The sequence below is a fragment of the Triturus cristatus genome, chromosome 1_2, assembly GCF_964204655.1.
Source record: "Triturus cristatus chromosome 1_2, aTriCri1.1, whole genome shotgun sequence".
Classification (NCBI taxonomy): Eukaryota; Metazoa; Chordata; class Amphibia; order Caudata; family Salamandridae; genus Triturus; species Triturus cristatus.
In genome coordinates, this window is record NC_140580.1 from 463,809,390 (window position 1) to 463,881,478 (window position 72,089).

A 72,089-nucleotide genomic window follows, 5' to 3' on the forward strand; every position below is an offset into this window, starting at 1 on the left:
GGTCGAACGTGAACATTATATCGTTCAGAGTCACCTTATGTTGTGTGCGGAAAATGAATGAAACTGTCCCCGTTTTCATACTTTAAGCCACAGACATCTTTATCAATATGTTTACAAATGGGGTATTGAAATCCCCACCCCATATCACAAATACCTCCTTATTTAAGCATGTATATAAGGTATGTAAATAACGGATCAGGGAATTCAGTGTTTCTTTAATCAAAGCAGGTGTCACATTATTGTAGAAGTTCAGTACTGCCAAACAAAAAGTGCTTTCCACATTTAAAATAACTATATGATAGTAGGGTTCAATGGCAGTAAATTTGACTTTCCCTACAATTAGGTCATTTTAGACATACGTGCACAGCCCCCCTTGAGCTCTGCCAGATGTTGTTGCAATAGCTGGAATGTTTTGTAGACACTTATATGTATAGGGTCTATCGTCCAGGTTTCTTGTACATTAACAATGTTGAAGTTGTTAACAAACTCAATCCATAAAGTATTACACTCCTTAGATTTTAAACTGACAACATCCCAGAACAGAAGTTGACACTTATCCTCCAGTTCTTTACCATTTTCATTAACCCCACGTTACCAACATGAGATTGAATGGAGCTGGTTTGTTGAGGTGGAGGTGAAATTAATACTGACGTATTAATGCCCAGCATGTCATGCTCTAACCCCATGCTTTCCTTCTCATTGAGGACAAGCTCAACAGTTGTTATGTTAGTAGATGGTGATACTAGATGTCCCGAGCTGAGCAGGGTGCCCGTGATGCTGGGTGTAGCTATATACTGATGTTCCCACGTTTGTAGTCAGTCAACTAAATCGAGGTTAGAGAATGTCTCAAACCGATTATGGACATGCACGTTGAACTGGCTCATAAAGCCCGAAATGAGTGGTTCCCTCAAGTTAGTAAAATTGTTATTACTCTTTGGGTGATAAAAATAACCTAGTGGTACTAAATTGACACCCTGGGTAGTGATTGTATGGGACCCGGCTCTATTCAAAATTAGTTGCACTAATTGTGGAGATTTGAATGTCAGTACCACGCAGTCCCCACTCAAGTACTTCCGTCCTTTACCAACCCACGATACTCTTCTAGCCATCTTAAATTCTTCATATAGTCTCTCTGTCAGTCCTATCCTAGTACCTAACCAGTGTAGCGATCTATTTCTTAGAGTCTCCCATGATTCCATACTCCCCATCTGTACTCTCGGGAAATTAGCTAACACCACTACATAAGGGGTGGCTGCAGGCAGTAAATCCAGACAGCTATTATGCTGATCACCTTCATTCCCATTCAGGGTGCTAGTGGTGTTAGAATTGGGATTTGGGGGATTAGTAAATATAAACGGGACTGAGGAGGGAGTGTTGGAGTGAGCCTCGTGATTAAGAATAGGAAATTTCTCAGCTCTTCGGTATAGTTCACTGCTCTGTTCTTTATTACTAATAGGTGCAGGGTCGGTGGTTTGACAGCTCTCGCTGTTAACAAGTTGGACTTGGTTACTCCTGTGCACATCTAATAACTCCTGTATTGGTTTCTGTACTTTGCACAAACAATTAAATAATGCATCATTCAGTTTTCCAATTCTACCTGATAAGTTATCTAGTGTTGCTCTGATATAAGTGTCCAAGGAGTCCAATTTAACTTTTATCTTAATCACCTCATTATGGGTACGTATGTTGGAGGTACCTGTAAGTTTTTCCCTGCCCTCTGATTTTTGTGACACTAGCGGCATGCCCTTATTAGAGGCCTTTTTTTGTGTTTTTAAAAGGGATATCACCGATGGTGAGCCTATGTTCCCCATTATTTTAGGAAGCGGAACAGGATTTCTTACTCGCTTAGGGTGTGGTTGGCACTCCTGATCTTGGTCACTTCCTGATATATGTCCAGATGTACCTACAATGCAACCATTACTGCTTGACTGGGGTCTTTCAGTAGATAGATCGGGACACCCCTGTGGGGTGTTGTCCCCTGCCATGTTTGCACCAAGGTCTGAGTGGCCCGAGCTCAGCGACTCCTCTACGGACAGAATCTGTTGTTCAATGGCTCCCACAGCCCCCGTTAAATAATTAAGTAGTAAGTGACGCGAACGCGTCTATGCATTGGGCTGCTTATTGTTCTTATGAGTAACAGTTGGTGGCTTTCTTTTCCCCATTTCAGATTAGAAATTATATAAAAACCAAGCACAGTTAACCCCAGTTGACACAAAACAACCTTCGTCAACGCTGAAAATGCTGCTGCCCTATCAATACGTAAAAGTGACGGGGATAATAAGTCTCAGTGTCAATAAACAATAAAGTTTTTACCCTCTACCACAGTACCTTTAAATGTCAAAAGCCGTGGCCCAGTGCAGTCTATTCCGGGCTATGACTGGCTAAAACGGGCCCGTCTTGGCCCGGTCTGAGCCCGGGCACACCCCACGTGCCCCGCGCTGCGTGACTGCCGCACTGGTTTTAAAGTCCCTCCAGGGACTAGCGGCACAGTGCGAGTGCAAGGCTGGGCCAGTGGACGGGTAGAACGGATGCAGGCATCTGTTTGTGGTCTCCCGCCCTACGTGACGCCCGTGCAGGTTTTAAAGTCCCTCCAGGGACTAGCGGCAAAGTGCGAGTGCAAGGCTGGGCAAGGGGCCGGGTAGAAAGGATGCAGGCGTCTGTTTGCGGTCATTTATGTTAAACTACTTCCCGTTTGTGTTTGTTTTTTTTAGTAGGATGCCTCGGGAGAGTAGGGATGAATGCCCAAGTGCAGCTTCCTGCTCCCATGATGTCCAACTCATAATATGCGCCTTTTTAGTGTCATTGCAATCCATGTTGCCTTAAGTAACCACCTATGTTATTTGATTGTAAAAGCGAAATGAAGGAGATAGCTCTGCCGTCCATTGGAGGCGCTATCCATCCATTGGCCACGCTGTGCAGTAAAGCAAACACCTGAAATCCGTCCTTTTTGCAACAGAACCGTCCAGCATGTTTTGCTATGAGAAGAAAGATATAGCTCACTCTATGCCATTTACTGCATGTGGCACGATGCTGTGGCTTTTAAAGCTCCCTTAGATATCTAGAAACTAATGGAGAGCTCTGGTCGAGATTATGTCCTAAGAAAAATCCATCGTACAGCCTTTTTCCTGGCTACCTGGTAGGTTCCTATTAATATTATAATGTGGTTAAGGTGGGCTGCTGCCGCTTAATCTCCATAAGGCGAAATACATTCATTTTGCTGGTGCATCTCTTCATTATGAATGTTGTACCTTAGAAACTTTCTACCTCCCTGTCTTTCTACTTCTGACTGGAACATAATTAACTGAGGTTCCAAGGGTGCCACATATTCTTGTACTTTCCTACGTTTTACCTTTTCAGCTTTTTAGTTGAACAATTGATATCTCATAATATTTCCTGGAACATGGACCTGTATGTCCTTCCACCTTAACAGTCAAAGATATCCATACTTTGAAAACATTATTTCTGTGCACTATTTTACGTTATTCATTTTTGTAGGGCAAACAAATTCAGTGCTAATCACTTCTTGGCACTGAGGGCTGTGTGACTGAGTCACTAGGTTGCTGGGATGGTATGGAATGTCATGGATGTCATAGGTTGCAGTTTTCCGTCAATAGTGTTCTGCCAAGGTTGCATACCCATGACAAGTTGAACAGTGGGTGTTAAACGTATGACACAGAAGATGCAGGAGCAGCTGAATGAGGCTGGACTTGGTGGTGTGGTAGAGATTTCTTTAAACTCATTATTTTGGCAAAATAAGAGTGGCAGTGGCTATATCACCATTGAGTACCATTGAGTTGGGCAACAATAAACATCTGTTATTCTGCCCCAAGATACCGTTGGTTGAATGTATGCTTTATGAATACATGTTATGTTATCACAAATTAGAGATGATCCAACATTGAAATGGAGTAGGAGCTTGATTGATATTGTATCTGGAACAGAAGTTATGTCAATAGGATTCCGTGTATTCATGAATCATGTGCTAAATGAAAAGAGCAAATAGGGGAATTTAAGCTGGAGGAAGGCACTGTAGGCACCTACAAATAGAAGAATCACAATTGTGCCAAATAATTTATTGTGGATAACTGGGTGATGCTGTCAGCTTTGTGTTTTACATTCACAGTGGCATGGGGGTTGGGCAGAGGGAAAGAGAGATTTACCGTGGCAGTTGAGAACTGTAGAGAGATCTGATAAGATCATGATTTGAGTCTTTTCCATGAGGAGCTTTAATTGTTATACATTATAAAGTACTACGTTGACGGCAGATAGCTAGTGAGTAAGAAGAATCTGTCACCAGATTTCCTCGTCATGAATATCACTTGCTGCAGAAAGGAGCCCAGACAATGGAGCTGGAGTGACACAGGCAGCAGGATAAAAAAAGGTGCATGAATGTTGTGTGTGCCTTAAGGCAAAAAGATGTTTTTATTGAAGTTGGATCCCTGCATACCCTGGAGCCAGAACACATGCAGCAAAATGTCAGGTTTGAATATCTCAAAGGCTACAATGGGGATGATCAGGACAATAAAACATACTTTTTTGTATGTATTTGTTGTGAGTTAATCCTATTTGGAAATAAGTATTTTGTTAGTCATTCTGCCTGGCCTAACATACATAGGTGCCGATTTCGATCCGGGTCAGAAAGCACTCCGACCGAGCCGGATCCAGAGAATTTGCTGACCGAGCTGGAGTCCTGCAGTCCGACTGAGCGAGTACGATGTGGCCGTATGCTGCCAGACTCGGTTCGGTCAGACTCCCATAGAAGCCAATGGTAGCCGGTCATACGACGGGTACATGGGCTCCCATTGACTGAATGGGTACGTCTCGCGCAAGGGCGCCCCCTACAGTGGGTACGCGTCGGTGCCATCCGCACTGTACATGCCTGTGTTGAGGGACCCTTGGGTCTCCCCCTGTGTCCGAGTCATAGGGCTGCGAGTGACAGGGGGTCCGATGCGGATCCCCGTAGGCAACCACCCGGACATTTTGCGAGGCGGACACTCTGGCTCGTACAGGCTGTCCGACGCGTGCATCATACTGGCTCGGTTGTAAATTGCATACATTGCATGCCACGGTTAGCTTCCGACCGAGAAGTACGGAGCGGTTCGTACCCGGGAACGACTCGGTCAGTGAATTTCACGTAGCTCGCATCGTACTTGCTCGCTCGTACAGCTGTACGAGTCGGGCGGAAAACACGCATACGGCTCGTAGTTTTTCCGGCCGGATCGCGTTCGGTGCCCTTCGGACCCGGATCAGAATCGGCCCCTAAGTATACATTTTAGCAGCATCACTTGCACCTGATCACTGTCACCAATTGGCACTTCGCTACATTCATCTTTGAAAGAGGTGGGGTGGAGGCTAAAATGGCAAAATAGAAAGTTTTGAAAAATGTTTCACACAACAGGCAAAGTTGTTTGTGGGCATCTCCATAAGTATAATTAAAAACACATTTACAAGGAAAAAAAACTCTTTATGGACAAGGAAAGATATGGATTTGCTAAAAACAAAATAGAGTTTTGTAATTGCACACAGGATTCTGGGCTAGCAGTCTGTTTCCCTGATCCTCCTTGGTCCATCTTATTTGTATCAGCATGTTGAATGCTTGCAGTATTTGGTGTCCCACTTTATTTGCCTTGGCCGAGGGAAGAGGGGCTTTGTTTGCTGTGCCTTGTCTAGGGGTGAGTATTTGTTACCTAACACCTTCCCCATAGATAGGGGAGTTAGTAACTCCTTACCTTGCTAAATAGTGCTTGACATTTATTTCCCCACTCCCCATCTTGCCAAATTGTGGCATATTTAGTAGACCCTGCAGATTTGTCCAAGGGTGGAAGACAAATGTCATCCACTCCCTGGGAAAATAAAATGGAAGTTCCTTCATGAATGTCCTTGCAAGCTGAAGGGGTTTGTAAAGCCACTTCCTTTATAGTGATTTTTTTAGATTTAAGTTATTGTCGCAAATTAATATATTTTTCAATTTCTACAGCTAATAAAAATGGAACATTTTCAAACGAGAGGCTTTGAGAGAGATATTATCAATGTCACACAGATAAAAGCAAAATCTAGGACTATTTTGAAATTATTAGCGAAGAAAACTCAACAAGAGTCGGATTAATGGATACCGTTTAAATCAACATATTGAACAGTGTTAAGACAAAGTAAAATAATAGTTAGAAGAACAAATAAAGTTTGACAGACCTATTTCCCGAATACCCTTTATCTCTATAAATAATGGGTGGAGATTTAAGAGATCAACTCATTAGCACAACTACCACCTACTTATAAACAGATAGGACATTTTATTGTTTTAATTGTGGAAATCGTCCCCATTTCATGAATGTTACTAACATATGTTCCTTGTGCACAAGGAAAACTGTTCCATTCAAGTGATACTTTGGATGCAGTATCAATCAAGGTAGAAGTTAAATAAGGTACCCGGATGGAAAGGGTTGTGCAGGACAAACAACAAGATATCAAGGAAAGTTAAACATTGGTGGAAATCAAGTCCGATGATAAAATTAGGAATAAACTAAGAACTTCCAGCGCGAACAATTTAGCAGAAAATAATCACTCATTAATACCAATGAGGCTTTAGATAGTGGACAGAGTATCGAAGCAACTGAACGGGGTATATGGAACTACAGGTGAATGGACTAAACTAAACTAAACATATTTCATATTTAATTGAGTTGAAAGCTTTTACTAAGAGGTTTCAGTGAAATGATAGATCCTTGAAAAGTACATGTAACAAAGAGTGATACATTTTATAAGAATATTTAATGGTGCGTTATTGAACTAAAAAAATTACAATAACATGTATTGCCAGAACTTTCATTAAACGAGACACTGGTTCAAAATCAAGGAGTGAAAGTGTGTTGATATTTTTATTGTGCTAACTAATTTGATAGTTTTCAGATACTGTCTTTATGTTAACAATGCATGTGGAATCTCAGTTGGAATTAAAGCCTTACATGATTAAACTAATAATTTTCGAGTGAAAAAATTGAGTGATAAATATTGCACTACATTAAAGGACATACACATTAGACTGTTGATGTTCAATTTTAGAGGAATGCACAGAGCAGGACATGAAAGAAGAAGGAAACATCTGGGTTACCAAACAAAAGACCATATTCTCAAGGACTCAATGCAGATTTAACCAGCCGTGGTCGGTAGTAGGAGTAACTGCAGGGCGGTGACGTGGTGAGGGGGAGGGGCAGGGTGGAGGGTAGTAAACTATGGATTATGGAGGTTTACAGGTAAGTTAGCATATAAATTAATAAAATGAATTTCGTTGCGTGCACTGCATCCCCAAATGCGATGCAGTGCACGCAACGAAATTTGTTTTATTAATTTATATGTTAACTTACCTGTAAACCTCCGTAATCCATAGTTTACTACCCCCCACCCTGCCCCTCCCCCTGCCCACGTCACCAGATGCCATGGAGCTACTAATCATGCAGCCTGGAGACCCAAGAGGGCCACAACACCCACCGCCACCACACCTAGGACCACCCCCAACCCCAGGACCACCCCCCCCGGACAACCACCGAGTTCACCAAGACAGTGAACCTGCGAAAACGCACCAGCCTCAGAGACTTAACGCCAGAGGATGTCATTGCCCACTACAGGCTCAAAAGAACAACCATCCTCCGCATCCTGACCCACATTGCCCACAGGTTGACGGTACCAACACAGCAGACAACTAACATCCCTTCGCAGACAAAGCTGCTGGCTGTGCTGCACTTGTTGGCCTCTGGTACCTTTCAACCAACATCTGCCAGAGTTGGAGGAGTCTCACAGCCAGCCCTATCAAAGTTCCTCACACCTGTCTTGGATGCCATCATTAGCTTGATACCTCACTTCCCCCACACTCTGCAGGAACAGCTGGAGACCAAGCAAGGCTTCTAAGCCATAGCTGGCTTCCCGCACATGTGTGGGACTATTGACTGCACACATGTCCTACTTGTGCCCCCTGCTGACACTGCACACAATTACAGCAACAGAAAGCACACACATTCCATCAATGTGCAGGCAATAGTGGACCACCGGGGACTGTTCACCAATGTCGTCGCCAACTTCCCAGGCATTGTGCATGATTCCTACATCTTACGACAGGCCATCATCAACCTGCGCTTTCAGGATGGCACCTATGGAAATGGACTGCTCGTTGGTAAGTACCAATGGAACACACCACACACCTCAACTCCACAATCATACAACTCACAATTGTGGGAATGCACACGTAACAAAATCACACACAACATGCCAAACAACATGCCCACCTACCAGACATGACAACACAAGTAACTGTGGTAACAGGGACCAGACATGTAGACAAACCATCCGCAAAGGCATAGCCCCTCTGCCACACAATTGCAGAATGTGGGGAGAGGTGGGAACCAAGAATGTGCGAAGGAGGCAAGTGACCCATGTATAAGAATGTACACTATGCCAAGTGTGGCGGTGATATGCTGGACAGTCTTGAGTATGCAGAGCACAGACATGTCCATGTGGACATATACTGCTGGTGTTTGCAGTGTTGTGGACAGTGGACACAACCATGTTACCTCAGGCAGTGGGGAAGACCTTGGACATGTAGCTATGTGCCCCCCCCCTGTAAGCGTAAGCATAGTGGGCTGGGCCGGCGTACGCCAGTCCAGCGTAGGAGTGTGAATAAATAGCCCGGGGCTCTGTGTGTGGTTGACTTATGGGATGGCCGCCAAAGTAACTGCTGCGTGTGTCTCTGTGTCCACCATATCCTGACCATAGGCCTACACACACATGACTGACCACCTTCAATGGACAAATCTACACCAGAAAAGAGGTGGCTATGTCACACGCCATCCGGCGCACATCTCATCATCGCCTGCAGGGGCGTGTCTGCCAGGGCGGCACCCCTCAATCTACCAAAATGCCGCCGCCATGACCGGTGGTGCCTGCGCGATCCTGTGCACCTGCTGCACCCCATCCCGCTGGGTCTCACACAATTCAAACCAGTCTGGACCTCCAGGCCTACTGCATCATCGCAGGCTGCACACCTGCTCAGCTCTTCAGGTGGGCCTACCTCAGTGCACCGCAAATCATTGCCACGTGGGGGTAGGCCTGTGCCGGACGCAGTGCCTCAGGTGCCACTACCTCTGTGCACCACAAGTAAAAGTCCAGCCTCCAGGCCTACTGCATCATCGCAGGCTGCACACCTGCTCAGCTCTTCAGGTGGGCCTACCTCAGTGCACCACAAGTCATCGTCCCGTGGGGCTACCCCACAAGTCTAACTCCAACAGGCAACAGCATGTCCTCGGTAACACCACTGGAGCCCTTCACAGTCATGGGACCACCCCCGTCCCAGGCAGGCCGATGGAACGTCTGTAGATGTACTCCGAAGCGCACGACATCCCAGTGCCATGGCGACGCGTGTGAGGAGTGTGAAGAAATGGCCCGGGGCTTTGGGCGTGGTTCAGTTCTGGGCTCAGGGCAGGGTTCAGTTCCAGCCTGGCCACAAAAGTAACTATGGCGTGTGTCTCTGTTGTATTGTCGGCGCCACCTGGCCCTTAATTGACAATGTTGCAATGTTGCAATGTAGCATGCACCCGGAGGGCGGGTTTGCCTGAATGGATAAATAAAGGAGCGCAAAACCGTTCGGGGTCTTGCCACATACATGCCAACTGTTGTGTGTGTATCTTCATTGCTGCAGCATAAGCCAAAGGCCTAGCCTCAATCGCAGCGCGAGTTCAGCCAGGTCTGAACTCTACACCTGCGTCTGCCCTATCCTTACCATAGGCCTACACACACGTAGCCGCCCACCTTCAACAGCCAACATTACAGTGTTGTTGTCAGGCTTGCGGACATGCACAGACAGGCATGACAATAGTGTGCCATAGGAGTGCAAGTGATGCAACTGCCAGCGCACACAAGTAAATAGGCTCGGGGGAGGGAGGAACAGCTGTGAGGCTACGTAATACACATTGATCCCACACAGTTGCCGGAAGCAATACATGGCAAACATGAATCCCATAAGTCGCACAAATCATACGCCACCAAAACTTGTAAGTCTGTCAACACAGCATTCAGAACCACCAATTTACACTAATATCACTTACCTCACACAGGTGATCAAGGATATGCACTCTGCCCGTGGATGATGACACCCCTCCGAGCCCCGAACACCCCGGCCCAGAGGCAGTACAATGTGGTCCAAAAACACACCAGGGGCATTGTTGAGTGCACATTTGGCGTGTTAAAGTCATGTTTCAGGTGACTGGACATCACAGGTGGAAGACTCCTGTACAGCCCAGAAATAGTGTGCAAGATGATCATTGCATGTTGTGTATTGCACAACATATGTGTACGCACCAGTGCCCCATGGGCCCAAGTGCCAGATGCACCGGACGATGACGAGGAAGAGGAGGCAGGTGGACCACACCCCACTGCAGCTGCAGCAGGAATAGCACGAAGGAACACAATCATTTACAATTTCTTTGCATGAGGACGTCACATTGTGACTGTCCTTAGCAACCATGCAACAGTACAAAATGACCACATGAATAGCATGTACAAATAAATCCATTGCAACACACTTTCCCTGTGTGCATGTCAGTCCTCTGCATTAATACATCACTCTGACAAGTGTAAATGCAACATTAAGTCCTAACAATCTCACCAATAGCAAAACAGATGGTGGGTATATCACCTCTGTACAGAGAGGCTGTTTAGGGTGTCACGTATTCGAGATGCCATTTCAGGGTGTCTTCTCCTTTCCCTTCTCCTTCCCAGAGGTCCCTGGTTGGTCCTCCGGGGGGGTTGTGGGGTTCTAGTTGGCCTCTGTAGTTGCTCCAGCTTCCTCCATAGTGCTTCTCAGTTGTTTGGTTTTTTTTCTTTCTTCTTTGCAGTTTTTAGGGTGATTTTTCCCGCCTGACGTGAGAATAGCAAGCCTGGCGCTGCTTATCGCTGATACTTTTATCGCTGTTGGGCCCATCACCACCTTTTTCACGTTCGGGTTTAACGCAGACATTTGACGCGTTATCCGGAAACTATCGCCTGTTGCCGGCGTGTTGAGGTTACGCCGTTAACACAGCGTTAGTTTCCCGTGATAGACGGCGTTATGTAAAATTGCGTTAACCCGGCTTGGCGATAATTTTCGCCCTTTCTTGAGAATATCCCCCTAAGAGTAGCAAGCGCATGATAGAAACAAATGTCACATTGTGTGCTGTCATGTAGGAATAGTGGAAGACATCTTCAGCTAGAGCAGAGAACAAGCATTTTGAATTGCTGTTGGTTGAAAATTGAATCATTCACACTTGCATTATAGATAGAACTGAATGGTTTGGCTTATTAAAAGCGCTGTCTTATTGTTATTCATTGGGATAACTATATTGGACTTTTGAGCTTAGAATTTATTGCCAATGTGGAAAGAAGGTATGTTATTGAATTTGCCTAGATATTAATTGTGATACGTGTTTGGTCATACAATTACTACTATTAATTTATCCATTTTTATTTTCCTGTAAAGGCATGACCCAGTTCAATATTTATGTAGTGACATTTCTGACAAAGAAGATTAATTCTGAAATGTACAGGAAACATTTTATGCCTTTCATGGTATAAGCTAGCACACAAGTCAGTGTTGGAATCATTTTGGTTTAATATTAAAACATATACACAAGAATAAATTCCAAATGGTTTCATTCGTTTGCATGGGTTATTGAAATGTATTATGACCTCCAGGGGGGGTGAACACAATAACTTTGGTGGGAAAAAAGGATATTGTTTTTCCCAAACGAGGAAAGGGAAATAAACCTCCTACCTTTTGAGTAGTATGTTGTCAAAATGGGCATGACCAAGAAAAGCCATTCTGGCATCAGAGCAACGCTGCACAAATTATTTTTGACACCACAGCCAGGAAGTGCTGGGATGTATTTGTTGCCTACCCTTTTAGCAGCCATGCCAGGGGTAGTGTGAGTGAAGGTCCTTTTCATTTTGAGATCTCTACATGACATCATTCCCACAGGGGATACAATGGTATTGGCTGAAATCCAATTTGAACTTTTTCAGAAGTATTCCATCCAGTCAAATTAGCAAATGATCACTGACAAAGAAAAAATTCAGCCTATACAAGTGCTTCCTTTTGTTTGATTCCGCTAAGTCTGAATTCTGAAAAGTTATTTTCCAAATTGCGGGCAAATTGGTGCAGGTGTCACAGTTTTCTTAGTTCAAAGTAGGCTATTGGATAGGGCGTTAAACCTGCTTTAACTATCAAGAGATTTATGCTGTCTATTGATTGTTTTTATAGGCTAATTTTTTTTTTTTACTGAAAAAACAAAGTTTAAAGTAATGTTATAGTTAGGTGAGAATTTCTTTCAGTGATAATGTAACATTTAAACAAAAAAATCTCCAATTCACTGGTTATGGTTATCTAAAGTAACTACAACTTATGCCCTAAGGTAACTATAGCTCAACCTCCCACAATGCTCATCAATAATTGCAGGTTAAATGTTGCAGATATATTATCAATGATGTCATAGAAGATGGCATGTATGATGTAATATGTAGAGTAATTCACACATCTCTATCTTCCAGAGCTATGGCATATGATTACACTTGTACTCCTACATCACAGATTACTTACAGATACCCTCTAAAGTTCGATACCCTTCATGTGAGGGTTAGGATGGGTTGTGTAAGTGGAGTTGAAGACCATATATTTTATCTTCTGTATATTGATCTCCAGCCCCCTGTTTCTAAAAAACTCGCCGAAACCATCAAGGTTTCTCTGAATGCCCATCTGTGACTTGGAGAGCAGGAGGGTGTCATCTGAAAATGTCATTGCCGGGATTAACTTGTGCTCTAGTTTAGGAGCATCTATATCCTTCAGTCTGCTCAGTGCACCAACCAGTCCATTGAATTAGATACAAAACAGGGTGGGGGCAGGCACGCAACCCTGTCCATCTCCACTTTTAATTGGAATGGGTGGAGTGAGTTCCCAGTACTTCCTGTGCCTAATTTGGGCATAATTACCTTCATGCAGTCTTCTTAGCATGTTCAGGAGATAATGGGGGATTGCAAGGTCACTAAATACCACCCAGGGGACATCTCTTGGCACCAGGTCAAAAGCACTTTTGAGATCCACAAAGTCCAAATATAGGATACCAGCTTCCAAATGCACTGTTTTCCAGTAGACGAGTTGGAGCCTAAATATTTGGTCGATGGAGGATGATTTTTCCCTGAAGCCAGCTTGGAGTGGACTCATAGCTTTATGTTCCTCTACCCAGGTCTGTAGTCAATCTAATAGGGTCCTACCAAAGATGTTTTTGTGTTACAGTGATTAGACTGATTGGTGTGTAGTTGATGGGCAGTAGTGGGGACCCTTTTTTATATACTGGAAGAATCTCTGCACCAGCCCAGGTTGAGGGAAATGCCATCCCTTGTAAAATAGCATTAAAAAACACCCACAGGTATGGCCCCCAGATATTAGGTTCGGCACGGAAAAGGTCCCCAGGTAGATTTGAGTTCTAAGATGGACCCAACATCATGCAAAATGGAAGAGAACGGGGTTCAGTAGGGTAGAAGATTTTATGATCAAAGAAAGGCATGAGATTATGTCAGACATCCAAGAATTTGTAGATAGCAATATTTGCTCTTGGATTCCTACAGAATTGTGGCCAGTATATTTAGTAATCTGGAGAGCGGATAGATTTATGGTAGCCCAAAAATTGTAAGGAAGTTAGTTGAAGTTCCTGATTTTAAACGGCCAGGAGAATGGAAAAGACTTTCTGCATCCAGGCAGGATGCTGATCTCTGTGAAAAGGCAATTCATAAATTGGGGAAGTATGAAGGGCTAGAATTAATTAGAACAACATGGGATTAAATTAATGTATTACATTTCAAAGTCTTGAAAGGAGCCAATTGGAGAACAATGCAATTCTTCATGAAATGGCTGCTTTATAGAACCCCACAATTTTTGGCCCAAATCAACCCTACATGGTTGAGTCATTGTTTTAGATGTAGTTCGGGGACAGCCACAAATTGGTCCTATACAATTGGACAGTGTGCTGTCATCCAAGAATTCTAGAAGGAGATATTTGGATTCTTAGAAAAGGTTTGGCTGATACAATTAGTTCCCAGTACACAGTGGAGGCTTTTGGGTTGCGGTCCTGCGGCTTGATTAGCTCCCATATTGAAAAGGTTGCTGTAAGTGGGGGCTGATTATGGTAGAAGTCCCTGGGTAGGATAAAGAGGTAGATTGTCCTCCCTGATATTTGTTCTTTTTAGCTCGACAATATCAATGAAATGTGAAATTTTAAGGCTGTTTATGTATTTAAATGCTGTTGTTTGGTATGTGTATTATGATTCTGTGCTTTTTTGCTATGCAGAATCTCAATAGGAAAAAAAAAGTAAATGCACTGGCGTGTTTACCACCGTTGTCTGCTTTTTAAGATAAAGCTGCTGTGACGCAGCAAGTGTAAGAGGCAAATGGCTGGTTATGCATGAACACGTGTGCACACATGTGATGGCTAGCCGTGGGAGACCACTGTTGTGCTCCGCCTGGTAACTGCGCAGAGGTAGCCTTGCACAAAGGGGACTCTGCAGGATTTGGTTTCCGCCTGGGGCTTGCCTCATAATGTTATTGCACACTCTTAGGGAACGTCAGTGTAGTTTGCTGTCGTGTCAGCAGTGACATTATACACCAATGTGGAGGACTGTCTTAGAGTGCAGCTTCTCTTTGTCAAGATAGCCACTCACCTGAAATCCAGGCTGTTCCACTTGGGCGAGGACTGTTCCCAAATCCCTCTGAAAGTACGCAAAGAATGATGATTTTATTAAACATCAAACTGTTACCATCTCCCAGGGAAAAGGGAATATGGATTGAGAGAAAAACAATAGAAATAAAACAAGGCTGCCAGCTGCTTTAGGATAGGAACTGGAATCTTCAGGGTACTCTAACTGGCTGTCAGTAGGGTTAAAGATTGTTCAATTACTGGCTTCTGTATTGTCACCAAATATGTTATAGTACCTTTTGATCAGGTTTGCAGCATAAAAGAAACATCATTAAACACAATTAGTTGCTCCTATTGTGTGGTGCTGTACATAATATATGCATGTAACTGAGAATCAAACAATTACCTTTACATCAAGAAATCAACAAAGGTATACATGAGTTTTGCTAGAAGCTGCTATTAGCTGGGTAGAAATCTGTGAACAATGTTCAGTTAATGAGAGATCTGTGTGTACATAAATAATAATAATTAGACGTTATGTCGTTTTGCTTCGTACCTATTACACTATTATAGTAAAGGAAAAAAACACTATACTTTTCAACAATAAAATGACGTTAACCCCTTGGGTGCTAGGCCTTTTCCCCCTCCTGTGCCTGGCGTTTCCCTAGTGGGTGGGTGTCATGACGAGATAGTCTCGTCATGGGCACAGCGCGACTGTGCTCCATGACGAGACTATCTCGTCATGGGCACAGAAGAGGTTAATCACAAAATTAAGCTATAAAACATTTCTAAAATGATTTATCTCTGTAGCATCTCTTAGTCTATTTTCTTGATCTCAGAACAGTTCACCGAATGTCACTCAATTGTCACAAAATGAAAGTTTTCAAATATTTCCAAGCACTTTGTCTCTTTAGCTTTTCTAATTTCCAAAGCAGTTCTTACAAAGTAACATTTGGTTGACAACTTGGTTCAACTAAATAATGCCTCATCAAAATACATTGGTCCGCCTTTACCGTAAACGTCCTCTTTTTCTTTTCTGCAGGTATATGGCCAATGAGGGCAGCTGGAAAGAAGGAATGCCTCAAGAACGAGGCACACCACAACAGAGAGATTCTGTTGAGAGCCGAAGGCCACAGGAAACGCCTCTGAAGTCAGAAACTGGGGAAGGAAGCAAGACAACTCGGGATCGCAGGACCGTAGACTTCAGGTAAGAGGAATCTCTTCCGGAAAAGAAGCTAAGCGATGTTCACTTGTACGCTTGAGCTTTAAACAGGTTGAGGGCACACGTGCTGGAGACTAATTTTCTTACACAGGCTAAACCACCGGCAGGTGCTTGATGGCTGAAGTCAGTTGTGCATAAGGCACCTGATTAGAATACACATGCTGAGGGAGTGTGTGTATAACGGTTAAATCTTCATTTAAATACACGTCAGTCCTTGTGAATGATTGCTTTTCTAAGCCCTGTGCAAGGCTTTCCAACTGACGATTTACAAACACAATAGTTCTTGACAATTATACCTGTTCATAAATGTCTTCAGATTTCAATATCAATTATTGTCAAAAATGTGCTATGTTAAAGCAGCCAACTGTGCATGACTGCACAAACAAGAAGTGTGTAAACTAACACTCATAAGATGTGGTGTATAGCTCATAACACTCTTTCCTTTGGCCCACAGACATCAAAGACATATCGATTTAGGGTGTAAGCTGTATGATAAAATCAATTCTGCAAGTTCCACATACATATCTGTACAGCTTATGGGCCATTCAGGAATGTCATATTTTCTGGCTTAGCTCCGGATCAGAGCTCAGGCCTTTTTTCACCCTGTTGTGCTAAGTTAATTGAATTTCTCTTCAGTGCCAGGAACAAAGGCTTCCCCACACAAAGGGAGCAATTAACATTGCTTCACTCAGCTCCTGAGGAGGAAAGGGTGGGACAGAATGCTCTGCATCAATCAACCAGCTGTCCATTAAACAATGGAGGGAGCCATTACCTCGGGAGCCAGCCCAGGGGGAGGTTCCTTTTGAAGATTTGCTGGGGAAGGCCCTGGCAGTAGTTTCAGTGAGGGACAGAGCTGAGTCCCCTTAAAGCAGATCTCCAGGCCCCCGATGGCAGCTGACATGGGGGAGTGGCGTTGCACTTCCCCCGCACTAAGAGAAGTGAAGTGAGGGGCCCACGACCCCATACCTGGGCCCTGGGAGTAAAGGCAGGTAGGAGTATCACCACTGCACTCCCACAGACATGTCTGAGCCGCCCCACTCCCTGTGTCCGTGTTTAGGGGGAGCAGGAGGCTGCCAGATGCCACAGCGCCTTGTCCGCAGGAGCGAGCAGGGCAGAAGAGGCCTACTGGCTCCGGTGGCAGCACAAAGAATTAATGCATGTGCTGGAGCCAATGGGGGCAGGCAGGGGTGAACTCTCTGGGTTTCCCCAAAACATGAGTCTTCACAGGATGCCTGGATGAGGCCGAGTACCCCCATAAAAGTAAAAGGACATGCAGTGTGGGGCTTTGTGGCAAAGAGAAAAGAAAAAATACCCAGAAACACCAAGGCAGCGGCTCTCCCCATCACAGTGGGAGAGTTGCTAATGAAATATGCATACACTCACGTGGAGCATCCCATTATGCCCTGAGGGGCTTGCCCATTTTGCCCCAGTTCTCCCTATGTGGTGGCAGCAAGATGACGAGGGTCACCACCAACAAGGCCAAATGTGTAGGGGAAGCAGCAGGATTAGCGCAGCCTCCATCTTAAAGGATTCAATAAGTCCCCATCCTTTGCTTGCAGGGACTAAGAAAGAAGGACTACCCCCAGGTTTTCTATCAAATTTAAGCACTATCTTGGTTGGGTCATGTGCTCCCCAGAGGGAAGTGCAGACATGCATATATCATTTTCTGGGAAATGCTTTTTTGAAGTAATGATGCTGTCAGCCACTCGTGATCAAAGTATATATTCTTTATATGCATCGACGGGGGCCCTATCATGGAAGTTGGACACTACATCTTGGCTCAATCAGTTACATCCTTGCTGGAGTCAGCAGAATAGGAATTTTTCCCCCCGCAGTTGTCGTCTCCATCCCATCTGGGCCAAGGCATTTGTTCCCTTTCATATTTAGAGAGATGTGCTCTGGGCGGCCTCCTTTTATCGCCCTGGAATCCGCACACCGCAGGCTGTGGATACCTGTTCTACTCCGCATCCCGGGGGTTTTCAGTGATATCGCCGACTTGTTATCGAACGTTTGTGTCAAGCCTAGGTGTTTCTTCTTTCGTATCCCCCTCTGTCATTGCGCCCTGAAGAAGGTGAGACCCATCATCAGGGTCACACACCGAAACGCGTGCCGGCGCTAGAGTGTCTTTTTTCCTTTCGTCTCCCCCTCAGCTTTGACTTATGATATCTACAAAATTAAACAAATGAATTGTATTAATTTGTCATTTCAATTAATGAGATATGTACCGTGTTGACACCATCTGTTCCATTATTTTGCACATTGTGGCCAACTTAGTGCTGTCAACCGTGTTAGAGGGGGGGCTATTATAAGATGTCACTCTGCGAGACTACTGGATATGTTTGATTTCTTGGAATGTGTGAATGAATGAGTATGTATTGGGTCTGACTGTGTGAGTGTTGTTTTAGAATGTTCGTTGCGCCTGAGCATTTTGTTATATGTTATATTTATCTACTTAATATCATTTTGACCTTTTGTGATTTGATATAATAAATTTGAGGAAACTTATTTCAAAAAACAGTTTGTGTTCTCCTTATCCTGTTTAAAATGTTGTGTACATCTATGTGTTCCTTTTGGGGGATTATGTGACCTTCTGTGTTTGTTCATCGGTGATGACTAGCTATCTATAATAAGTGTTAGGCAGTGGGGTTTCTTCCTTGTTCGTATTACGCTATATATTATTTATTGTCAGTAATGAGTGCCTTCTTTCATTGTTTTATTTGATTATTGCATTTATGTAAAGGTTTAATGTTGTGACCAATGGGTATGTTGAACTGGACTCCTTTAGAGGGTCAGAAGTAATTACGCAATCTCATCAAAATGTATTTCCATCAACCTAATGTATATTTCGAAATTACTGCACAGTATTGCGTAGCGTGTATGTAATAAATGTGCTTTTCCACTTTCAAAAGAAATAGCACAGACTAGACAATCATTTATTGAATGTTATTATTGCATGCCAGTAAATGGCGATTACTAGTCCACACCACCTCCCTTGAGTAGGCCTTGCACTTCTTTGCTTTGCTACCCTGCGAGAGTGAAGAGCTACAATGGGGTGTTTGGTTCCCAGTGGAGGGCAAATGTGGACCCATTACATGTGCAGGCCACGCAACTTATGGTCCGTTTTCTTACAGACCCTTTCTGTAATACCAAAGTATGCTGGGTGGCAAAAAGTGGATGCAAAGCTTTAGGTACACTTTCAATGACACATTCCCTGGTGTGAATAAAATAGTCTTACTGAGGATCTACCCTGAAGTATTACAGTAAGACTGTGAAGAAGGGGAGCAGCCCTTGGCTGTTAGTTTATAGCAGGAGTGCGGGAGTGGTGGGGTAATTCTAAAGTTATAAAATAGTCTAGAGTAAATCCGCACAAATATAAATAAAAAATAAAACATATTCATGAACGTTTACTGTGTACTTTAAATGTGCTTAAGTGGTTTTCATTCAATTTTAGTTTTGTCTTAGAGCTCATGTTTTCATTCAGATTGATTTAACAGAAGGTTTTAAAAGGTGGCAATAATATCTCTACTTGGTTGCCCAGATTAGGGATTCTGTCTCTTTACCAAGGCAGGAAATTCTGGTTCTGGAATGACATGGGTTTACTTGGTGCAAATGGCTGTTCTACCTGTACGTTTTCCTCTGCTGAAGTAATTGTCTTAGCCATGTAAAAATGCGACCTTTGCTCACATTCGGTAAACTTGACCAATGACCATAGGGTTGAAATCTAGATTTTGTAGCTTTATACTAATAATGTTCTCAGCCACAGCAGCACATCTCTAACTGTGCATCTTGACCACACCCCGTTGTAACATGCCTCTGAACCTTACTACACCATTGTGGGAAATGTGTCACTTCCCAACCATCTGCTTGCCTTTCCTTTATGTTCCAGTGCAGCTTCAGGTAAAACACCAATGTTCCATGACCCCCTCTTCCTCTGGAGCCAACAAGAATCTGTGCACTCGCACCCTTTTCTATGGAAGTTTTCTGGAGCAAATCACTTTCTTCGCAGACTGCCTAATTGCGAGCAGCAAAAAACACAAGCTGCAGCATACATTGCAGGATTAATGTGTCCAGGGCTGGAACCTCCACAGCATACTTCCTTCGGGGCAGATTTAGAAGCCCCTTGCGACACTTTTGCACTGCCGTTGCGTCACTTTTGTGACGAAGCGGCAGCATAAACAATACGGCCAATTTGCAACGTGTCTCATCTAGGGAGATGCGTCACGTTGTAAAGCCCTGCGTCACATTGTCACTGCATCAGGTATAATGTATGCAGGGTGGGCGTTCCCACGCAGAAAAGCCTCGTAGAAGTGATGCAGTGAAATCTTCAAGATTTCAATGCACCACTTCTAAGATGCCACTGCGTCAAAACCTTACGTCTGCTTCAAGCAGGTGTAAGGAGTGACGCAGTATATTAAATATAAGCCTCACCCAAGCATTGTTGGAGTGCTTGCGACACGACTCCAGCAATGCGTGACTTTTGGGCCAAAAGATGCGTCAGAATTTCTGAATTGTAAATACAAGGCATCCATGGTGGTGCAAGGGTATTATAGGCTGGCACAGGGAAACTGAAGCATCTCTACAGATGCGTTAGTTTCCTGTAAATCTGCTCCTTCCTGTGGTCAAATTTGACTATGCATTTTCATTTTTAATAAACGTGGAAAAAATATATCTACAAGTACACAAAAAAGCCCTGTCAATAAGCTTGGGTATATCGTGGAGAACTGTAGATGAAAATGTAACAAAAAGCACAAATACAACTGTGAAACCTAAGTATAAGGCGAATACATCACCTCCGCCCCCCCCCCAGTAAAATGTCAAACATGGAAAGTAAAATATGTGGATAATTTTGTCAAGACAAGAAAAGGTAGATTTCTTAACTCCCTCGGATCCCAAGGCATAGATTTTGTTATTGAAATGAAGTTTGTTTGTAGAACAGGATTATTTCCCTTCTCAGAGCTGCCTCGCTGCACATTGCCCACTTGAAGATAATTAATTACTTGTATTCTGTCTGGAAGGAAGCTTGCAAATTAAAGCAAAGAAAGGCTCAATGTCATTTTACATGCTGGAAAGAGATTATGTCAGACTTGTGTGTTTTGAGTTTCTAACTTTCTGCATTCATTTAAATAGAACACAATACAAACTCATATTTCTCCTGATCTGTAGCTCATCATGACAGCAATGATGTTTTGTGATTGTCTCTGGGACCCCAAGATACTTATAAAAAATAATTAAAAAACTCTTTGGGCATCATGTCATCTTAGTGAGGGTCCACCTACAATAAAAATATTACCCGCAAATGTATGTTTTAAACAATGAAAAAGTGCTGTACTGTGTCGATATATATAAACATGACAACAACTGAAATTCAGTAGTTGTAAAAACGAGGAAAAACATTTATTGAAACTCACACAAAAATGAACACTGAAACAAATATGTTTGGTTATCATTGAGGCGTTTCGGATCAAGAAGCCTTTTTCATTTTAGAGAGGATCACATAGGGTTGCACCGGTTCATATTCAGAAACCTACTTTCGGGTCCTAGTCCAGCCAGGTCCCCGCTATTTGTGTCCCTATATTGCGAATAGTCAGGAAATTGATTCCTTTTCCATCTTTTCCACTGTATGCATCTGTAGTCCAGGAGATCGTCGTTTCACATGCGGACTGTGGGAATTCTGTAGACCTAAAAACCTAAGACGAAGATAGTCCTATAGAATATTGGGATGCCAATTATAAATGCTGCTGTATTCTTGATTTCACCTCATGCCTCTTTCATCCACCACGAGACACTCCCTACCCCTTTATCTCTCTCTTACGTCCTTTTTTATTCTTACTTTGTTTATTTGTCAATGCTTTTACATCTTTCTGTGTATCTTTAGTTCCCCTATTGGTGTTTTACTATCTTCATCTAAGTCAAAGTCTGATGACGAAAAATAAGTGCCTGTGGTCCCCGCCTACAAGCACTGGCTCAAATTATGCACTGCTTCCAATTTATTCATTCATTCATTCTCCTTGCGGAAGTGACATTCTCAACTCTAGTGTAAGGGCACCACTGTCACCGTATGTGTATTTGGAGGGTAATATTGAAGATAGATCTGGCTGCTTAGTTTTGAATTCTTTGTAATAACCTATGAAGACAACAAGCAGCAATTGCCAACGTTGTTGCAAATTAGAATCAAGAATCAAAGGTACCATTTTAATAAGCAGTAAGCAGTGAAAGGTTATTTAATAGTATACCAGCATGAACCATGACAGTCAGCACACTTCAGAGAGTGAAGGAGAGCACCGAGCAGGTGTAAGTACAGTCTAAGAGAGTTCCTGGGTGGGTTACCATCATTGCAATAGTTCATATTAAAGTGTGTTGTGACAGCTTTCAGTGTATTAGTATTACTGACAGCAGTTGTTGCTACCCAACACGTGTCTAGTGGAGTCAACTGTCCATGTCTTTGTGTTGCTGGCCAGTCTCTGTTTTCCTCTCTTTTCACTTCCCCTCACTGGGTACATCACCAGTGCTTGTTGTTCACATTTGCTGTGGGATATTTAGAGAAGATACTTTGAATCAGATCGTTAAAACAAAGAATGAAGGTAGTGTCTTGACTCTAAACCCTGGCCTTTGTGTTATTCATTGTCAGCCTGACTAATGTTACTTCTCTCAAAGAAAAATCTTCTAGGTCTGGAATAATACACTCGTTATCAGAGTAAGCATACACTTCCCTTTTTCTCCCTATATCCAAATCAGTAGACACGGCCAGCTCACAGCCCAAACTTCCCTAATATTTTAAAAAAAAACTCTTGATAAGCTCTACTGAAAACAGCCTTCCATAGCCTACTTCAAAATTCTTTATGAAACGTTTTGCAAAGTTCAACAATATAACCCTTAGCGACATTTGCAGAACTCCCACCTTCATGTGTTGCAAGATCAATTTCGCTCTCATTGAACCCAGCTAACACGGAAATGTATGAGGACCTTCTCGCTTCAATTTGTCCTTTTAACTGCTTTTAATTTTTGAAACATACATAGCTGCAACAGTCAAAAAGTCCCCAAAAATGTAGCCTAGCAAAAAGCTGTGCAACGTCTGTGATGTACTAAATCTTTATGTAGAAATGTGTTAAAAAATTACAAAGTCTCAAACCCTGAGTCATAACCTGTATTTCAATCATTGGATCCCAAGTAAGATTAGGGATTCATCAAAACTTATTTTCACTCAGCAATTAAGGAGATTCTGTTCTCCCAGGGAAGATTGTGACACAAATGTATTTGTAAGGATGGTGTGGTCGACAGTATTGGATGTTCTACAAAAGTCTACAATTTCTACAATTTGGAGAACAACATATGGACTGTAATGTTGCTTCTATGCTATGAAGATCATATCGGAGTTGTAATATTGCACTTTAGTTTAATTGGACTGCTGTCCAGGTTCCTCTAGGTCACAAGGATCACTCTATATTCTTAACCTTCTACGGGTGAGAAAAGGTTTTAAGAATGTGTCAGACTGGAGATGGCAAGGGTTGGAATCTTAGTCAAGTAGTTATGTACACCAGAGGTGAGAGTACAAGTGATGTTGTGGAAGAGGGTACTTCCAAAGAGTTCAGTGAGAAAGCCAACCTTTTTCAAGAGAGTTGGGATAGGCACAAGAGGTGTGTAAGGAAACCAAACCATTTGGAGGACTATGTGTGTAGCTAAGATGAACAGGCTGTTGTATTCTTGTGGTGCATGAAGAAATTAAAGATGCATAGGGACTAATTTTATGCTATGTTACCTGGAGCTTTTCATACAATATATTTTGCAATTAAACACACACAGCAACACACATGACTGGTGGACTTTGTCCAGTGTTGGAACCGACACAGTGGCCCGCTAATATGAATCTGAGTCCGTGGAGGGATGGGTAGAAACAGAAGTGAGCTGGCTGCACAAGCTTTTTAATGATGAACAAATTTATTTAATGTTGGAGTTGGAGACTATTTGTCTGGCATAACATTCTCTAAGACTTTTTACAGAGTTTTAAGTCTTCTTCTCTTCTCTTCCTAGGTTGATGTTGCTGAACTCTGTCTTTCCTCGGGAGGGGGACCGCTCGGAGGCTCAAGAGGAAGACAAACAGATGCAAAGGTGGCGGCAAGTATGAGAATCTTTCCCGGTCTGATGCAGGATAGGTCCCTTCACCAAACCCAAAAGAAGTGAGGCATAGTGGAGATCATGTGCCCTGTATTTCAGGGTGGAGTGGTCGGGTTTTAGGGTGAACCGAGTAAAGAGTAGTAGTTGGCACACTCTCTAGTTTCTCTTTTAGGGATTACAGTTAAGGTATACAGGCAATCGGAAAATGGTGCCTTAGCTTCCTTATACCTTTCTTTATACTGGGTGTAGTGGTTTCCTATTCTCTACCAGTCACCACAGTTTAAAGAACAGCTGTGCATAAATGAAGATGGAGGCACAAACAAACAACAAAAAGAAAAGAAAATAGGTCACTTTCCCCTGGTCTATACCCGCCCTTTAACCATGAACCCCGGAGAATAGCAGAAGGAGCAAAAAAGGAGACAAAAAAGGACTAAAGAAAAGAAAAGGAAGAACAGAAGTATCCTCCCTCATCACACCCATCTGCTGCCCTTCTTCCCTGCTCATGTACCGCGTCTGCCGCAACTCTCGGTAACCTTGTCTCCTCTGAGGGCATCCACCAGTCCTCATACCAGGCTTCTTGGCTTTCGTCAGGACCCTCGTCTTCTGGACACTCCTCCGCGGCATCTCCCAGCCACACCAACCTTGGCTTCTAGGTCTCCTCTTCCTGTTGGTCCTGTCCACGCCCTAGATCGTTTTCCTCATCTGGATTGGTGACTTGCTTTTCTGCTCCTCTGGCATCCTGCAATTGGCCTGTGTTGTCTGTGACAACGAACATCCTTCCTTAGTTTTTCGCCTTGATTTCTGCTTTCCTGTGTCCGATAGCCCACTAAAAGTAGGTGTTGCTCTTCCCTCTTGTGTTCTTCCTCACCGGATTTTCTCACATTGTCCCTCAGCACATTTGATGAGTTGAGAGAGCAAAGCAAGAACGCTTTTAATGCATGCAGAACTGTATCAAGCAGCAGAAAGGGCATGGGGTACATTGATTGTGGAATATGGGACAGACTAGGTGCCACATTTGATAATGACACAGTGGAGACATCGCCAAGAAGTGACACTCTTGTATAGGGCAGTCAAAAAAAAAATATATAGACCTGAGAGGGCTGAGACCAAAATGGGGAGTGTGACCTAGAGATAGAGCTCACTGATGGTGATTGGGCTGCCGCATTTTGACACACTAAGGTCTTGAGTAATGTGGGATTTACTCTAGATTAACTCTTTGAATTGAATCTATCTCACTCGGGCATAAATAAATATCATCTTCCTCAAAGTATACCACATATATCCCAAGTGTTGTGGGATCAAGTCACTGTACCCCAAAATCAGGATTCCCCTAATATTGCCTTAGTCAGATCTCCAACATTAGCCTCAGTTAAACATGGTGTTAAATCTAAATTTCATGAGGCAATGTGGCCCGTGTTAAGGCACCTCCCAAAGTATCAGAATCACTAAAATACTAATTAATTAATTAATTAATTAATTTTAATTTAAGAATATCCTAGGTACACTAAATAACAGTTCAACATCAGGATCAGAAAAAATAAGAGCTGGTCCCCAAAATTGAGTGGCGGAAGGCCCCACCCGCAACCATTGACTCAAATTAAGCACAATGGTTTACAAGCAACCCATAATCAACAGGAAAGGCTGTTCTACACAAAATATTTTAACTTACAAAGAGTTAGTGATTATTATTTTGACATTTATTGCTTATTGCTCTCGAAGAGCCTGGGCAGGTCCACAGCAATAGGCGGTGTACTGGGGTAACAAAAAGTATATACTATTTTTCAGAGCACTTGACTATGATGCTTGCTTGGCAGCCCACACCATAAGGGTTGATTCATAAATATGGAGTCTGGCAAAATCCGAATGATATGGCATAAAGATGTTTGAAATTGGCTTTCAGTCATTAATTTTCTAGATAAGAGAGATCTTAGATCAATGAGGCTCAGCCACATTTGATACTATCTCACACTCCATTTTAATTAGCCAGCTATTTGAAATTGCCATTTGCAACCCAGCTATCAACTGGTTGAAATCTTTCCTTATCAACCAGACTCAGTCTTTTATGATGCCTTTCTAATGCTCTGAGGAAAAGTCAATAGCATGTTGAGTCCCTCAGGGCTCTTCAGTGAGCCCTATCCAATAGAATATTTATGCTTCTCCTCTGACTAGGCTGAGCAGCCAAAGATGGCATGCAGATTGTGGTGTTCCTCTCTAATGGCATTGCCGCTATGACTGAGCTTCTGCTCTTGCATGTCCACAGTTGCCGGATATGTGAGTATCAACTGTTTACAACTTCTTTTCTCTGTTTGCTGGCTTGCTGAGCTTTGTCCCACCCCGCTACCTTCCACTCAGGCAAAGAGTCTTAGGATTATTTTCAATCATACGATTTCTGTCTCCACTTAAGTAAACCGACATCTGCCATCTCTTTTTTCGTCTCCAAAAAGCTAAGTAAATGTATCTTCTCTTACCCTGACTTAGCTTGAATCGTTATCCAGTCTTTAATCAATTCATGATTTAATTATGGAAATTCTGTCTGTTCAGAGTTGCCTGGTACTCTCATTAAAAGCCTTCGGATTGTACAAAACGCAGTATTCTCAAACTTCTTCCTCGCCAGTCAGCAGCTTCCCTCATGAATTCAGAAATGGCTGACCTGTCATGCTCTGAATAAAATGGGTCTTCTCTGACAAGCACTTTTTCCTTGCACCAGACCAAACAAACTCTTAGATCTGCAGAAGCTAAACTGATGGCTCTTATGGTGCTGGAGATCCAGTATGGGGGCATGTTCCTTCTCTTATCTGCCTGTAAATTGGTGGAACTCCCTTCCATTTGATTTATTATCCTCAGAAAAGTGCTCAAAACCTTGTTATTTTAACTTCCCTATCCTTCAGGCCTATTAGTATTTTGTCCCTAAGCATTAATAAGGCACCCATTCTTGGGTAGCAGTGCACTTCAAACACTTTTAAATAAATGAAATTAATCAAGCTTAAACAAATTCGCATTTAATGTACCACCTATCAGACTTCTGGAATGTTAGTCAACGACCATGGAATGGTGGCACAGCTGGCCAAAGAAAATAAAAAAAATCATTCAGACTACTTCCAGCACCCGGGATATCTATTCAATGTTCAGTTTTGCAACCAAAACTACATTCTGCTTTGTTCAACGTTCACTATGGGTTGCAGAGTTTCTTGCTAAATAGCACTTTTGGGGGGGCTTGTAGAAGGTTGGAAATGTAAGACCACTTACTAACCAGCGTGTTTTTTTAAGTTGGGCAGAATAAAAAAGAACAGGATACGTATTATTAGGCTTCACATATTGAAGTCAACAGTAAACTGCTACAAACTGTCTAGGATTGTAATTATAGGGCAAATACAATTTCTTATATGGGAGATTTGTTGGGCTATTATTGACTTAAGCCATATAATCCCTTTATGAAGATGACTAAGAGAGCTAAAAAATGATCTGCTGTTATGAGTTGTTGATGGCATTTTATGCAGTGGTTTTGAAGCAGGGATAGGCAGTGGACAGCTGTGGTTTTGGTGTTCTTTTGGGAAAAAAGCAAAAAGTCTTGAAGGAGTGGTTCTGGTGGACATGAAGACGTTTGCGAGCAAAGTGATACGACATACAAAAATTAATGATAAGGAAAGCACAATCCATTTAAAGGAGACAGCAGCAAACAAAAAGATTGTCTTCTGGTCAGAAAGCTAGTCTGTAAGTCCAGTGCTCAATTAGCAATTATCAAGCTGCTCAGAAATATTGAAGTTACTAGGATGCAAGCGGTACAAGAATGGAGGAACAATGCTGCTTACTGCCTGTTTCTTACAATGTTATGTTAATATTATTTATACAGTGCAGGTGCGCCCTGAGGTTTCTTGGCACTAATTGGTAACACTAGTAAATGTCAGACATTTATTATACTAGTTTACAGATGAAAGGCTAGTTTGAATAACCAGGTTTCCAAGATGCACACCTTTAATCTATGTAAAATGTAAATAGAACAAGAAAAGTCATATTTCAACAAGACCTTTGGTAGTGTTGCAGGGATTCGGCACATACACAGAACTATGCACAGGAAACCAGGACCTCAGTGTATTGTGGTGTTCCAAAAAAAACCACCTCATTACCTAGAACCCCAATCCGACTAGCAATAGTGTCTCATTCGTTCTCCGTACTACAGCGAAGCTACCAATGATTAGACAACCTAGAACATGCAACTTAGTTCCTCTCAGGAGTAGAGGGAAACAAGAACACTCTTTCATTCAAAAACCCATACTTGTCCACAATGTGAGTAAACAGAGACACTGTATAGTTTAAAACGTTTATCTTAACTAACTTGCTCTATAATGCAGTACACGAGCCAATACTAGCAGCAAAATGCATAAGAACAATATAATCCATAAAGCACAAAAGGGGAAACCATATTATAATGACAGTGGAAATAGGACTACAGCCCCTTACCACCCTCCCTGTGAGCTAGTTTATTATATTTATAGAAGACCTCTAGGCTTTGTAAGGGGGACCCCATACCTCCAAGATTAGATGCAATGAATTACCTCTCCCAACAAACACAGCTCTTCTTCGTTGGAAAGGTTTTCTCCAAGTGCCTCCTCATGCATGTAATGCCATATTAAAAGCACCCGAGTTTCAGTAGTGCAGCTGTGTTCCATTTTATGTTTATGAGCATGGGACTGACCAAAGTGAATCAACAGCATACATTGTTTTTCAACCTTAAACATGCTGTGCAGACGGAGAGCACGGTGTACAGCTAGATGTGTGAAAGGCAGACAGTTCTCATGTGAAAAAGCGCAAGTAGAGTATTTACGAGAACAGAGCGATGTAGTGTTGTGTGCAAAAAGCAGCAGAATGGCGGACAAGCATATACTAACTTATGCTAACCTAGCAATGTCCCCAGTTAATCCCATGTCCTCACTACAGTAGGGTTTCTGGTTTTCAGTTAACCCCTTCAGTGCCACGCCCTTTCCCCCTCCTGTGCCAGGCGTTGCACTAGTGGGTGGGGTTCATGACGAGATAGTCTCGTCATGGGCACAGCGCAACCGTGCTCCATGACGAGACTATCTCGTCATGGGCACTGAAGAGGTTAAACCCGATTATAACCAATAACATATCACCAAAATTAATATCTGCTCTTCAGTAGAAACTGGAAAACACAGCATTTTGCTGAACTTTTAATGATTTGACACCTACAGGTGTCAAGATACAGAAATGAAGCCCATACCACTTGGGGGCCTATTTATGAGCTTATTTGAGTTGCTCTTGCACAAGCAATATAGTGCAAGAGCTACGCAAATCTTACATGTGATTCGTAAAGCCACACAAGGCCACTTTGCTGGAGTGGGTTTTATAAATCTGGAGCAAGGCAACTCAGCAAAAATTGCTGTGTTGCCTTACTGTGCTCTGGGAAGACCTTCCATGGGCATTGAGTGGCTGTGCCACACAACTCCAATGGTTTTTGATGCATACCCATATTTACCAGAACTGGTAGACCTGGGAATGTGCCAAAAAGATAGATCTTCTCTGGCAACGCCTAGCAATCAGAAATATCCTTATTTTTCCTTGTTAGTTCCCCCTTCTATGATTGCTGCATTCTAGAAAGAGGAATATGCCTCTCCGGATTCTTTTTGATCGGGAAGGTATCCCTTCCTGCAAAAATCATAATCCTCCATGCAACTCAGGCACCTTTGCACCATGCTGCGAAGGTTCATGCATTGGCATTAGCTAAAAAGCTGCTGCGCAGGGGAAAAGACAGAAATTCACCATATTGCCTTAAATATGGTGCATTCCCGTCCTTCCCCTGTCACACAGTGCAGCGCAGCAAGGTGATTTGCTGTGCTGCACTGCCTGACATTCTCGTAAATAGGCTTCATGGGTCATGATAAGCCACTTAATCTTCCATTGTGGACATGTGCAAATTTGTGGGTCCCAAGGGTCTACGTCTACTGCGATTATTGGAGCATCACTGCATGTTGCTGCATAGTGGCCAGCAGATTCACAGCTGACCTCTGAGCAGTGTCTCAGTCCAGGCCAAGGTGCTCCGACCTGTTTCCATCCACCTTGACCTAGAGTAAGACAGTGTTTTGCATTCTGAATGTTCAGGTATCCAGATTGTGGCGACAAAGATGATTGTGGCTACGGATGGCTCTAGAATAAATGTCCTACCTTAAAACAATGGAACCAACACTGCTGTTCTTATTTTTAAGTTATGATATTCTAAAAAGCATGTCTATTGGAGTTGCATCCCTTCACAGAGAAGAATCAAGGCCCATTTCCATGAGCTGCTTTTGGTGAAATTGTGCTGCTTTTCTAGTGCATTCATTAACTCAGAAAATATATGAGATAGTATTTAAGTTGTAGACGTACTGCTAAGAAACATGAAGAGGTAGTCACTGCTCCATGACTCTATGTGCAACAGATGGTGCAGTTTCAGCAAAAACAGGTGCAAGAAGCTGTTATGAGCGTACACCCAGTTGCAGATACAGCACCAGAATCATAAAGTTCAACTGTCATTCTTATTGCCTCCTTGCCAAAAGAAGTATGAAACTTATGATTCTTAAACAAGGCTTGACACTTAGAAACATTATCTCTACAAAACACTGTGACGGCTTTTACTTTTAACATGTTCAGCTGCTCTCTTTTCACTGAGATTGAAATGTACTATAACAGTGCACACTGCACTAAATACAAAGGTAAAGTGCCTTGTGCATTTGTTACAAATGCCAAGCAGTAACTTAGCCACTGCACTCCTTAAAAATGATGAAAATGATCCAAGGTATTCTGCATGTGATGAAGCTTCTTTAAAAGCTTAATTGCATCTTCTTAGAGCAGCACAGTTTTCTCTCACCAAAGTCCCTATAGCTAATGGTATACACATTAATTTTGTAGTGAGCTTCTACACTAGGACCAAGTTGAGCAGGAATAGATGACAGATGTGGCAATAAAAATAAATCTATCAGCACGGTTCTTTCTTTGTGTCTCATGGTAAAGAAGAGGAGAGTGAAGCTGTGTGAGAAATTGGGTTATTGCTTGAGGGTGTCAAACCCTTCTCAAGCAAGAACCCCAATCCTCAAAAGGGTGAACCACAAAAAGTCACTAAATTAACAAATGCTTAACCCTCTCGTAGATTAGCAGAAAAGCAGTCAGACTTAATATAATGTTCCTTCTTAATGATGATGATAAGACAAGGAGTATAATTAAAGATGTTTATTTGAGCTAAAGAAGAAAACAGCTGGTTTAAAGAAAAGCCTGGGCCAACTGACCTAAACTGGAATCTGGGCCATCACAATGTTCTAGACCAAGATTCCATCGGTCAGCATTGGTCAGGATATAACACATCCCCTATCGTTAACACATTTACAATTAAACAAAATGATAAAAAAGATTACACGAATGGACTACAATTAAGAGGATAACAACATTTAAAAAAACAATGAAATGACAAGGATGAAATGACATGCAAACAATAACATATGTACAATGTGGGAGTTGAGTAATACATTCAGGTACGGTGTGTTCAACATGAGGCGTGAACACTTGGTTTACATTTATAGACTATGACATGACGTAGTCTTTACACCAAGCTGGTTTAGATATTAACCTTGAAGCAGATGACTGAATTTTGCTCATCTCTGTTTTGTTGTTTAATCACAAAATCTCTTGGACCAGAAAACGTGTCTACATTAGGCCATAAACACTTAGGCACTTTAACCACTTTGCTCATGCTCCACACGTTTCCATCAGACAACTCTACTACTTGGTGCCCCACTCCGACTATTTTCATGGAAACAGAAAATTTGGATTCTCCAGATTTAATTAATCTTCCCTTCTTCACACAAACCCATTCACCAATGTGAAATTGAAGCATGGAACTCCTACTCATTTGAGAAGGCATTTGTTTATCATTTGATAACCATCGACAATAGCCATAGGAACCACCAGACACTTTGGAACGATCAACTTTGTTTCTCATTTCCATCATCCACATCTGGTTCAAGTCAAACACAGCCTTCCTTCCCCTCATTTTCTCAAAGGGAGAAATATCACCTACCGTTCTAGGAGTAACTCTATAATTCCACATTAGATCCTTGAGGGCTTGAGAAAAATTCTTCCCACTAGCTAAAGCTAATTGTATGCCCTCCTTAAGAACTCTTATCCATCTTTCTATAATTCTGTTGCTTTGTGGATAATATACAGATGTTCGTAAATGGCTAATGCCATGTTTATCCAAATAATCCTTCATCTCAGTTGACCGTAACTGCACACCATTATCAGTAACCAAACATTTAGGAAATCCTTCCTTTTCAAATACTTCATTCATCAATTAAATTACTGTGTGTGAATCAACTTGATGAACCAATTTAATTTCTGGCCACTGTGAAAATTGATCAATAAGAACAATAACAAACACCTCGCTTTTGCATAAATACATTGGACCGGCAATGTCGAGAGAGATTCTCTCCCATATCCTTTCTGGTCTAGAAACAGGAGTTTTCTCATAGCTGATAACCTTTTGTGATTTATCACTGATGGCACACTCAACACAAGATCTAACCTTAGTCTCAATACACCTATCAATAGCCAGCCACCAAAATTCAGAACACAATCTGTTTTTCATACTAGACATGCCAGGGTGGTCTACATGAGCCAAGTCTAACACCTGTTCCCGCAAATCTTTGGGTACCACCAACTGTACACCACGAAATAAGACGTCATCTATGACCGATAATTCATTAGCAACATAGAAATAAGATAACAGTTCCTTATCCAAATCTTTCTTAATCGGCCATTGGGAACGGTTATATTTGATGACTTCTTGAATTTCCTCATCATTATTGCAGGCATTCTTCCATTCATCTTGTTTTTATGCATCCATTTGATCCTACACAAATGGATACAACTCTCTCCATATCCTCATCGGTCACAGACTGGTCACTATCCTCTTTAATTGGTAAACTGCTAAAATGTTCCTGGCACCTGGAACGTATCCCAGACTGAAATGAAAATCCTGTAATTTGTACTGCCATCTGGCAATCCTTGGTGTTGCTTTTCCACAACCTTTGGTGGTAAATAGCTCCACCAATGGACGATGATCTGACCTAACTTTAAATGGGCTACCATTTATGAAAGTATTCAATGCCCCACCAACATGCAAGTGTTTCTTTTTCCAAAGTTGAATATTTGACTTCAGCATCCCTAAGTGGTCTTGATGCAAAAGCAATGGTAACAAGTTTTCCATTTTGATTCTGCATTAAAACTGCACCAATACCAACATTACTGGCATCAGTCACATTGACAGAACCACAGCGCGTGTCAAACGTTGCCAAAGCAGAAGTAGAGGATAATTCCTTTTTAAGGTTTATAAACTCTGTGGCACATTCCTTACACCAAATAAATTGTTGATTTGTTTTCATTATGTTTCTCATGTGGTTGGTCTTATCTGAAAACAAAGGGATACATTTGACAAAATATTCAGCCAGACCCAGAAAAAGACCTAAACTGATCTTTAGATTGGGGTTCTGGTGCTTCCTTAATTGCCTTTACCAAATTCTGTTTTGGTGATATTCCCTAACAACTGATATTATGCCATGAATAGTCCACAGAATTCATTTCAAATTTACATTTTTCTTTGGTCAATGTCATTCCATAGTTTTGCAAAATATTAAGAACTTTGCACAAAGTCTCTGCATGTTCTTGCTTATTGCTTCCGAACACTAATATGTCATCCTGACAATATAAAGTATTGTTAATATCTTTAAACAGTTTATGCATAACTCTCTGAAAGACCGTAGAGTCTGATATCAAACCAAAAGGCATTCTCTTGTATCTAAAAGCCCCTTCCGGAGTTATGAAGGAGGTGTAAGGTTTGCTATCCTCATGCAAAGCAATTTGGTGATAAGCATTGGATAGATCCAATGTTGAAAATACAGCGGCCCCATTTAAAGCTAAAAACATTTCATTTATATTCGACAATTGGTGCGGATCCACCCACACACACTCGTTTAAATCTCTTAAATCAACACATAGTCTAATTTTTCCATTAGGCTTGTGGACCACTACAACAGGAGACAACCACTCAGATTATTCAATTTCTTCAATTATGTCTTGCTTACATAATCTGTCTAATTCTTCTTTTAGAGCTTGTCTCATAGATAAAGGAACATTCCTAACTTTGTGAACCTTAGCGATTGCATTGCGTTTCAAAATTATTTTATGAACAAAATTCTTCAGAAATCCTAGTTTGGATGAGAAGACATTCGGAAATAATTTTTCCCATTTTGTCATTTTATCTTCATCAACCTGAGCTATGAAATCAGTGTATCCTAGTACCTGTTCAGGATGACTGGGATTTAGAGTGATGAGAAAATCCCTTTCTTGTGGCCATCCTAATAATCAAGGTCCTTCTTTAGCAACATACAAATTAGCAGAAATGGTCTTACCTTTAAAACTGAAGTTTGCAACAAAATATCCCAAAACATCTATAGGTTTATTGCCATAACCAACCAATCTTATGTCAGATGGCAACAGTTGTGTATTGGGAAATTTCTTAGAAATTGATCATCAATTAAAGTATGGCGAACTCCAGAGTCAGCCATCACTTCAATATCTATACCATCAATGTTAACAACACAGAATGGAGAATCTTTTTTTTTTATCGTTGACTTCATGAATGCAAAGCATAATTTCTTCGTCTAAATCCTCTGGTTCTTGGCATATTTCTTTGATATGTGCAGGTTTATTCACAAATTTGTTTTTATTTCTACACATTCTGGAGTAATGACCTTTATTAGGTCTCGGCTAGCGAAGGCTGCGCTGAATGATTTTCAGAAGTGGGGCTTGAACCCGCCCCTCTTCTTCCCTCTTCTCCATTGGCTGGCCTCTTATTATGCTGGTCAGCCATTGGAGAAGAACTTTGTCTCTCCAAAGAAGCCCTGTCTTTTTCGGATTCCAGCCAATGGCAAGAGGAGAGAAAGAAAAACACGCCCCCGAATCTGAAAATGCCGCTGCGTTTCTCCGAGGCATTTCTGCTTGACCTTGGAGAAAGGCGGCGGTGTTCATGGCTGGACACTCATTTACGGATTTGTTAACCTCTCATGCCTGCCCAGGAAAGCACGCGCAGTACTCCTTGCCTTCCCGATTGGTTGCAGTAGACTAGTGCACGACATACATCATTGCTCTTAATCTGATGCTGTTTGGCCCAGAACTGGCTAGTGTTTATCACGCACAAGGATCATTTATGAAGCAGCTCGGTAATTGCTTGCCTGGGTTAAGCAAGCAAGCCTGCAATTACAAAGCCAATCGATTCAGCACAGGCAGCACATGCTGCACGACGATGGAATAACACTACTGACAGTTGGCGCAGGCAGCAGTGAGCTGCCAAATAACACTAACGGAGCGGGTCCAGGCATTACTCCGAGGTGCTGAGAGATAGCCTTTAATTCATTTTGATTGCGTGACAAAGATGCGTGTGGCACTTGTTGGAATGTCAGCCATGAACTACCATGTGTGCCCTGGAGAGGTTAGCAGTCTAGCTGCTGTCTGGAAGAGGAACTTCCAGGAATGGGTGGAAACAGGAATGGGGTAGGGGCAGTATAAGGCAAAGTAAGAGCAGCCGAGGCAGCAGGACATTGCAGGCGGCAGAAATAAAGGCAGATGCTACAGTGAAGCATCGTGTTGTTTCTATGATGGAGAGACTTAACTCCTGATTTGGCTGCTTCCCGTCCGACTGCCTCTGGTTTATTATGAGTCAATGGGAAAAATACAATCCTCCCATGTTTCCCCCCAAACCACACTGTTTCCTGTTCTAACATGTTGGCATGTATGCAATTAGGAAGGCAGGGTACGACTCCCGCACCAGTCTACTTGCATTATTAGCCATACAGTGCTTGGTGTTAAATAGAGGTCGTTGCTGCTACGCTGATCCTGGGTGGGGTTAGTGGTATATTAGAGGCGCATTAAGACCTTTCAAGTTTCACAGATACGCGTAAAAACTTTATGGAGCTCGTGTATTTATTTCTCGGCATTCTGGTACTGGAAGTTTCGATATTATATACACTAAGTAGGCCTGCAAATCTCAGAATTTGAAGAAAGAACTGACCTCAATGAGCAAGAAACTGACCTTGAGTTTACTCGTGCATTAACCTTGGAAAGATTAAAGCCCTGCTCTTTTAACAGTGAGAATCTTTCCTCGATGTGTTTGGCAGCGTGCGACAAACGCCATCAGCACATTAAAGCACTTTGAGGCCTTGGCAAACGGTAGGTAAGAGCTATAGTAATGCATGGGTGTGCGTGCGGTGCGTTCTGCTATAACCCCGCTCAAACAGAACTTTTAAAAGGTGAGCCTGCCATTGAGAGCGTTTTAAGCAAAGATAGGATTTGCTCCGTTTGTAGTAACTTTCATGAATCACTTCACAACCAAACGTTGACACTTGTTTATTAGTACATACGGTCCTTTTTGCACTGTTTTGAATAGGAAAAAAAATACCACCACAAATCCAGTATGAGTCACAGCTTGTCCAACCACACAGAAGACCGGGCCCGTCCTGAGTAACCCCCACCTATCCATGGAATGCATCACCGTGGGGCGGGACCCTCCAAACCGTTTTTTTGGGCAGACCTTAAAGGGTGTGGCCAGATCCTCAGCCATAAACATGACTGAGCCGTCTAAGTTTCCTCGCGGAGCTCGCGCTGCACGGATCATCCCCCAGGCCACCCCCCGGCTCCAGACACGGTGAAAGCAACTCCGCAGTGGCAGGTAAGTGATGTGACAGCACCCCCCGAAGCTGAGGTGGGGTATCCCCAGCACAGAGGCACGGTAGAGTTCACCTCCCAGGACCGTGGGGGAAAGGAAACAACGGGAGACCAAGCAAAATTACATTTACTCACTTACCTATCTAATCACACAATGTTTTATTTATCTTTACGATTTCACTTTTTTTTCCCAGAAATGGGTGCTTTAAACCTATAGGATCTCTATATAGTTCTCTTCTTTATATTTGCATACTTGACAACACTCTGGGGCTAAAAGAGGTGGGATTGTTTAGTTCACAAGAAGGTAATTGACACTGCCCAACATTCCAGTGATCATGACCAAACTCCTGAATGTCACTGCCGGTGTCATCCATTTGGTCCCAGAACACCCATCCATCGCCCTGCATGTCCATGCGTGGGCCCCCAATGCAGTGCCCCTCGTATATTCTGCATCACTGTGGTGCAGTGCCCCTCCTTCTCGTATACACCTGGGGTGCACAAGGAAGGAGGAATATTGGGGTGTTTCAACGGGTGCGAGTGTATGTGTTTTAAGAAGGCTTCCTCTATCTTGGACCTCTTCCTTCACTTCCCGCTAACTCCTCCCAACCTTCAAACACATTCAGCTCCCTCTGCTGTGATCTCCACTTCCGCCCCTTTTTGATAGGTCTCGGCTAGCGAAGGCTGCGCTTGCGCAGTCTCGCTCACAAGATTTAATGATTTTCAGAAGTGGAGCTTGAACCTGCCCCTCTTCTTCCCTCTTCTCCTTTGGCTGGCCTCTTAAATGCTGGTCAGCCATTGGAGAAGAGCTTTGTCTCTCCAAAGAAGCCCCGTCTTTTTCGTATTCAGAGGCGTGTTTTTTACTTTCTTTCTCTCCTCTGGAATGTAAACATTCCAGCCAATGTCAAGAGGAGAGAAACAAAAACACGCCCCCGAATCTGAAAATGCTGCTGCGTTTCTCCGAGGCATTTCTGCTTGACCTCCGAGAAAGGCGGCGGTGTTCATGGCTGGACACTCATTTACGGAACAGTTAACCTCTCTTCCTCATTATTGCTTGTATGACCCCCCCTCTCTCCTGCCACGAGACATCATTATGGCATTTCTGACTTCCCTCTTTTCACTCCGCTCTTTCCTTCTTTATTTATTTTTGACTACCCCAGCTCTTTCTTCAGCAGTCACCCTCAATCCATTTTTCGGCCTGGATGTGGACAGCTTTACCCGATAACACGTGAACAACCAAAGCAAACGCATGCAGAGCGGCTTTGGATCAGCCCTTTAGAGTTATTGGTTAGCTCCGGACAGCCTCCTTCTTCCAGCGCCTCGATGGAGAGCCAGTCAATGAGTTTTTATTCCTTATCTACCTCGGTGATCTGTTTCTGTTCCCGTGCCTCTCACATCTTTACGTGCAACGCTAGACTAAGCACACTGTAGTTCTCTTTGCAGCGCAGAATAGAACGCTCAGAAAGCGTTATAATAGTGTTTACGGGTTTCACATGTTATCTGTGACCCCCTGTCCTGGCGCTACAGCCAGTGTCACTCTCCCCGTCATTGCCACCCGCTCAGCCTCCCTTATCTCATAACTACATAATGACTACAAGTACATAAAGGCCAAAGAGGCCACATGACTGCAATTTGAGGATTTTGAAACATGATTCTCTGGGGCTGATGTACTATTTGAAGTACTAAATCTCAGGATGACAGATGTAAGTCTTTGTCATAGCACAATATGGCCAAACAAATATAATGTCATGAGCAATGCCAATAGCTCTAACTTTAACAATGCCGAGACCGTTGCATTGTAAATGCTTGTTTTTACATTACCTACACATTTGTCCAATGGCTGGGCAAGATTTGTCATTAGCTAAATGACCATGTATCCCACATTTGAAACAAATCTAATTGTTTCCTTTTGTATTTTGAGTACTAAACTTTGTTTTTTCCTTACCACTATCTTTTAATGATTTGTCTTCTACTTTATCATCACTCAGCTTTTTCTTTACAACTTGAACTTCAGACGTAGGTTTTGCTACTAATTCTTTCATACCTAATTTCATATCTTCGAATCTATGACTAATGTCAATATCTTTCTCTAAAGTAAGGTCCTTCGCAGCTAATAACTTCTCTTGTAATTTAGTGTTTCCAATTTTGTGTACCATTTGATCCTGCAACATTTGATCATGAAAATCTCCATACTTACATTTTGCAGCAAGAATTCTTGTACCATTGACAAATGAATCAACAGATTAATTAGGTAATTGAGCTCTACTTAAAAATGTATGTCTAGCAACCACTTCATTAACTTTTTTGATATGCAATGTATCTAATTGAGAAATTGCCATGTCATATATATCAACATCATCATCATCATCTTCCTCAAGAAGAATAGGTGGTAAAAGACTTCAACCCGACTTCCCTCTGCACCCAAACAATGTTTAAGTATAGCAAGTTTACGTTTATCACTATAACCTTCTCCTCCAATATCCTCTAAATGTGCTTCAAAACCATCTTTCCACTGTTTCCACTCTAACACAGGATCACCTGGATTAGGTAAGAAAGATAATGGTGCAACAATACCTTCCAAAATAAAAACTTCTACTGTATGATTATTTCGTATAAAGTATATAAATCACAATACTGTGTTCACTTATTTAAGAAACTACAATGCTGGGTGTCTGCAATAATAGAATGAGAAACAAAAAAGATTTAAAAAATAAAAATACAAAATAAAGTTACATATGATGACTGTAGTTGGTGTGCAGATCACCTCAAAATTGGTATATTTTCAGTAGATATGTTGTGGATAGTATTGTAAAAATCACCACAAACGTAATTTATTTTTATTTTTAAAAAAATGGCCTCTGATGTCTTTAGGGCTTATTTCTAAATCAGGTTGATGTTGCACATCCAGAAGAAAACAGGAAACACAATCAAATCACGTGAGCATGCGCAGAATACGTCTTTTTTTCAAACACCAGACACAGCTTGAAAGGAATGAAGCAGAACGCGTGTGGATGATGGTGCCCGTGAAACAGTGAAACAGACTCACGCTGTGGCCCTTCGGGAGAATGGTAGAGGCGCAATCGATCCTCAGGACATAGATGGCGGTGGCCGCTCAAGTTACAGCACGTAGCAGGTAGGCGCTCGAATCTCAGCATACAATTGACAGAGCGCTCGAGTCACAGCACATGCTCAATGCTCGAGCTTGAGCGCACGCAACAGATGTCGGAAAGCGCTCGAGCAACAATATGCGCTCAAAAGAAAATACAGCTCCACAGCACGCGCTCCCAAATTAATTGTCTCAGAGTAAATAAAGCACAAATGTTACTCAGCTACTCATGACCAAAACCATCGCTGAGTGTCTTCTCTGGAAAACAGCATGAGCCTGCCTCCAAATTAAACGCCGAGTTCACCACCTCCAAATTAAACGCCGAGTTCACCGGGTTGTCATCAGAACAAGTAAACTTGTTTTAAAAGCTGGATTTTCCTCTTGTAAACAGCATAAGACCGTATTATGAAGTTCTCCTCTTGTCTTGATGCGACGGAGACTTGCTTCTTCGTACACGCCGACTGCAGTGCATGTCACGAAACCCCTTGATCTACTACGATGTATACTTTGCATTGGCAGCGCTCCAGGCTTTTCCAAAGGTTGAACCCGCTCGTCGCCAGTCTAATGTTCCTTCTTAATGATGATGATAAGACAAGGAGTATAATTAAAGATGATTATTTGAGCTAAAGAAGAAAAGAGCTGCTGTAAATTAAAACCTGGGCCAACTGACCTAAACTGGAATCTGGGCCATCACAAGATTCTAGCCCAAGATTCCATCGATCAGCATTGGTCAGGATATAACACTTAACTTAGAGGCAATGTGTACAGTATTTATGCAGCTCTCGATCAGTAGTAAAGTGAAAAAAACACAAAAGTAATTTCCCACCAATCTAGAAAAATAGAGCCAATAGTAATAAATAAAATGATATCAGAACAGGTATGCAATCTAAAAGTCTTCGGTAAAAGTAGGGTCAACACACGCAAGTAGTCAAATGCGTTTATCTGGTCGCACAGGACCGGGATAAAGCCATAAGTTTAAGCCGATCATGATGGAGCATGGCCAGGTACAGCACCGAGTTCAGCAAGTTGAGCAATATACCTGGTTAGACAACGACTGAGAGTCGGGGTCCTGGATCATGCTGCATTGAGTTGCATTGGTTTCTAAGTGCTGCCGCTGATCTGGAGCTGTGAAGTGATGTGTCACACTGTGTCAGTTGCGAAGAAGCCACCAATCAGGAGCTGCAAGGTGCTTCTTCAAGATACATCAAGGTGTGTTGCGCTGCACTGGTTCCAATAAGACCCACAGTTGGGTCAGGAGGAATACACTCTGATGCCAGCCAAGGGGCCAGGACCTAGGGGGCACCTCCTGGGGATCAGTACTCACTTCAGCAGAGGCCATCAGCAGAGCACAGGCAGATCCAGTTGAGTCTGGGCAGGCTGGGCAGATGCAGGGCACGTCTTAGGAGCTTGAAATATCACCGTATCACAAAACAGGAGGCCAGTCAGCCAGCCCTTGGAGTTACTCTGGTGGTTTTGGTTTCAAGGAGCAGGTCTAGCCTTCCTTCCTCGGGCAGAAAGAAAGCAGGGCAGTCCTTCGTGCAGTAGGGCAGCAATGCAGTCCTTCCAGCAACAGTCTTTCTGAGTCTTCCACAAGTCCAGAAGTGATCTGAAGAGTGGGTCTCAGGGTCCAATATTTATAACTGGTACCAGCTTCGAAGTAGGAGAAATGGCTAGAATTCCACACCACGTCTGGTTCTGGAGTTTTGTGATGCCAAAGGTTTAGTCATTAACACTTCTAAAACTAAACTAATGACATGATCTGCATCCAAACATTTTAAGAACTTAATGGCACTCCACTAGACATCGTAGACTCCTTTGACTACCTGGGAATTAGGATCAATAAGTCGATGAAATGGAACGATCACATAGCCAAAATGTTCCTCAATCACAAGAGGGTGGCGGGAGCCATTTTAAGGAAACAGCGGCTCTCCTTTAGCAGACCAATTGTCCCGGCACTTGAGATTTATGACGGGAAAGCATTGCCTTCAGCCCTATACGGAGTGAAGCTATGGGGGTTCGAGAACCTATCCGATCTGGAGAAATCAGATAATCATTTCTTGAGAGGTTTGGTTTCTCTCCCTCTCTCCACTCCCCCGCTACCGCTTCGTATGGATCTGGGTAAACATCCCATTAGGGATATAGCAAGATTACGTCCACTGCTTTTTTGGGTCCACCTGAGACGCACCCCTGAACTGGCTAGTTACGCCGACGCTTTGGATGAGATCATCAAGATAAACACAGGCACCAAGATCAAATGGATCTCTAACCTTAAGCGATTGGTGACTGATATTGGCTATGGCGAGGCATGGCTTAACCAGACCCCACCACCAAAGCAAGTCATCAAAAAAGCATACTGGGTCTGGGTAAAGGGAGAGGAAGCAAGAAACCCCAAGAGAGGTTCTCTCACAAATTTGTTTCTTGAGCATAAGCTGGTGGCAAAAACCGAGCATTATCTTGACTATATCCAATACCCCCGCGACAGAACGCTCTACATGAAGTTTAGGTTTGGGTCCCTCCCTCTCAATTCTCGGGTTGCAGGGTGGAATTGTCAGTCCCCAACATCCGCCGACTGCCCGGGATGCCCTGCTCCTAGTGAATCCATTCCCCATTTCCTCTTTGTATGCCCAATGTATAGGGCGGCCAGGAGGAAGTGGCTCAGACCCATTTGTAGGAATCTGGGGTTTGAGAATTATAGGGTGGCACTCCGCTTCCTCTCATCCGATGCCTCGTCCCTGGTGGTGGTTTGCGGGGTAGCCAAATTTTTGGGGTGCGCCTGGTTGATCCGTTCCAAACTGCTAAAACCTCATAAGAGCCCGGTCACTGGAGATACATGAGCTTTGGTCCCTGTTATATCATGAACTGCCTCTATGTTTTATCATTTGCTTATAATCACTCTTTTTAAATCTTTTAATATTGTTGTATATAAATGGATTTTAGGATGCTTGTAAATGTACATACTTTTATGATATTTTTGTATATCGATTAAAATTATACAACAGTGTTTAATAAACTAATGGGTCGATAAGAATTCAAATTGTTGGGTGGTTTACCCTTTTTTACAAAGCTAATTACTATCGCTTTTTGAAATTCAGAAGAAACCGGCCCACCCGTTTTAATGTGATCAAATAATTTTTCCAAAAAAGGGGTCAGCTCCTTCAGAAAACATTTATAAAATTCGCTTGGGATACCATCCTCGTCACAAGCCTTAGCTCCAGCCAAAGACTTGATAGCTGCCGATATCTCGGCTTCTGTAATTCTCATCTGTAGCATCGTCACTAGATGTTGAGATATGGTTGGCATTTGAAGTGGAGCAAAATACTCCTGAATCATCTCCGAATTAACTGGGTATTTAGTAGTATATATTTGTTGAAATGATTAATAAAAATTCAAGGAATATCAGCTCTGTCAGTAACTAATACATTTGTTTGGGGATCTATTATTTCTATGATGCAAGCGGATTCTTGTCGAGCCCTAATTGACCAAGCTAGCATCTTACCCACCATTTGACTTTCTTCATAGACTTTCTGGGTGTATGTCTGGGAGCTATTTATTTCTTCTAAGATAAAGAAATCTCTTAATGCCTTCCTAGCCTGATCCAACTGAATTTGATTTAAGGAACCTACCGGTTTAGAAGCATGGACCAATGACTGTTGAAGCTGTGCTATTTTATCTGAACGTTCCCTAGTTTTCTTAGCGGAGGCGGCAATCAACTGCCCACGTCCAGCGGCCTTAAAACCCCCCCAGACAGAAAAAATATCAGCAGTCCCTTTATTAATGGAAAAAAAATCTTTTATCCAGCATCTAAACTCTTCAAGCCATACTGGATTTTGAAGGAGAAGGCGGTCCATCTGCCACTTGAACGTTCGCTTTTTGGAGAAACCCATTTCTAAAGATACTCGAATATAAGCATGATCGGAAAAAACATTAATACCAATATCTGCATCTCTAACAATCAATGAACGTGAAACCAATAAAAAATCGATTCGAGATGCAGTTTGATGTTGGCGTGAAGAGCAGGTATATTGACGAACAGTTTGATTAAGAAAACGCCATGCATCAATTAACTGAAGATCTTCTACCAAAGCATCAAAAAGCTTCTTAGTTTTAGGTTTTAGTTGTTTTTTCCCTCTATTTGAAGTATCCATTTTCAAATCCTGAATATAATTAAAATCACCTCCAAACACAATTTGCCCCGAAACCCCAATCAAAATTTTATAAAGTGTACGTAATGCAAATTCGTCATCAGATATTGGGCCATAATAGCTAACAAAATTCAAAAGCTGACCATTCAGTGACACCTGTATCCAGATCCATCTCCCCTGGGGATCCCTTTGGTCCTGTAGAAACTCCCAGTCGAATTCACGAGAACAATAAATAGCAACCCCCCGCATTGCAACACCCGCTGAAGCAAAAAAACACTTTGAAAACATTCCTGGAATATAACATTTTGGGGTATTTGTTTTGAGATGAGTTTCCTGTAAAAAAAGAATTTGAGGTTTTAAAGTAACTAACCACCTTATTAAGCCACCGTATTTACGTCTATTCAGTATTCCATTGACATTAACAGACAGAATTTGACATATACTAGATAGACTCATTCTATCAGATAAATACAAAAAAAGAAGCAGAATATAAAAAACTCACTATAGTGCCAGACTATTCTAGATTGATTCCTGCACCATTTAACGCCTTCCGGATAGCACCTGCTCATTTTTTCTATTAATCCCAACCACCCTAGCCCTCCCTCAACAAAAACCCTCCTCCCCTTTGGAAATGTCGTTAACCCCGCTATCCACATACTCTGTCCCCCCTGTGCCCGTACTGGTGCCCTGTCATTGCACCAAAGAGTGACCTCCCCCCTCCCTAAAACAAAAACTATTCTTTAAGCTCAAGACTCTGCGAATCCTTAAAGCAACTGTGCCCAAAAAAAAGAATTCTTAAGAAGACAAAAACAGCAGAAAAACATCCAGCAAGTTATCTTCCGTTTGAAATTGCCTTAAGCATCTCCTGTGCTTCTTCTAGACGGGTAAATAGATGAAACTTCCTGTGAACTAGAACTTTAAGTTTGGATTGTTGTGCAATCGAAGCTTGTGCCCCATTAGCTTTAAACAAATAAAGTAACTTGACAAATTCTTTACGTCTTCTAGCCGCCACTGCTGACATGTCAGAGAATATTCTGCATTTCACTCCATTTTCAGTTTCAAACTGTCTCATCTGTATTGCCTTTGTCAGTATTTTTTCCTTAATGCGGTAATCCGCAAAGTTAACCAGAATCGTACGGGGGAACTTCTCATTAGGAGCAAGATGAGCAGGGACCCGATGAGCCCTTGTTAAAGTTAGGTCCCCCGAAAATTCAGGTATCGCAGCCTTCTTTATCAATGTCTCAACCCACTTAAGAATATCCCCTCCTTCAAGTCGTTCCGGTATACCAACTAACCGAAGTTTAGAGCGACGTGAAAAATTCTCATGCTCCTCAATCTTATTCTCCATAGTTATTTTTTCACGGGAAACTAAATCCACTTGTTGAAGAACACTATTCATTTGGTCTTCTAAAGAAGAAATCCTTGATTCAGCCTCATGAACACGACCCGGAAAACTAGCAACTGCTTCCTCTATTTTTCCCAGTCGCTGCTGGATCGATAACATTTCTAACTGCTGTGTTTTCTTCATGTCTCGAATTTCCTCGAGAATCATATTTAGCATCGTTTTAATATCCATCTGACATGAGGCAGCCTTCTCATCCTGGACTATGAAGTCTGATTCTTTGCTTCCTTGCTGAGACCCACTGATATCTAAATCAGACCCGGGATCTAGTAAAATAGAGCTACTTTCAAGCGAGACGTTTGTACCTGAAGGAGCTAGGAGCCCTTGCTGTTCTGGCGGAGCAAACTGAACTTGCCTATCTGGCTGGCCCTGAGCTTGGGCAAGGATGATGCTGTTTGATTGAGGTTGAAGGTCATTTAAATTGGTATGGAAAAGAACGGGCGGAGACTGGAGGAGTGGAGTCGTAATGGCCTCGATGGAAGCAATAAGTAAAGATAGAGTCGGTGGGTCTGTAGATGGTGCCTGTGCCTGTAAGGAATGTCCTCCTAAAAGAGGCAACCCTGGAGATGGAAAGGAGAGTAACCCTGAAGAATGTACTGATCCATAGGTGTGGCATCGGTTGTGGAATCCCCTGTTGCCCCCAAAGTACCCTGTTCGAAAGAATCACTTCTCGTTTTTTCAATCAAAGTAATGGGAAGTAGCACCTTCTTAACAAAAAGAGGAAAGTCTCTAGCATTTTTCTGCTCCAGATTTACCCGAGCATTAGTAATCCCAGTATATATAGTCGAGTTTTGGTCCCTGCAGACTCCATCGGTCTTATCTCTTTTAAAAGGGGATCGTCAATCTCTGAGCTTTGAGAGCTAGCGGAGGACTCGGCATGGTGCAATTTGTTTCCTCCCTTGGATTGGTTCAGCTTGGCTTTTGCTGAACGTGCTTTAATTTTTGCAGCAATCGCGACATCCACTTTCGCTGCAGCAGCCGCCAGCTTGAGCTGTTTCCTCATTGTGTAATTTATTAGATTAACACTATCATCCAAGTTCTAAATTCTTTTTGCCAAGGATACTGATTCCGCTTTCGCGCCCTCCTCCTCCTCCTACTACTCAACACAGTTTTAAATTAGCTCCTTCTTTTTTTTTTTTTTTTCTTCCGCCTTCCAGCTCCAAAAGTGTATTTAAAAAAAAAAAATCCACAATTGTTCACAGCTTAGCACCTTCAGAACAAGTCGCAAGCCAGAACTAATCAGTCTCTCCCAAGGATTAATCCGGTAAAAGCAGCTATATATACGCCACACTCCCAATGCTCACCTCCAGATTGAGTTGAAAAACCACCGGTTTAGCCAGCACAATTCCACCTTCATTCACCGGTCTCTTTTTTTTCCCCCTTTACCCTGAAGCAGGTGCCTCCGTGATGAAAACGGCATTCAGAAAGCTCACAAATGCCAAAAGGAAGGAAGCAAAGAACTAGCTACAGCGGCCAGCCCCACACACAAAGTCCAGAGGGCTAAGCCAAAGACATCCGCAAGATGGAACCGTAGCCTCCCAAAAGATGGAACCGTAGCCTCCCAAAAGATGAAGAGAAAACTTCGAGTGATTCCGTTTTCCCCAGTGCCAGCCAGATCCAGCTCCAAAAAGCGGTTGGTAAGCGGTAAACGGCACTCGAAAAATGCCGTGAAGCAGAACCGAAGCGAGGAAGAGATCAAGCTGGAGCATCCGGCATCAGCGTTCTCCACATCTGACCTGCAGAGTCGCCATTACCGAGAGGGGGAGGAGCGTCACTGCAGCTACGCGCTAGCGGGAACACCGTAGCCGCCCATCCCGAGCGCCCACACGTTACACAAACTTGTAACTATACCTAGTCATGAGACCCAAGCTGCAGGCACCAAAAGGTTAGGAAAAGAAAATGCCAATTTTTAAAAGTGGCATTTTCTGAATTGGGACTTAAAAATCAATTTTACCAATAAAGAGGATTTTAAATTACAAATCTCTGGAAACTAAACATGACATTTCTACAAGTTCCCAAGCAAACTTTAGTACTTATTAAATGTAAGAAGGTAACATTTCCATTTCCATTTCTGTTTTGTTAGACGCCTTGATACCTTCGGGTTATTGTCTTGCGCAATATAAATCTTCTATCATCATCATCAACCAAATGTCATCCTATGTAGAGGTAGGTATAGCAGTAGTGAAAAAAGTTTCTAAGAGTTTTTCACTACCAGGACATGTGATACTTAAAAAAAATGAAATTTTTTTTAAATGCAATGTACCCTGTCCTAAGGGCTATTTAGGGCCTACTTTAGGGGAGACATGTGTATTAAAAAAAGGAGGTTTAGGCCTGGCAAAAGGTTTATTTTGCCTGGTTGAATTGACAGTTTAAAACTGCACACAGGCTGCAATTACCTGAGACATGATTTATCAGGCTACTGTGGTGGGTGGCACAATGAGTACTGCAGGGCGACTATTAGCATTTAACCTACATGTAGTACAACTAAATTAGGGACTTATAAGTAAATCAAATGGGCTAATATGGTGCAGGTCAATTGTGCCATGTTTTAGGGAGAGAGCACACTAACTTTAGCACTGGTTAGCAATGGTAAAGTACACAAAGTCCTAAAGCCAACATAAACAAATTCAGCAAAATAGGAGAGGTAAAGGCAAAATGTACTGGGGATATCCTGCAGTGAGGGCCAGGTCCAACACACTGACTTGCAATACTTGTGCATGTGGCACCCCACAAGATATATCTCATGTATTAAGTAGGAACCTTTGTCAGTTGTCTGAAGAGCAGCACATCAGGAAAGTCCCACCATCATTGTTCTAACTGCTGCAGCCAGTCAGTTCAAAATCTTTATTTAGTTTAAACAGGTTGACCATAAAAAAGCATAAAAAATACAATGTCAATAATTTAAAACAGTTTTAAAATTAGAACAAATCTTTTAATATAAAACAGAAGATGAACATTATTTTAAAACAATAGAGAGGCCCTGTCCTACCATGTTGTGAGCTAAAATATAATACTTTCCCTAACCCAACTGCACCCCATTTGTATAGAACAGTCCAGTAACATGAAGATTCTCAACGGTGCACACAAGGACCTGAAAGGAAATGCTTCATGTTTACTAAAAAGTGCAGTTTCAAGTGATATTCCTTTGCCTCACCATAAAAATATCAAAGTAAAATAAAATGCAAATCAGCCATATTGAGCAACAAGAGAGTGATATTTATACTAATATGAACTGCTCCACATATATATGAGACAATACAAATACATAATAGAGGGTCTGTCTGAGCATGCAAAAATCTTAAAGCAGCTTTATAGTCCCTAACATACTTTTCTATAAAAAGAGGTTTCAAGTAGTATCTCTGTAGGCCATCATATCAACTACAAAATACAATAAAGCGCTGTGTGCCCTGCTTGGAAGTACCATCACTGGGAACAGAGCCATATCGCTGGGCTGATGCTACATAACAAGGCAGGCAACTAATAAATAAAACGATGTTGGGGAATTGAGGCCATTGTCAGATACGGTTGGTGTTAGAACTGGGGTTTCTGGTTGGCTAGGGTATGCTCATAAGCCAAGCAGAACCCACCACTCTAGTCAGGATAAGGGAGTTACACAGCCAAGATAACCCCTGCTCACCCCCTTGGTAGCTTGGCATAGCTGTCAGGCTAATACCGGAGGCAATGTATGAAGCGTTTGCGTAACACACACCAGTGACACACTAGGCACACCAAAAAAAGAGACTTCACACAAAGTTATATACAAATGTCACTGTATGATATATAAGATACATAGACCATAAGTCACTTTGAATTATGTAAAATACAATAAACCACAATCACATACATCAATAATCACTTTGCCACTAGGCAACGGTCCTAATATCACATGTAGTGCACTGAAATAAAGCACTTGTAAGTTGCACTGGTCATAAATCATTTTACCATATAGCATTTATCAGAGATATCCCAATTAGTGCCCTAAAGCAAATCCCTGCAAGTTGCACAGATTAGAAAACATCATCTGAAAACATAATGCCCAAAATCACCATGAGAGCCACAAACTACTCATGGAGTGTGCATGTCATGAACGAACCATTCATATACATAATAAGTAGTTCCTGCAGTAGGAACACATTTTAACTTTCATCACATTAAGAGCAATAAAGCAGAGGCTTATACTGTGCCCATACCATGCACCCATCAGGGAATGATACCAAAATGCAGTACTTAGGTTTAAGGCAGATGTGTCTAACCATCATTGCACAGAAATCGCCATTACATGCAAGCTATGCAGGAATAACCCGTAGGCCACTAGAGCACATGTAAGTCTGATGAGCTCTCATGTTAGCAAACACAAAAGGGGGTCCTCCGTCTAGGTTTACCCCACATGGCAAGTTCCAATCTATGCCCCCAAGAAAAACAGCCCGCATCCCTGCGGGGCAGCTGCGGGCCCCTGGCAACAAATACCTCTGAGGATACAGTGGGGACCTCTCTAGGTCCTGTGTAGCCAACTCGGGCAGAGGCGGTAACTGAATTCCCCTGATGCCTCTAGTGCTGCTCAGGGGATGCAGTGCTGTTGTGGGGAAACAGGCGTATCTGCCTGCATCTCCTTTGAGGAGGCGTCCACTGAGCGAGGTCAGTGGCCTGTCTACTGAGGCCCAACAGCTGCCACAACTTCAGGGCATAATACTCATGCCCCCAGAAATCGGTCGGCCGCACTCCACTTTTGTAGGTTGCTAGGCATCTCAGGGTCAGGGCTTCGTCAGAAGACACTGAGGCAGACCCTCCCTCCCGCAGCACTTTCCACATAGGTCCAGGTGGGGAAGGAAGGCTTGCCATGAGCCGGGAGAGGGAGAGCTCGTCCTCACTGATACTCTCTCCCCTCCTGCTGCTCTGCACACAGCTCCCACCATGCGCAGTTAGGGAGCTCACCAAGGCAGCCAGCAGTGCTCACGGGCCAAAATATGAACACCAGTAAAGTGTTCACCGCATGCTTGTTGTAGTTGGTTTGTTTTCTTCGCACTTCCTCAGCCATAAATCACGCCAGCAAAGCATTTTCTACAGGGCACCAGCTACCTTTTTTAGATAGCCAGGGAACTGGGATCCCATGAACTTCCTGCGGGTTTTTTAGTTGAAAAAACATGAAGAAGAGTCCAGTCCTTTGCCTGCTCCAGGCCAGGAGCAGCAACTGCAAGCCTTCCCATCCCACACACATCAGGGGCAGTGCTTCTAACATAGTTCTTCAGCTCTCCCACCAGGCAGGTTTCCTTTAGTTCCAGCAAGGATCTTTCCTGAAGTCTTTTATATTACTGAGGCTTCCAACAGGAGTCTAGCACACACAAGTCCTTGAGATTCTTCACAAGCAGGATATCACTGCAGGGCAAAACAAGTCAGTCCTTTACCTCCACCACAGACAGAAGCAGCAACTGCAGGCCAACCCACCCCTCACAAAGAAAAGGCAGAGCTCCTCACACAGTCCTTCCACTCTTCTTCTTGGCAGGGTCCTCTTGTTTCTTGAAGCAATCTCCAGTTCTGAGGTTTTAGGCATACCCCAAGTTGTCATGCTTCTCTTTGTGACAAGGGTCTCTGAACCCAATCCAAACTAGTCCTGTCCTCCCAGGTACAGCATGACCACAGAGGGCAGAGACAGCATTGTGAAAAGGAGACACAGCCTATTCAGATGCAAGCGAAATTCCTCCCACCTCTCTAAATGCAGACCAGGCCTATTCAGCCCAGCAATAAGTCACCCAGGCAAGGCAGGGCACACCTCAACCCCCCCCCAGTGACTATCTAGAGTGAACGTACATCCCCAGCTCCTGTCACTCCAAAACCAGACGTTAAATACACAAACAGTCAGAGGCACACAGAATTTAAAAACCACCTTCACTAAAAGCTGTGTTAATAAATTCTGAGTTCAAAGAGCCTAAACTCCAATTTTCAATCTTGTCCCTATGTATTGTTGAATTTGTAAAATGTTACAACCACCATGTTATCCAATGGAACAGATAGCTTTTCAATCGTGAAAAACGATATTGCAGTATTTCACTATTGGGACATGTCACACACACCAGTACATGTCCTACCTTTCACATACACTGCATCCTGCCCATTGGAGTTACCTTGGGCTTACCTTAGAGGTATCTTACATGTAAGGAAAGGGAAGTGTGTGCACTTGCCAGGTCAACATGGCAGTTTACAACTGCGAGCCCAGAGACCCTGCAGGGACAGGTCTAAGACACATTTACAGGGCTAATCATGTGGGTGGCACAGGGCTGCAAGCCCACTAGCAGAATTTGATTTACAGGCCTTGGCACACACCATGCACTGTACTAGGGATGTAGCAGTAAATCAAATATGCCAATCATGGATAACCAATCATAACATAATTTATACAGACAGCATAAGCACTTTAGCACTGATCAGAAGTGGTAAAGTGCCCAGAATCCTTCAGCCAATAAAAAACAGGGTCAGAAAAATCAGAGGCAAATGGCAAAAAGTTTGGGGGCAAACCTGTCAAAAGGGCCAGGCTTAACAGTTGGAAACCTTCCTCAGAAGTGATCGACACATATGAACCTACCATGGGTGTCCTGGACTTCTTGAGGGCCCTGTTTCCAGACCTAGTACATAAGTAAAGGGCTTTGACCTCACTCTTATGCAATGCCAACACGCTAGATGGGGTTCTAATCAGAGGGGTATCTTGGAACATTTTAAGGGTTTCATTAATATAGGAACGCCAAGGGATGTTAAAATACATGTTTAAATGCTAGACAATAAATTTTGTAACGGACGTTTCAGGATTGGCCTAAATTGAGTGCTAAAACAAGACTGGCTTAAGCAACAGTAAATCCTCCAAATAGGTTAACTTGATCTCTTTGTGGATAATGTAGGTCGAAATGGAGGAAGGAATACTCAGCTGTCACTTAAGGAAGGCACCCTCCTCAACCTGAAGAGGACTGTAAGGCGTATAGCTCCAAAGGCCCCCTCTATACATAGCAGCTACCAATGCTTTAGCTGTATATAGTTATTTGATGGGGCAGCTACCAAGTTTGCTAGAAAATCTGAAAACACCCTCACAGACTTTAATCCTTTTTATACTAGCATTTTGTCCATGATAAACCCATAAGCCATTACTGGCAAATAAAGAACCCAAATAGTTAAATGAGTTAACTATCTCTATTGGGGAACCCTTAATATAAAAGGTCCTACGCTTCTAGTTCTTTTGACCACATATCATTGAAAATGTCTTAGCATTTTAATCTTCAGTTTCCTCCCATCCATGAAATCAACAACGGTATCCATCAATCTCTGCAGGCCAACAACTGCATTCAAATATTAATGTGCTTCAAGCTTATCTCCATTCAGCTCATCCTTGAGATGGGGTGGGACTGGACTGCTAGAAAGAGGGGTTTGGCCGCTGAAAAATATGACAGGTATGGAGGTGAGAGAAATAATGAAACATTACTTAAAGAAGCAAATGCAATTAAAGCGTACAAAGTAGGTAGTTGGAAGCAGGAAATAATGTTTAAATAATTGGCAATAGGAATGAATGAGGGAACAAAGGAAATGAAAGTGCTTTTCTTTATCAGCACTGGAAAAACACCCTACCTATAATTGTGTACAGTCAAAAATGAATACAGACTGATAACCGTGAATTTCTACAGTGTTTTAAAACATTGGAAAACACTGAAAAACCTCACCGGAACTCACGACAAATAGACACACATAACAAGATAGCCCAACAATTGGAATTTGTTCTCAGAATGACTGCACCAAATGGCCCTAAGCTCACTGACAATACAATATTAGCTATACTTAAATTGAGCATACAGGAAAAAGTACAGCTGGTCGGTGTGCGCCACCAATAATAATCCCAGGAGACTGCAGCAACATTTCTGCAATGGGCTTTTGATCAAGATAAGTCTAAGTCGTTGGCACCTCACAACGTGACATCTCTTTCTTTCATTGCCAAAAGCCTGGGAAATAATGAAACACAAGTCAGATTTATAAGCAATGATAGGATGAGTAGATCCTTGTATATAATAGGATGGCATGAAGAAAATTACCAGCATTGAAAGAAAGCCCGCAAACTTAATACTGGAGTTATCTATTTTCTATGGGCTGAAGCAAATCATATGCACCTACATTCTGTTATGCATTGGTGTTTGGAAAGCCGAGCAAGCTAGCAGTAATCAAAAGGAATGGTAGGATAAATAAGGTGATACAGATGAAAAGTTCATGGGTGAGAGATGAGACGCTGGGATTTAATATCTTGACTTATCAAATAGACAAGACACGGTGAGGATTTGGGAGATATTGAAAGTCACCGCAAAGGATCAGATCACAATGTTTCTCTGAAGATATGGCAGGATTTGTAGAACACAATTTGTTTAAAGTATATTATTTGCCACTAACAATCAATAAGAACAATGAGATATGGCAAAAATTATATATAATGGGGCACTGACCATACTACACTTTTAATATACTGGAGAGGTATCAGAGGCTGTTTGGTTATTTAAAACAGCTTAATGAAGTAGTGTGTTGGAGGTCAGCATTATACAAGTACTAAGAAAGTCAGTTGAGCATCCTACCACAGGGCAGTAGCGGCTCCTGGTGGGAGTTCTGTGGGGCGGTGAGGCGGGGCGGGGGAGGGGCAGTGTGGTGGGTAGTAAACCACGGAATATGGCAGAACGGAGGTAAGTACATAAATAAATAAACAAACAAATTACATTGCACACGCTGCCTCGCTTGGAGATGCAGTGTGCGCAAAGTAATTTGTTTTGTTTATTTATTTATGTACTTACCTCCGTTTGGCCGTATTCTGTTGTTTACTACCCCCACCCTGCCCCGCCCCGCAGCACTCGCAGAATGCCCCCAGCACTCCCACCAGGAGCCACTACTGCCACAGGGATGTGCAGCACTTGCTTACTTTCATAACAGTGTAACTCCAGGTTCAACTGAGCAGTGGTAGGAGAGAACAGAGAATGTACCTTCTTACTCTTACCCCATGGGATTTTTAGAGGAAGGCTTTTACCCTGGAAGAAGGAACAATAGCACCAATGGTAAGATCTGTGGGTAAACAGACGTTCATGAGAAGGCACAAAAGCAGAATTAGAATCTAGGGCTCTAACTGGCCTGCTAGTCATTGCTTTTCTCTAACAAGTCACTGACATTTCAGTCTACTTTCATGATGAAGTTGTTCAGTCGGGGTAGTGTATGATATGGTTGTTTTAAAATTAATTTTCAGGAGCATCATCACAGAATGTCCTCTGATGGTGAGAGGACCTCACAGCAGCCTATTACTGAGGGGTAGACAGCTAATGGTGGGTGTCTGCACTACACTAGCTTTGATTTAAAAACCGGGTAGGGCATGGAAGGGCTTCTGATTGTTGGAGGGCAAATTCAAAAGCTGCGTGGAAGTGGGAAGCACTAATTAAATGGGCCTTTGATAATAAAAGGTTAGACCGACACACTAGTTGGATAAGATACAGAACTTGATGGAACATATATGACTATGAGGGGCATATAGAAAGGTCTTGACCATCATAACAAACATCAATAGTATCACAAGGATCTCTGGCACCCTTACTTCTCAGCAGACATGTCCGAAAACTGTACAAGACCAAACTTTCAGTATGAACCTTCTTATAATTTCAATACTTTTGGACAACCTTCTCCCATCTTTAATGCAACTAGTGTTATGCTTTCAGTCTCTGTAAGACCACATTATTTATGTTTTCTGTAAATGTGTGTGTATATGAGTTGGATTTAATCTGCAAGGCTATGAAAGGAGACACCTGGAACAATTCACTTCTCTACCCAACCTGACACAAAGCCCTTGCCTCTATCCTAGATTCTAACAATTAGCCCAGAATGGGCTTTGTGCAGGAATAGACAGGGTGTGGAAGACAGATGTTGCTCCTCTGCTGGCTGATGTGACCACACCAAGATGGTGGCAGTTAGCACCGTAACATCATGCATAACTTCTCTGATGATGAACTGCACATCTCACTCAGTCACACAGATGTAAGAACCTGCACGTCTATGCCTAGCTTTCCAACTGACCTGGTTAAGGAGGCAGATAAGTTATTGGTCCAACATCCTAGAATTAAAATTAGGCTAGGCAGTAGCTATTTATCACACCCTGAAAGAGTGGGAAGCATCAGTGGAATCACCTTGTAGTGCCAACTTTGACTGGATAGCTGGGTGGCACTTGTGAAGGTCGGTGGCATGGTGCCACACTCCTAGTTAGAAGGAGATAGCTATTTAATGGGCCACTGCTGATAGGAAGTTAGAGCAACTCATCAAGTGTTTAGTGGCCATCAGTGATATTCACAATAGTCTTTTGCAACATAACGTTGCCTGTTAATATCACTACAAATTCTGGCACCCCTGAATTCCAACATAATTGTCTGTCAATAAGTGGCCCTTAATTATATCTTACAAAACTCGTCCAATATGTCTGTGCATGCATGTGTGTGTTTGTGTTGTGTATTGTGTTTGCATACATTTTTTTTATTTTTATTATTTTTATTAAACCTTCTGGTCACAACCTTACATAGACACTTAGATTCGTTAAAACAATTATGGAGACTTTACAGTTACATAGTGTAGCATTCCAAATGCAGTGAAACATGAGAGACATAACGATTACGGTGATGATGGATCGTGTTTGGAAGGGAGGACAGGGGGGTCACATATATTCCCAAGACACACATTCCATCTGCCCCATATTGCAATCTATTTCTGGGGGCACCCACATGCAACATAGACAGTTTTTTCCCTTACCATACACCAGTCCATATCCGCCTTCCAAGCTGCAAGTGTAGGCAACGTTGCTGCCCCTCACAGTCGTGCAATGTTCCTTTTTGCTACCATTTGACCCAAAGTTGCCCATAGTTTGTCCTTAGTGTTAAGGTGTGTGGGTTCCCACACGTTCAAAAGGCACCTTTTGCCTCCAGGCCTAATCACAATTACCAATACCTCGCTCATACACTTGTGTACCTTCCCCCAATATTCCTGTATCAACCCACACTCCCATATAATGTGGAGAAAGGAGCCCTCTAGGCCACACAGTCTCCTGCACAACCCATCTGTCGTCCCCCCTATTTACACAAATCTGGGTCCAGAGACATGTATTCTGTGTAGAATTTTTAGCTGAATGAGGCGTAGCTTGGACAAAATCACGACTCCCGGTGGGAATGCAACTGCCTCCTGCAATTCTTCGTCATCCAGCTCTAGCCCGTCCCTCTCTCATCGTTCCTGTAAAGTTACAAGAGAATCTGGAGAGTTGTTGATGAGTTTTATATATGTAAGGGAGATGGCTTTATCTGGCAGGTAGCCGTCAAACAGTCTGTCCTCCAGTGGAGAGGATTCCGGGGGAAGAGGAACCCTTTGGGAGGTTAGATTGGAGGGAGTGTTGGACTTGCAAGTACCTGAAGTATTCAGTGCCGGATAATTGATGTTATTGCTGGAGTGAGGCAAACGATACCACCTTGCCTGCCTCCCAGAGATCTCCGATCCATGACAACCCAATGAGATCCCACTTGTCAAACCCTTTGGTCCCCCCAGGATGCTCAGTTGTTTCGCGTTCCAGAGCGGAGTGGCCAGTGTGAGTTTTCGGTCACATCCTAAGCTACGGTTTACTGTGTGCCAGACTTGGACTAAGTGATACGTTGGTCCTGTTAATAAATGCCTGCGGAGTCTGGAATAAAATGCTCTGTTGAAATTCCCACCGGGGAGAAGCCATCTGTCCATCCTGTATCCCGAGACAATAGGTACAGTGGTTCACTGCTGCCAAAAGGGCCACCCAATAATACTTTCTGATATCAGGGAGCCCTATACCCCCGTCGTACCACCCTAATGTGAGTTTGTGAAGTGCAATTTGGGGTCTGCCGTCCCACAGGAGGTCTCCCTTGATGCTCTCTATTTCCTTGAAGTACCTAGTCAGTACTGGGTGCCGGGAGTTCTGCAGAACGTATAGAAAGCGCGGAAGGGACATCAGAGAGCTGCCCTTCCCAGCAGCGTCTTCCAGGTTGTAACATCTCGCTTTAATCTTTGAAATGGGGGGAGGAGATTGCGCTAATACTGACGTTTGGCGTCGGAGGTAATGAAAATGCCTAGATACTTGAATCCCTCTAGTGCTACTTGTATGGGGCATTCCCGAGGTGGGGGAGGGTTACCGTATAAAACGTAGAGCAGTGACTTACTCCAGTTGATTTTATACCCAGAGTTTTTCCCAAAGTTTGTGAAACTGTCGAGGACAACACGGAACGATTTCTGGGGAGAATCAAGATATAGAAGAATGTCGTCAGCGTACAAGGAGATGCGGTCCTCCCACCCCTCTGTCCATTTGAGTCCCAGATGGATGGGTCCTGGCGTATCCAGGCCGCCAACAGTTTCAAGGGATAGGGTGAAGAGCAAGGGGGAGAGCGGACAGCCCTGTCGAGTCCCGCGTCCAAGGTTTAATGCCTCCAACAACTTGTTATTAACTACTGCTTGTGCCAGTGGGTCCGAGTAGAGGAGTTTAACTCATCCAATGAAGCCGGGGCTGAAGCCCAGCTTCTTGAGGACTGTGAATAGGTATGGCCATTTGATAGTGTCATACGCCATAGTGGCGTCTAGTGACACCACAATCGCGTCTTTCCTGATTGTGGCCAGCCGCCCCAGTACGCAGTGAAACCGACGTAGTTTTAGAACTGTGTTTCGATAAGGCATAAAGCCGGATTGATTGTTGTGCACCAATTTACAAATAACCTGGTTTAGCCGGGTTGCCAATATCTTAGCTAGGATTTTGGGTTCCGCGTTTAAAAGGGAGATGGGCCTATAGGATAAGCATTCGTCTCTTGGTTTCCCTTCCTTGTGTATGGTGACGAACGTTGCTATTCTTTGGTCACGTGGAAGTAGGCCTTTCTCTCTACTCGTCACAAATATTTTTTTAAGGTGGGGTGCCAGTCTATCAGGTTTAAGCTTGTATAGCTCAATCGGTATGCCATTGGGACCCAGAGCTTTCCCTGGCTGGAGGCTCCTAATCCCCTGAGCAATTTCATCATTTGTTAGGGCACTATCCAGTGTTTGCCGTTCTTCTGCTGAGAGGGTAGGTAGGGCGATGTCCGCGAGGAGTGCCGTCGAGTCATCCTTCGGTAAATGTGTACCGCTCTGGTATATCACTTTTTAGTGGTCTGCAAATGCATTAACTATAGCCTGGGGATCTGTTATCACGTCACCAGCATGGCTCTTTAGTTCAGGTACTAGTCTATTCATCCTCTCTTTCCGGTCTAACCATGCAATTAATTTGCCAGCTTAGTCTCCCTGATCGTACAGTCTGCCATCCCTATCTTTTGGCCATGTCTGTTGCAACGGCTTTGTACTTGCTTTTCTTCAGTTGTAATTGATGGAGAGTCTCCTGCCTGTCCCCTTCCCCCACTTCCTCCTCAAGTCGGAGGAGATCGTTTTCAAGGCGAACCATGTCCTTAAACTTTTCATTGTGCGATCCGGCAATCGCTGACAGTGCTTGCCCCCTGATCACTGTTTTAAATACCTCCCAGAGAGTCGAGGAAGATCCGACCGACCCATCATTTTCCTGGAAGTAGAGGTCAATTGCATGTATGAGTGCGGTTTTTACTGTGGGATTACGGAGGTACCATGAGTTTATGGGCGCTACGCTACCCACTCTCTTGTCACTCAAAGCCAAGTGTGTCCATAACGGGGAGTGAACAGATATCCCCCTTGCCATATGTCGTATTTCATGTATTGTGGTTATCTGTGACATGGCCATGAGCAGGTAGTCTATTCTGGAGAAAGGGTTGTGCGTCCCTGAATAGAAAGTGTTTTGTTTGCATTCTAGGTGGTGTGCCCTCCAAAGTTCTGTGAGGCCGAGTGCCTCAAGAAAGTTTGTGAGCCAGCTATTCGCAGTGCCAGTATCTTGTGGCGGGTAACGATCAAGATAGCCCGAGGCAACCGAGTTGAAGTCTCCTCCCACAATCAAGATGCCCTCAGGGAGCGATGGCATGAAAGTGCCCAGGTCCTTAAAGCTCTGGCACTGTAGACCCGGTGGTACATAACTGCTATTACAGTAAGGGTGTGTCCCTCCCATTGTCCCGAGACATCAGTGATCCAGTTCGTTCGTCCAAGTGCTTTGAATACTGAGTGGGAAGGATTGCCTGAGAAAAATACCAGCCACTCTTGACCCCGACGTGAACCCGGAGTGGGCGACAAGTTTGTACCCCCATCTGTTCAAGGCCTTGCAAGTGTTTCCAACTAAGTGGATCTCTTGGAGTAGCACAGCGTCTGGGGTGTGCCGCTTTATATATTGGAGCACGATACTCCGCTTTACCTTGTCTCCAAGCCCATTGACGATCCAACGCATGAGCTTAAGGCTCTTGTCCCAGTGCGTAATCATTTGTGTTAAGGTGATGTGTTTTCGGTGCTCGTTGTATGTTACTCAGTTCTAGTAATCGGGGTCGAGCAAGACGTGACCATCTATAACCAGCCCAACAACCACCCTCCCTGGGTCCCAATGAAAAAAGAAATAAAACCACCAACAGAAAATTCCTGTGAACTGCATCTCCCCTCCCTGCTACCCCGCTGAGTAGGTTTGAAGCTACCCACATCCCCAACTAGCAGAGCGCTTGTCGCCCAATTAACTAATCAACTGTTACAGAGGCTGTGGGATGATACTTCCGTGAGGCGCACGGGGCCCTATGCTCGCCCACTTGCAGAGATTGTCTTTATAATGCGCTATCATTCCTGCAGCGCCGGCCTCCAGCTGCCTGTGCATTTCCCTGACACCAAACATTATACTTTACTGCTTGCCGCAACAGGTCCCTCAGTCCGATATCAAGAGGGGTGGATTCAGTCTCCACCAGCCACCGAGGGCACTGGGCTCATAGATTTCGATCTCCAGGATCTATGATCTCGCTTGTTGGAGTCTGCTTGGCCATCTGAGGAGCTTGATGTACGCTCACGGGTGTCTCTCCAACTGTCCCCATTTCTTGATCTTGCCTTCCATGTGGTCCCTTTGTCTTGCCAAGCTTGCACTTCCGACGGAGTTAAGAAAAACCCTGATTTCCCATTGTCAATGATTTTGAGCTTCGCAGGAAAGAACATCAGGTACTTGATACCATCAAAGGAGCGTCGGTCTTGCTGCACCTTAAGAGTAAAGTCTGAGAAGAACCTCACAGTGGTGTTTTTGTATCGGAGATCCCCATGGAGACGTGCAGCCTGCAGTATAGCATTGTGGTCTCTATAATTAAGGATTTTTTCTATGATTGTGCTTGGGGGTGCTCCTGGTTTCAGCGGAGGGACCGGGGCTCTGTGGGCCCTCTCCACAGTGAAGAAGGTGGAGAGCCGTTTGGGTTTGAAGTGGTTCAGTATTAGATCATCAAGGAAGAGGTCCAGGTCCACACCTGGCCCCTCCTTCCCCTCCGGAACCCCAACCCCAACTACTCGGATATTGTTATGGCGGGTCCTCCCCTCCTGGTCCTCCAGCTTAAGGGTCACATGACGGTGTTGGTGGACACGCTCCGATGTCTTGTTCATGTCCGCTCTGAGTAGGTTCTTTTCGATTGAGATTTTGTCAATTTTTGTCTTGATTGTCATCCCCAGAACCTGGATAGCCGCCATGATTGAATGGAGTGATGGCTCTGACTCGACCGTCTGTTCCCCCAAGTTCCCTTCGTCTATCATTGGTTATTTTGGGACTGCGTATTTGTCCAGCTTATTCGCCTGCACCGGAGGGCCCCCTTTTGGTTTCATTTTGGATGGATATTAATGAATTGTATCTTTAGCACAGAGTGGCCCTTGGACTTTGCTCTGCTCAAATACAGTTGTAACATGAAGTTTCAGGAATCGGACCTGCAGCTGTCTGCCGATCACGCTGGCCTCCATTACCATGGGGCTTCCCCTGATCTTTTAGTAGCAGGGGTATCTGTGTCCCGTGACGTTGAACTGATTCTGGCCATGCCGGGGACCCTGTGTGCGGCCCAGCCCTCACACACCGCAATCGTCACGCCTTGTCCGCTACCCGATGCCGGGGTGTTTTTTCAGCTCATCAACACCTCACTCAGGGGTGGGTCAGTGCTCTTGGTGTGTTATTTCTGCCGCACCATTCTGCATGGTTCCAATCAGCGACCAAGTGCCTTACATCGTCCCAGTTATCCAGCGGGCCGTCAGTGTCTGTGCGGGAGCGTGGCGCGGCCTACCGAGTATTGTCCTGCGCCACTCACTCCTAGGATCTCACAGCCGGGCCGCAGCGCGAGTTCAATGCTGAGGTCACCAGTCCGCTGCTTCCTCTCAGCACAGTCTAATCACGGGCACAGTGAATGCCCTTGTGTTGAATCTACAGATGATGACAAGTGGAGTCACTGGCCTAACCTCTGACCCTATTGACACAGGCGCAAAGCTGCAGCTTCCTCCCAGTGCCACGAGGGGGAAGACGACATGCCTGCCAATAGGTAGCTCCCTCATAATGTTTCTGACCTGGAGAGTCCTATTATGGTCCCATGAAAAAGTCTATGGTTACTTCAGGCGATGTACTCTGGCGGGGGGAAGCGCTGCGTCACGCTGTGGCTTACATGCTGCCCTTTTATCGGCTCAGCAGGTCTCTGACGTGGGGCTCACCTACAAAGGCACACTTCGAGTGAGTGGCCGCACAGCAAGGGGGGTTGCTCCCCTGGGATTCCAGTCCGATGGTTGGCTTGCCGGGCCCACGCAGGCAACAAGCGGGGGGTGGGGAGGCTCCTTACCCCTATTCCAGCGCAGATGCACGCCGAGATCAACGCGGAGTCTGTTTCAGCATGGGGTGGCCGTATTGAAAGATTTCCGATTTTCTGGGCATGTCCCTGCTGAGTCCTCTGGGACAGCCACTTCTGCAGTCCTTTGACGGTGCGCGGTCGCCTCCGATTGCATCCGACTGGGTCTGTTGTCGGCAGCGGGGTTGCCGGAGGCGCTGCGCCTTCACACACACTCATGGGCCCTCTGCAAGGGCAGCTCCACAGCAGGACGAGGCAGCCACTCAAGCACCGCCCACACCACCAGGCCTCCGCCCGCTCTTCGTCAGTGGCTTCGCAGTCAGGGAAAGAGACTATTCCGGGACATTTTCTTCTGGGTTTTGGGCCCCTATTCGGTGCAGCGGGTATTTTGCCGGCACTGCAGTCACGTCGGCATTGCCTGTGCCGGAGAAGCAACGGATATTTAGGGCTATTGTCAGGGCCCCGACAGAGCTCACTGTCTAGGTGGCCATCTTCGCTGGCACCAGGCAACGCCCCCCTGTGTTTGCATAAATTGATCAGAGATAATTGAAAAGCCAAGTGGAATGTGTTAGTGTGCCCCAGCTGAACACCATTGCTTTGTCTGTGTCCGGAGTCAGACTGGCCTATTAGGGATTCAGACAGTGCCCGTGGGCCTCTCTGACACATCAGTGTGTGGGCCGTTTTCTTTGCTGTTACTAGGACTATTTGATGGTCTACAGGACTTTTTTTTACTGTTGATTTACATGATATTAAAACAAACATTGATTGCATTAACCTCAAATCTATGCAGTCTTCCATTCCTTGAAAAATACGTATACAGCATGTCCTTGCAGTTTCAAAACTGACCATAATCGCAAAATAGGCCACTCTCTTAGCTGTTTAATCAGCGGCGGCCGACACAGGTAAGCGCTGTGGGCGGTAGGGCGGGGCGCGGCGGGGGGAAGCCGACAGACGACGCAATAGGTGTTATTTATTTAATTATATCTATTCCCATCGTCTGTCGACTTCCCCCATCCCACCCCGCCCAACCACACCACGTTTACCTGTGCCAGCCGCCACTGTGTTTAATTAGGGCCACTCTGGCATTTTCCAGGTGGGTTGCAGGGCCGAGGGTCTACTTTCAGAACAGGATGGAATGCCATGACCCACAAATTCCAATAGTGGAGTCCTTCACTGGGGGCATATTTTGACAGTGCTGCCTTTGATTTTCAGTACGTTCCTGTATCTAATTCGCTAAAATGGACCACTTTTATTTTTGATGTTCATGTCTATTTTCTGGACACGCAGTACAACCCTGTTTGTGTCTGTATGACAGCTTACTGACTTCCAAGCAAATCTACTGACTAAACTGGTTAATCTATTTTTCAACCCTGTAGTCACTATGCAGTTTAAATAAAGTAAAATACCCAGAAAGCAGGCTTTGCTTTCTGTTAGGAGATAACTGGAAGCCCTAATCATTTCTCTTCCCCAGCATGCAATGACGTCAGCAAAAGAGAAGGCCATGTTCATAGGCGAGTTGTTTGTTTAAACTGTACCTCTCACCGAGGACATGCTGGCTGATGTGTAATGCGATGTGATTCTGCAATTTTGAAAGTGGGAAATAAGCTACTCACATTTTAAAGCTGCAATGTCAAACAACAAACCATAACTTGTTGATTCTCTAGGGGAAAAAAAATCCCACAGCTGTTATAATATATTTCCTGGCGGAACGTCTAAAAAAAAGATTATTTACAAACATTTGCAGATTTTGTTTTACATCCTTTGAAGTCGACTCCCTCTTTTATCATATGTCAGCAGCAATATGCTGGTGTTTATGTAAAACCACTTCGATAAAAATAGCTTAGCATTTATTTGTATATCTTTCGCAGAGTATTGTGATCTGCAGGCCATTGTTCTTCATTTAAAAACATTCCATCTTTGTAGCAAGGACTTTAAGAAAGCAGAATTATTTGAATTCGGAAACATCAGCATTAAAGGACATAAATAAATACTGACAAACAAGACATTGATGAAAATACTATAGTAGGCTATTGTGCAAACACTGTATGACAGTGGGATAATTCGAAATGGCGGGGATATTTAATGACGAGGGCCTACGGCTCAGCGCGTTAGTTTTTGGTGCTGTGATGAAAAAATTCATATTATCATCAGTTGTGATATTGTGAGTGAAAATAAGGCAGAGGACACTATGGGGCCATAGCTTTAAAAATACATCTGCAAGGCTTATTTAAAAACAGAAATAAAATACTCAATACAACACACATAGGGGGGATATTCTCGTGTGATAACCATCGCAAATTTAGCTTAACGCAACTTTGCATATCGCAGTCCATCGCGAGAAAATAAAACCATCTTAACGTCCAGTTCCCAACCCGGCGGCACCATGCAATAGCATCACGATATCGCGCCAAATGACCGTGTAGAAACCAACGCGACAAACAAAAAATGCGAAACACAAACGCCCAAAAAGTTGCGATGTCCCAAAGCACGATACCGAAATCTGCGAAAACCAGCGACAAACCTGCTATTCCCACGCGTCATGTGGGAAAATGCACTATAAAAGCAAAAAGAAAAAACACCAAAACCAATTCAAACTGCGTAGCACCATGGATGCACCCGGACCGAGTGCAGAGGACAAGCAGAACTCCACAAGTCCCACGGAGGACCAGCCAGGAACCCCGGGGTCGGGTAAGGGCAAGGAGAAGAGAAAGACAGGGTTCAGTCCTCAGGAAGACTGGATCATTGTCATGGAGGTGATAGAACACCATCAACTACTGTTCGTCACCTCTACTGGCAACCGAAACGGAAATATGACAGTCCATCGTCATCAACGTCAATGCTGTCGGAGTGTCGAGGAGGTCAATGGAGGAGGTGAAGAGGCGATGGCATGAAGTGCACAGCCAAACCAAGGAGAAGCTCATCGCCAACAGGATTTGATTTGATTTGATTTGATTTGTAGATTTGTAAAGCGCAACGTATGCCCGAGGGCGTCTTGGCGCTGGAGTAGGTATGAATAATGGGCTATGGCGTTTCAGTTGACAAATAGCCAGGTTTTCAATAGCTTTCTGAATGACATAAGCGATGTGCTGTTTTTTATTTGGATTGGTAGACTATTCCATGTTTTTGCTGTTCTCAGCAGGAAACTTCTACCCCCCCCAACGGGCCTGCCTGCTTGAACCTGGGGATTGACAATAATTGCTGGTGATTTGACCTTAAATTTTTGGTTGATGTATATCTTTGAAGATGTGTTCTTATGTACAACGGTCTTCTGATCTGTAGAGCCTTATATGCTAGGCATTGTGACTTACATTGTATTCTTTTTTCGACTGGAAGCCAGTGGAGGTCCCTCAGCCTATGTGAGACTGGTTCGTATTTGGGTATATCTAAAATTAGTCTTGCTGCTGCGTTCTGCATTCGCTGAAGCTTCAGAAGGAGTTGAGTTTGTAGCCCTACATATAGCGCATTGCCGTAATCCAATCTCGAGAGGGCCAATGCTGTGACCAAGGTCTTCAATGAATCTTTAGGGATGAAAAAACTGATTTTCTTGATCATTTTCAGGATGCCCCAAAAAGTGGAGGCAAGTTTATTGATCTGGCATTTAAATGTCAGTCTTTCATCGAAGATAACTCCTAGATTTGTGACCTTTGGGACTGGGATAGGGCATTCACCCATGTCAGCTGGCCACCATCTTGGGGACCAGAAGGTGGTGTTTGTCCCTAATAGTAGTACCTCGGTTTTTTCGCCGTTTAATTTAAGACAGTTTTTCTGCATCCAGGTGTTTATCTGGGACATACAGACATTGAATTGGTCTGCTGTTTCCTCGATGTTATTTGAGATTGATACAACCACCTGGGTGTCGTCGGCGTATGATATCACCGAGAAGCCACAATGCCTGATAATTGCTGCCAGAGGGGCCACATATATGTTAAACAGTGTGGGGCTCAAAGATGAACCCTGTGGCACCCCCCATGGCAGCGCAAAGGATTTGGATGTTGATCCATCTGTTTCTATTACAAATGATCTATCTGCTAAATAAGATGACAGTAAGGTGATGGCAGTGTCTTGAAGTCCGATCTCAGCTAGTCTACCAATCAGGATCTTATGATTAACAGTGTCGAAGGCCACCAAGAGATCCAACAAGATCAAGGCGGCCTTCTTTCCTGCATCTAATGTACTTCTGAGCTCCTCTACTGCCATTATTAGTGCAGTCTCTGTCCCATGGCCTTCTCGGAAACCGTATTGTGAGTGGTCCAAGAAGTTTCCCGCGGTGATATATGATGTGATCTGCGTATTAAGTAGCTTCTCCAGCACCTTAGAGGGAAACAGAATCCTAGAGATGGGCCTATAGCTGCTAGGTTCATCGGGATCAAGGTTAGCTTTTTTCAGTAGTGGTTGGACTGAGGCTGACTTCCATGCCATAGGAAAAATACCAGATTGTATTATATCTGAGAATAATGTTTTGAGTTGTTCGCTGAGCATTTCTGGGAAAAAATGGAACAACTTGGGTAGACAAGGGTCAGACAGGAAGGCAGCAAGGGTGACTGGAAGTGGACGTCCTGCGCCACAGGAGGAGCTGGATGAGCTGGAGCAAATGGTGGCCACAGTCATCAGTGGGGAGATGGTGGCAGGAGTTGGGGGCCTGGACACAGCTCGAAATGACCTGACGCAACAGTAACAGGGTGAGTAACCACCAAGGACTGGGGGACAGGGGGAGATGGGCACAATGGCACACATGCACAATCATGTGTAGCACACTGCACACGCACAATGACTGTGGAACATATCCCTGATACACTTGCAACACTGCAACACACATACAAACACCAAGTAGGCCCCATCCACCATGTGCACATATGGGCCCCTCCAAATCACCAATGACACAACCGAGCCATGCACATGTGATGAATTCAGAAAAACAGCGGCTGTATGAGCCACACTGACTATGCAAGTGACACTGCATGACCGATAGCATGTCAGCAGGCAAAATACATGACATGGTGCACGATTCGACATGGAGGTGGCCCAGTGCGGTCACATCCATAAAGAAGCAGGTCACACTCTGACATATCCACGTGCACCCACAACCCATGCCGTCCAATACACGCAGCAGACGAACAATGCGCAAGGCTACAAAATCTGGCCAGGAGCACATATGACCAAAGTCTCAAACATTTCAGCCCCGGAAAAGCACACAATTCAAAGGCACACTGCCTCAAAGGGATAAGGGTACACGAAATCAGAGCTGCAGGGGCAACTCCCCCACAATGCTTCAGACACACATAGCAATCACAGAACATCAGCAATGACGGCAATGTGTTACAAAGTGCACCACCTACACCACAGGACAGAGGACACAACAGGTTCCGCTTGTGCGTAGTAACTGTCCACTCACATCTGGCATTGCCTGACACTGTGTGATGATAATGTACGGGTACTACCACACATTCGTCATGTAGTCAAAAATCCCGCTGTCTGCCATCAAATAGTCAGCTCCACCAAAACAGTCACAATGTGCCTTGTCATGCAGTCTGTATGTCAACATCTGCAAAGCGTCAACATACATGTGAAACTATGTTAACCTGCATCTCCCCTTAACATTGCAGAGGGACAATCAACACTTACTGCAGAGCAGACCACAAATCCCATCATTGATGATGTAGAGGACAACCTGCACATATGTCAAGACACCCTCCAACGGAGAATGGACAGCCTCCGCATCCCACCCCCAGGAGCAGGGCAGGCCACCTGCACAGACCACACAGCAGGAAACACAGACCACCACGGCTGTCTCCCAGGACCCCCACGAACAATAAATGGAATTTCAACACAGTGTGTTGGGTTGCCAGGTGGAGTTGGTGGATCAGTTGCGGGTGGGTTTCGAGCTAATGGCAGCCAAACTCGATGCCATAAGTGGGTGTCTGAGTCCCATCAGGTACCACGTACAGGCCCTAATGGACACCCCCTGTCCGCACCATGCTCACTGACAATCCTTGGCTGACCTCGCTGGGGCCATTACTCTGATACAGGAACTGTCTAGTCAGACAGGCACCAGTGATGACAGCACAGAGTTGGCACAGATTAGGCCTGGGCGGCAAATTCCGTTCCGTTCGCGGAATTTGCGGAATTTGGGTAATTTCGCGTTATGCGGAGAACGCGAAATTGCCCAAAATTCCGCTTTCCGCGACTTCGCGAAGTTTTTGCTTGTTCGCGTTCTCAAAATGCGTGTTCGCGAGATATTTCTCCCCGAGCACGCAAACAGCGATTGTGAACAGGAAAAAAGCATCGTGAACAAGCAATTCCGCGTGTTCGCGGAATTTCTGCGTGTTCGCGGAGATTTTTTACCGTTTTGCGGAGATTTGCGTAACGCGATTGCGCGAATTCCGCCCAACCCTAGCACAGATGCGGAGGACAATGGAGACCATGGAGCAAATGCAGGCTGGAAGTATGGCTACCATGGCTGAACACCAGCAAGATGTAGCTGGGATCTTCCATGCCCTGCAGTTCATCATCTTGCCATTGCTGCCACTGAGCCAGTCCCAGATAAATGCAGCAGGAACTTCGACACACACATCTCCGACCCCTGATGTGTCAGTGGCACACAGTGATGCAGCCCCATCACCTTCGCACCCTGATGTGTCAGTGGCACACAGTGATGCAGCCCCATCACCTTCGCATCCTGATGTGTCAGTGGCACACAGTGATGCAGTCCCATCACCTTCACACCCTGATGTGTCAGTGGCACACAGTGATGCAGCCATTACACCGCCACACAGACCGGACACACCGGACACAGGAGAAGTATCAGATGAGTAAGATGTGGATGGTAATTACTGTGTAAGGAAGGAGGTAGTAGCATCCATCACTGTCAGATGGCCTGTCCATTCCTGGTTCTGCCCTATGCATCATGCCCTAGGACAACACCTTCCAATGACCCCCGGAACACTCTGCGACATCCACCCAGACCCCGACATGGACTGCCACATCTTCACTGCTGACAATTGCACAGCAATCCTGCTGCCGACTGCACTCTCACTCCTCCAAATCACTTTTCAATCCCCAAAGGACTCTGGTTGGCCCACCACTGGGCTTCCATGTTATGTGGGCTTGGATGGCCATGAACAGCTCCAGCTCCGTCATTCACCAGAATGTGAATAAAACATTAGAAACTACACAGATGTGTCATGACTATGTTCACTCACGTATGAAAGTATGGCTGGATGTAGGGACAATGATTGCACAAGAAGGTACACCCTGGTGAATAACATCAATGCGCATGTTTATCCCTGAGACACATGGCTTAGTGGATGACTGTGAAGGTGAGTACTAGCTGTGTCCCCATTGCACATGAACAACAATCTCACAACCCCCCAACTTAGGCACACATCCATGTATTGAATAGGGCTGTGTGTAGGAATTACCAAATTGGTAGCAGGCTAGGAGTGGTGTCCTACATCACATGTGACAACAGAACTTCACGTCGCATACCTACTCACACACATCTGTGTGAACACATTCTGTTATGATTTATTACATTGCTCCACATGGTCAGAGGTTGGACAAAATACTCACATTGCTGAAGACAGTGCACAGGTCTACCAGCAACTATCCCAAAACAATGTCTGTCTCACAGAGGAGGACCTGTCAAAAGGGACCCACCCCCATTGTACATGCGTCAGTCAGACCCTCCCTTTGTAGGGACAATGCTCATTGTGGCACACGAGTGGTCAATCTAATCAACACTCATCACAGTTAGACACCAGTGAAGTTGCGTAGACTTTACTGGCATGTGCATGTCAGTACGGACAAGGCAACAGCAACAACATGCAGGGACATGCTTAAGACACTTACACGCAGCATGGGAACATGTCGAGGTGCGGGAAATGGGGAGGCAGAAATGAACACCAATCATTACGGATGACAGCAGTCTCAGCCCATCTTGCCTTGCTGGACGAGTCATGTGTTGTTTGGCGTCTGCCCATTGCCCCGTGTGAGGGGGCACGACTTACAGCCCATGGGGTCTGCATAGTGCTCTACCACTGGACTGTGCCAACTGTCTGCTCTGCCGACAGTGATCAGGTGAAAGGGTGCGACAATGTCACATGTTGTGCTATATTGCCATGTGTGTGCTCTCCCCCCAGCAGTGTGTCCGAATTGGTAACGTTGCCAAACGACGATGTGCTGCTCCGACCATGGAACGGCATCACCTTGCACAGGTGTGTGTACACACTCGTAGTTCCACACACATGCATTCAGAGTCCAGATGAAGGCAGACATGTCCTCTGTTGTGGTGGGATATGTGAGCATTCCCCACAATGCAACAAGGTGTTGGGACCTGTGCTGTGAGTGACAATTCGATGTGGCTGCAGGAACGTAGTTACTCATCCATGAATGCCAGCGCAGCTTCATGTGCAATGTGTTCCAGTAGTACGTCATTGTCGGGTTCAAGGAACACCAGGATGAGCCAATCCATTAACTGGTCCGGGCAGATGTGCTCAGTCCATGCCATTTCCCCAATCCGCAACACAGCCCAATAGGGGAGCGCCTCGATGTGGTCACTGCACATGAGGAGTTGTGCAATCTCCCATGTGCAACTGCCAGCACATACGCCAAAGATCAGTGCATCCCATGCACGGCTATCCCGGTGACACTCCTGTTCATGGGTCAACAGGGGGCGCATTGTCAGGTCATAATCCAATTCAGCTACTGTTGCGTTGGATAGGCAGACCTCCATGGGCCACTCAAATGTGCATGATCAACAGTGGAACCAGGACTGGACGCAGGTGAAGAAGGCAAGACGGAAACTCAGACTGAAACTGATTCGCTACACTGCAATTGGCAGGGATCCCAACAGATGCAGCATGCGTGCACGGTACAGTTCCACAAGACAGGGGTTGTACATGTGCCCGGGAATGCCTGCCATTGCGTTTGTTGGGCTCGTGACACCGGCACTCCTCAGACTGCTGGAAGTTCGGTGGACGATATGCCACAGCTCTAGGCAATGAGTCGTATGTGTGTGCAACATTTGGACATATGGGTAGTGTTTAACCAATGTGTCAAGACCATCCCTTGCAGGTGTAGGTTGTGCAGGGACAAGTGTGTGTGGGATGTGGGCACATTGGTGTTTCATTAGCGCAGTTCGTGGTGTGGGAGTCGTCAGAGGCTGGTATGGTATCTCACGCAGGGTGTGCCAGCCGCATTCAGGACCAAGGTCGGGGGTTCAGTTGGCCTTCAGCCTTGTGTGTTTCAGACAAAGGGGCTTTCATTCCTGATTTCAGTCTGGCTACTGCTTGCATTTCTTAAATGTGATGTGGACTTTGTGCTGACTTTGATGACAGGCCTGTGATTTGGGGTGCACAGATTTCGAGACACACACAGCTGTTGTAATGTTTGCATGAGCCAAGGGCCCGATTGGCCTTGCGCTCCTTGTTCAGTCTCTCTCTCTCTTTCTCTCTCTCTCTTTCTTTCTCTCTCTTTCTTTCTCTCTCTTTCTTAATCTCTCTGCCTGTCCTTTGATGAGTGCCTGACACACCTTCTTATCTTGGATATTGTCTTGCAGGCTGGGAGTCACAGATCGTCCAGGGATGTACCGCCATGACTCTTCAAAATAGTTGTTTAGTGACAAATTAGGATGTGACATTTTGTTTGGTCTTTCAATGGTGAATGTATGAATCAAGGTTTCAGTGCTCACGTGTATGTTGATTGTTGTAATTGTGCGACATCAGGCGGGTGCTTTTGTTCATGTTTTCGTGCCATTGATGTGCAGTGTCTTGGTCCGGGGGAGGTGGGGGGTGCCCGGGGTGGGGCCCGGGGGGAGCTTGGGGGGGGGTGTGGTCCTGGGGGTGGTGGCGGTGGGTGTTGTGGCCCTCTTGGGTGTCCGGCAATAATATATT